Source organism: Acomys minous (assembly GCF_964271855.1).
Source record: "Acomys minous genome assembly, chromosome: 15".
NCBI classification, from domain to species: domain Eukaryota; kingdom Metazoa; phylum Chordata; class Mammalia; order Rodentia; family Muridae; genus Acomys; species Acomys minous.
This window is the reverse complement of record NC_140497.1, coordinates 91830459-91896717: the sequence shown is the minus strand read 5'-3', so window position 1 is coordinate 91896717 and position 66259 is coordinate 91830459. Positions and strand designations below refer to the sequence as shown.

The 66259-nt window shown below is 38.0% G+C and overlaps 3 protein-coding genes across 3 annotated transcripts; all 3 read left to right on the top strand.

Moving 5' to 3' along the window:
- Window positions 1–16898: 16898 nt before the first annotated feature.
- On the top strand, window positions 16899–17883 carry LOC311584231 (olfactory receptor 6C6-like; the record flags this gene model as incomplete). Its single annotated transcript, XM_084758332.1, has 1 exon — window positions 16899–17883. Exon 1 carries the CDS (start codon window positions 16924–16926, stop codon window positions 17881–17883), a length of 960 nt encoding a protein of 319 aa, XP_084614458.1. The 5' UTR covers window positions 16899–16923.
- Window positions 17884–28093: 10210 nt separating this feature from the next.
- Window positions 28094–29068, top strand: LOC311584230 (olfactory receptor 6C3-like; the record flags this gene model as incomplete). Its single annotated transcript, XM_084758331.1, has 1 exon — window positions 28094–29068. The coding sequence occupies one exon, from the start codon at window positions 28094–28096 to the stop codon at window positions 29066–29068; it is 975 nt and encodes a 324-aa protein (XP_084614457.1).
- Window positions 29069–32738: 3670 nt separating this feature from the next.
- Window positions 32739–45717, top strand: LOC311584229 (uncharacterized protein; the record flags this gene model as incomplete). The annotated part of the gene is made up of 2 exons (XM_084758330.1): window positions 32739–33670; window positions 44751–45717. The coding sequence occupies 2 exons, from the start codon at window positions 32739–32741 to the stop codon at window positions 45715–45717; spliced, it is 1899 nt and encodes a 632-aa protein (XP_084614456.1).
- Window positions 45718–66259: the final 20542 nt, after the last annotated feature.

The following is a 66259-nucleotide window of genomic DNA, read 5'->3' as shown; positions in this document are numbered from 1 at the left end:
ATGGAGAATGAGCTGTCCATTGGCTAGATCTGAATAGGGGGTCTAGGTGCACTGCATGCATTGTCCTTGGTTGGTACAACAGTCTGTGCAGACCCCCTGGGCCCAGATACACCATCCTCCATGGTCTTCATGTAGGGTTCCTGGATAGTCTTTCTTTCATTTTTATAGGTCATCTACAACATTTTCAATTTTTCTCTTTATTCTTTTTGTCTCAAGAAAATATCTAAAAGTCTATATTTTTAAACCAGAATTTTATATATACTCTACATTAGTATATTATACTCATGTGAAATATCCCACACTACTCATTTGGAAGACTTTTGGATTTCTGAAATCAAGAAACCAATAAAACATAAAAGCGCCAACTTGTTCCGTGTTCAATACCTGTTCCGTCTCATGAATGTGTCTGTTTCTGCGTCAGACTTATCTGTTGGGGTTCCTCTGGTGCTGTGTGTTCTGATGCTAATTACTGGCTCCCAAGAACTACCTGCTGCCCTGATAATCACATTCTCACAAAGGCCTGTCCTTGTGTAAACCTTGTTCTACCTAGTTAAAGGTGATTGGCTAATTAAAAAGGCCCTCACTGGAAAGGGATGAAATGAGGTGGGTGTGGTAAAGGTTCAAGAGCTTTGGGAAGAGAAGGATCTTGGTAAGAAAGAGGAGAGGTGGTGAAAAGAAGGAAGGAAGCAGAGAAGTCACAGTGGGTTAGCGTGGAAAGAGCACGTGGCCTTATTGATGTGGATGGAGGAAAGCAGCCCAGATGAAGAACATTAACACGTATTTTGGGATTATGTGTGAGAAATAGCCCATATAGGAATGATTAAACCAGATGAGCTGGGATGGGGGCTGGAAAGTGATCATGATAATTTAGAAGGTTAATATCTGACCAATCTCAGGTTAAATGAGGCTATTCTAAAATATAACAGGTGTCCGTGTATTTACTAATTGTGGTAACTGGTTGGATAGTACTTTTCATAAGGCAGAAACCATGTCCTGGCATCTCCCTAATGTAGGCATAAGGCATTATTGTATAATTCAAATACCGATTTCTGTACCCTCATATCTGTTTGCAATCCTTGTTTTAAGAATCTCCTGTTAATATTGTGTAAATTGTCTCCTGATATGCCAATAAAGGAGCTTAAAGCCAATTGCTGATCAGAGGAGAAAGTAGGGCTGGACTTTCTGCCAGCCAGAAGAGGAGGAGTTGGAGGAAGAAGTAATGGATTGAGCCACAGGCAGAGGTCCAGACATACCATGAGAGAGGATCTGGAGCAGCTCCTGAAAGCTGAAGAGTGCAAGTATCACTGAGATGCACACAGGAAGGCAGCCAGATTAGGGTTAAGCATAGTAACTGCTCAGTTATCCTGCTGTGAAGCTCATTTTAAAAATAAGATAATAGAGTCTAAATAATTTAGGTGATGGCTAGGTTAAGAGAAAAACAGAGAAATACAATGTTATAAATAAATAAATAAACAAACCCCAACACCATAAGAAGCTGGATCAGGTGGAATTAGCAAGCAATTTGACAGAAACTAAGTGGAAAATGGAATGCATTCTACACAAGAGGCTAAGATAAGCAGTTATTGGGAGTCGGCCTGCGACCACCAGATCAGCCTGGCTACCTGAAAGGGTGCTTTAGAAGGAGAGGGCAGAGACACGAGAAGAATGGGGCTTCTTTCTAAAACCAAAGCTCAGTTTTAATGTTGACAGCCTCAGTATATAAAGGCAAAAAGCACAAGCCAACTTCCTTATCTTCAGGGATGTCAATGCCACCTTGATGTCAAATAGGAAAGCTGGTTTCTGAGCAAAACCTCGTGCTAGGAAAAGTCTCAGGCCAAGAGGAAGTGAAACTTAACTGCAGCCCAGAGGGCAAAAGTAGGGTCACAGCTTTTCCCAAACAAGGCAATGGGAACTGTGGCTTGTTTGTGGAGCCAAACGCCTCCACAGTTAGCTAGCTGCACAAGAAGGTTTGCACAAGCAAGTAGTGGAACAGAAACTAAGATAAATTAGCTGGGGCATCTTGACCTTGAGTTTCCAGAATAGAGTTGGTTAATTTTCCACAGGATTCTTCACCTAGGAGATGAAACTGTAGTTAAACCTGAAGTGCCCTCAGCAAGAATGAAAGACGGAGGAACCTCAGCAATTCTCTGTGCTTTTTATCAAAATTCCCTAGTATTTATTTATTTATTTATTTATTTACTTACTTACTTACTTACTTACTTACTTACTTACTTATTTTATTCCAGGCTATTTATACTGGGGTCTACTTGTAATTTGTGTTTTCAAATCACGAGAGACTGTTCTTGGAGAGCCTTTTACTAACAGGGAGATCTAAATGTATATGCATGCATTGGAGTCTCAGACTTCATTTATATAGAATATTTTTGCAAGTGGAAATAATTCGCAAATTATTTCCATGGATATTAATTGTTCACTGAAGTTGTTTCAATATTATTTGCTTATTTGGTGGGTTGGTTCCTAATTAGAAATTTTAAGCCCAAGGACAATTTTATTAGAACTTAAAAGCTCTGAGATCCAAGATGGCGGCGAGCAGTGTGGACCGTGTTTGAAAGCTCCAGCGAACAATTCAGAGAATTGCACAGATTTCTGAGCCAGGAACACCAAGGTCCCCACACCATGGCAGCAGAAGTGCTCCACGGTTCGGAGGGACCAGGGTGCGGAGGACCTGCCTGCCCCTGCACACGGGAGGAGCGAGGACTTTCTCGGATCAGAGCGGCGGCAGTGGGGACAGCAGTGCCACCAATGGCACCGGCAGCGCCAGCGGATCCAGTGGCGCCAGCGGCAGTGGCTGAGGTTTGCAGCTCAAGGCCTTCCAGTGGAGGCGATTAGTGTGGTGGACGGTGGGAAGTGCTGCAGGAGAGGGGACTCTGGACAGTATTTGGGTTGCATGGTGCCTTGAGACCCAGGCTGGACTCAGCGGACGGTTCGGCCCCGGAGTCCTGGGTTTGCTCAGTGAGCTGTGCTGTGGAGAGGCTGGCTCGGCTCGGCTCGGCAGGCAATTCTGCCCGAGGCGCAGCTCCCCTGCTGTGACACAGGCTAGGCGCAGTGCCCGCTTCCACCCTGGGCTCGGTCTCAGTGCAGCCGCAGTTTTCCTGCTGTGACGCAAGCTGGGCGGAGCGCTCAGTTATACTCTGGGTGCTTGCTCAGCGCAGCCGCGGTTTTCCTGCTGTGACACGAGCTGGGTGGAGCGCTCAGTTATACCATGGGTGCTTGCTCAGCACGGTCGCAATTTCCCTGCTGTGACGCAAGCCAGACTGAGTGCTCACTTCTACCCTGGGTGCTTGCTCAGCGCTGCCGGAGTTTTCCTGCTGTGACACGGGTTGGGCGGAGCGCTCACTTCTACCCTGGGCGCTTGCTCGGCCCAGTCGGGGTTTCCCTGCTGTGACGCAAACTGGGCGGAGCACTCACTTCCACCCTGGGTGCTTGCTCAGTGCAGTCGCAGTTCTCCTGCTGTGGCAGACGGTTCAGGCCCTGAGAAACTAGCTGAGCTCGACGTGTGGTTCAGGTCCAATATCCCTGGCTGGACTTGGCAGAGGACCCAAAAGGTTGTGGATACCTTGGCCTGACCCAACAATCATTCAGAGACCCAGAACAATTGCAGGACCCACAGCAAAGGGGAGCTGAGGATCACTGGCTGTGAGAGCCCAAAACTACAGGGCTAACCTCCTGCCATCCACACCAGTGAAGTATCAGGGCTTACAGCCTATGGAAATCATGAGAAAACAAGTGAATCTATCATCAGACTCCCTCCACCCAACTCTGGAAGTTACCCAACAAAAACAGAGATGGCAAGATGTCTAAGGGACAGCGTAAAAGTATACGCAAAAAAACCCAAAACAACATGGTGTCTCCAGTTCCCAGCTATCCCAAAGAAAACAACCCGGAGAACTCACATACAACAGAAACAAAAGAAAATGACCTCAAATCCTTGGTAACGAGGATGATAATGGAGGAAACAAATAAAATTCAAAATCAGATGCAGGAAGACGCAGCCAAGCAGGTGCGAGACATAAAAGAAGCACATAGAGTGGAACTGGAAAATTTTCAGGAAAATGTAAACAACCATTTTTTTGATGAAAGAAATCAAAAATTCTGTTCAAGATATGAAGATGAAAATGTATTCAATGATAAACACACAGACAGAAGAAAAACGAGAACGTGAGGCATCAGAGAAGAAGGCGAATGACACAGTGCTGAGCTTTTCTAACAGAATCCAAGAGATGGAAGAACGAATCTCAAGTCTAGAAGATACAGTCACAGATCTTGAAGCAACCATTAAAGAAAATGCCAAATCTGGAAAACTCCTGACACAAAACATCCAAGAAATTAGGGACACCATGAAAAGAAGAAATCTGAGGATAATAGGCATTGAAGAAAGAGAAGATATCAGACTCCAAGGCCCAGAAACTCTTCTCAACAAAATCATAGAAGAAAATTTCCCCAATCGAAAGAAAGAGATGCCTATAAACATACAAGAGGCATACAGAACACCAAATAGAATTGACCGGAAAAGAAAAACTGCCCGTCACATAATAATCAAAACACAAAACATAGAGAGCAAAGAAAAAATATTAAAAGCTGCAAGGGAAAAGGGCCAAATAACACTTAATGGCAAACCTATCAGAATTACACCCGACTTCTCAGCAGAGACCATCAAAGCCAGAAGGACTTGGACAGAGATCCTGCAAACCCTAAGAGACCACAGATGCCAGGCCAGACTACTTTACCCAGCAAAACTATCAATAACCATTGATGGAGAAAACAAAATATTCCATGACAAAACCAAATTCAAACAGTACCTATCCACAAATCCAGCTTTACAGAAGGTACTAGAAGGAAAACTCCATCCCAAAGGGTCAAGCTACAACCAAAACTACTCAGGAAATAGATAACTATACCATGGCAAAAACACAACTACAAAAACGCTCGACTGGAACCAACATCAAAATTAAGACTCTTAATATTAACTGGTCATTAATGTCTCTCAACATCAATGGTCTCAATTCTCCAATAAAAAGACACAGACTAACTGAATGGGTGCATAAACAGGATCCAAAATTCTTCTGCATTCAAGAAACACATCTCACTGATAATGATAGGCATTACCTCAGGATAAAAGGTTGGAAAAAAATATTCCAAGCAAATGGTCACAAGAAGCAAGCAGGCATAGCCATTTTAATATCGAACAAAATAGACTTTCAACCAAGATTAATCAAAAGGGATGAGGATGGACACTTCATACTCATCAAAGGTAAAGTCAACCAAGATGACATCACAATTCTGAACATCTATGCTCCCAATACAAGGGCACCCACATTTGTAAAAGATCTGCTAAAAAGGCTTAAACCACACATCGATCCCCACACAATAATAGTGGGAGACTTCAACACCCCACTCTCACTGAAGGACAAGTCATCGAAACAGAAACTAAGTCGAGAAATAACATCATTAACCAATGCCATGGGTCAAATGGACCTAAAAGATATCTATAGAACCTTTCACCCAAACATGAAAGAATATACCTTCTTCTCTGCACCCCATGGAACCTTCTCCAAAATTGATCACATCGTAGTTCACAAAGAAAGCCTCAACAGATACAAGAGGATTGAAATAATACCTTGTGTCCTATCAGATCATCATAAGCTTAGGCTGCAATTCAACAACAGAAATAACAAAAAGCCTACACGTATGTGGAAACTAAACAACTCTCTGCTAAATGACACCTGGGTCAGGGAAGAAATAAAGAAAGAAATCAAGGAGTTTCTGAAATTCAATGAAAATGAAGGAACAACATACCCAAATTTGTGGGATACACTGAAAGCAGTATTAAGAGGAAAATTCATAGCACTAAGTGCCTTTAAAAAAAAACTGGAAGCATCGCACATAAACACCTTAATGACACAACTGGAAGCCCTAGAAAAAAAAGAATCAGAAACACCCAAAAGGAGTAGACGTCTGGAAATAATCAAACTCAGGGGTGAAATTAACAAATTAGAAACTAAGAAAACAGTCCAAGGAATCAACAAAACCAAGAGCTGGTTCTTTGAGAAAGTCAACAAGATAGACAGACCATTAGCCAAACTAACTAAAAGGCAGAGAGACAGTATTGAAATCAACAAAATCAGAAATGAAAAGGGAGACATAACAACAGACACTGAAGAAATACAAAGAATCATGAGATCGTACTTTGAAGGCATATATGCCACAAAATTTGAAAATCTAAGGGAAATGGACGATTTTCTTGATCAATTTCACTTGCCAAAGTTGAGTGAAGAACAGATAAACAAGCTAAATAGTCCCATTTCCCCTACAGAAATTGAAGTAATCATTGATAGTCTCCCAACCAAAAAAAAGCCCAGGGCCAGATGGCTTCAGTGCAGAATTCTACCAGACCTTCAAGGGCGAGCTAATACCGATACTCTTCAAGCTACTCCAAAAGATAGAAAGGGATGGAACATTACCAAATTCATTCTATGAGGCCATAGTCTCATTGATACCTAAACCTCACAAAGACTCAACAAAGAAAGACAATTTCAGACCAATTTCCCTGATGAACATCGATGCAAAAATACTAAATAAAATACTTGCAAAATGAATACAAGAGCACATCAAAGATATCATTCATCATGACCAAGTAGGCTTCATTCCAGGCATGCAGGGATGGTTTAATATACGGAAATCCATCAATGTAATCCACCACATAAACAAACTGAAAATAAAAAACCACATGATCATCTCTTTGGATACAGAGAAAGCATTTGATAAAATCCAACACCCATTCATGTTTAAAGTTTTAGAGAGATCGGGAATACAAGGCACTTTCCTCAACATAATAAAGGCTATATATAGGAAACCAATAGCCAAAATCAAAGTAAATGGTGAGATACACAAGGAAATTCCCCTAAAATCAGGAACAAGGCAAGGCTGCCCACTCTCTCCATATCTCTTAAATATAGTACTTGAAGTTCTAGCCAGAGCAATAAGACAACAAAAGGAGATCAAGGGTATTCAAATGGGAAAGGAGGAAGTCAAATTATCCCTATATGCCGATGATATGGTAGTCTACATAAGTGACCCTCAAAATTCCACCAGAGAACTCCTACAGCTGATAAACACCTTCAGCAAATTGGCTGGATACAAAATTAACTCAAAAAAGTCTGTAGCCTTCCTATACACAAATGACAAGCTTGCAGAGGAAGAAATTAGGAAAACTACACCCTTCACATTAGCCACAAGCAATATAAAGTACTTAGGAGTTACTCTAACTAAGCAAGTGAAGGACCTGTTTGAAAAAAATTTCAAAACCCTAAAGAAAGAGATTGAAGATGACATGAGAAGATGGAAGGATCTACCTTGCTCATGGATAGGGAGAATTAACATAATAAAAATGGCCATCCTACCAAAAGCAATCTACAGATTCAATGCAATCTCTATCAAAATACCTACACAATTTTTTAAAGACATTGAAAGTTCAATTCTGAACTTCATATGGAAAAACAAAAAACCCAGAATAGCTAAAACAGTCTTGTACAATAAAAGGTGCTCCGGAGGAGTCTCCATACCTGATCTCAAACTGTACTATAAAGCAATAGTAATTAAAACAGCATGGTACTGGCACAGCAACAGGCTGGTTGATCAGTGGAATCGAATCGAAGACCCAGATATGAATCCACACACTTTGGTCATTTGATTTTCGACAAAGAAGCCAAATCCATTCGATGGAAAAGGGATAGCATCTTCAACAAATGGTGCTGGTCTAACTGGATGTCTGTGTGTAAAAAAAATGCAACTGGACCCATATTTGTCACCTTGTACAAAACTCAAATCCAAGTGGATTAAAGACCTCAACATAAAACCAGAGACACTAAGTCACTTAGAAGAAAAAATGGGAAAGAGCCTGGAACATATTGGCACAGGAGACAACTTCCTGAACAGAACACCAACAGCACAGGCATTAATGTCAACAATTAATAAATGGGACCTCATGAGGCTGAGAAGCTTCTGTAAGGCAGGAGACACTGTCAAGAGAACAAAGCGACAGCCTACAGACTGGGAAAAGATCTTCACCAACCCCACATCTGACAAAGGTCTAATATCCAAAATATAGAAAGAACTCAAGAAATTAAACACCACCAAACCAAATAACCCAATTGAGAAATGGGGCTTGGACCTAAACAGAGAATTCTCAACAGAGGAATATCAAATGGCTGAGAAACACTTAAAGGAATGCTCAACCTCCTTAATCATCAGGGAAATGCAAATCAAAACAACTCTGAGATTCCATCTGACACCCATCAGAATGGCTAAGATCAAAAATTCAAGCGACACCACATGCTGGCTAGGATGTGGGGAGAGAGGAACACTCCCTCATTGCTGGTGGGAATGCAAACTAGTACAACCACTTTGGAAATCTATCTGTTGCTATCTCGGAAAATTGGGAATAGGGCTTTCTCAAGACCCAGCTATTCGACTCCTTGGAATATATCCAGAAGATGCTCCAGCACACAGCAAGAAAATTTGCTCAACCATGTTCATAGCAGCCTTATTCATAATAGCAAGAACATGGAAACAGCCGAAGTGTCCCTCAATAGAAGAATGGATAAAGAAACTGTGGTACATATACACTATGGAATGCTATTCAGCTATTAAAAACAAGGAATTCCCGAAATTTGTGGATAAATGGATTGAGCTAGAAATGATCATAATGAGTGAGTTAACCCAGAAGCAGAAAGACTCAAATGGTATATACTCACTTATATCTGCATATTAGCCCAAGGGGCATGTCCCACAAAAGCCTTCACTTACCAGGAAACTGAGACAGAGGGGAGGACATTCTAGTGGGACTCTAGATGAGAGAATCATGGGAGAAAGGCAAAGTAGAAGGATCCAGAGGGTCCTAGAAGCCTACAAGTAGAACATTATGATAGGCAGATTTGGGCCCAGGGGTCCCGCTCAAACTAAGGCACCAGCCAAGGACAATACAGGCAGTAAACCTTAAACCCCTACCCAGATCTAGACAATGGACAGAACACTCTACACAGTAGAGTGGAGAGTGGGATATTACTTTCTCACATACTCTGGTGCCTCACCTTTGACCATGTCCCCTGGAGGGGGAGACCTGGTGGCACTCAGAGGAAGGACAGCAGGTTACCAAGAAGAGACTTGATACCCTATGAACATATACAGGGGGAGGAAATCCCCCTCAGGAACAGTCATAGGGGAGAGGAATAAGGGGAAAATGGGAGGGAGGGAAGAATGGGAGGATACAAGGGATGGGATAACCATTGAGATGTAACAAGAATAAATTAATAAAGGAGAAAAAAAAGAACTTAAAAGCTCTTACCTCCAGGGCATACAAAGTAAATTTTACCATCTAGCCCGAGGGGAATGGAGAAAAGTGGGAAAACAAACAGACAAAATCATGGCTTTTGAGTTATGAGTCTGGGGATATGACACATAAAAGAAGGTTGTCACAAAGTTGGGGGGACATTTTTATAGAAAAGGCAAGGAAGCCCAAAGTATCAGAAAAGCATTCTTAGGTTTTAGCCAGTATCAGAAAGAGACAAGAAAGAAAGAGGAGAGGGATAAAGAGGGGAAGACACACACACACACACACACACACACACACACACACACAGAGAGAGAGAGAGAGAGAGAGAGAGAGAGAGAGAGAGAGAGAGAGAGAGAGACAGACAGACAGACAGACAGACAGACAGAGAGACAGACACAGACAAAGAGAGAGACAGACAGAGAGACAGACACAGACAGAGAGAAACAGAGAGACACAGACAGACAGAGACAGAAAGACAGAGACAGAGAGAGAAGCTTGAGTCAGTTCTCAGAAAGATGGGCTGACCCTGCCAAACCTTATGGCCTCTCTACTAGTAACAAATGAGCTTCAGGTTGAAATTATGAAAATGAAAATGATGATGATGATGATGATGATGATGATGCATCTCATTAAATATATCATTATTCCACTTATCTCTATAGCATAACTTATGTTGAGCCCAACTTCCTATGAGTGGTTCATTGCTAAGTGACTTGCAGTACTGGAATATTAAGTCTCCCCCACAGCCAGAAATTCTGTTATTTTGACCAGGAATTTTCTCTTAATGGAACATTATTGCTACTCTAATATCCCCTATATTAAAAGGCAACCCTAAAATTATTTAGGAACTAGATCAGGGATCAGAATCCCCAAACACTTCTGGCATCTCTGGTTTCTGAGAAAGACAGGGCACAAGCATATTAGCGGGTTTTATTCACAAAAGAAACTGATAACTTTCCTTTTTTAAAAAACATAGTACCTACAAAAACTAACAAAATGAGACATGTATAGTAAAAACAGACACTGGAGAAAAGTGACATGAGATACTAAAGCATGCAAAAAATGCCATGTTTGTAAACTTGAAAAAGTTTTACTGTGGTAGTGGCCATATTATCTGAAACAACCCATAGATTTGGTACAATTGCAATCAAAACACCCATGGAATTCTTCATAAGAGCAGAAGAACAAAACCAAAGTTCACATAAAATCACCACAGTTTCAACACACACAAGTAAATCTTGACAGAATAAAGAACAGAGTTCAGGTTTCTCAATAGACAATTTAAATTTATACTTGAAGTCCTTAATGACAAATCATAATGAATGGTATTGACATAAAAACAAACAAATGACTAGTATTATATATATATATATATATAAGCTACAGCCAAAGTGTGTCATAAATGGATAGCAGAGGAAAATAGACCCCTAAACAAATGATAGTGGTACACTTAATTATAAAAGATAAAAACTAGACTCATGTCTCTAATCATTATAAAACCTTTTTGTAATGTATTTTCTCCTTCATAAATCAGTTTCTATTAATCTTTCCAAAAAATAATTATCTGATAGTTTCACACAATTTTATAATGTACTTTGGTCATTTTCACCTCTGTTACTTTCCCTTATCATCCAAGTTCCTCTAAGGGAACCCTTTAAAGATCTCAAAAATTAATCTTTGATCTCATATATTTTGTGTTTGAAGGTGACCCACCTAATTTAATTAAATATACATAATGGGTGAGTCATTTACCATTATTATAAGCAACATAGCAGTGGCTGCAACACTGAAGAAGCTATCTTCCTCTTTCTCAGCAACCATTAACTCTTCTTATGAAAGGATTTCTGATGAGAGGCCTTTCCCACCCGTACTGGAATATTAAGGCCTCAGTCATGTGCAAATACAGATCTTCTGAGTTCAAAAGTGCAATAACTATGTCATTTATAAAAGATATTCATATCATACTTCCTCTTCCTCTTTTAATCAACTCTTAGGCCTTGTACTGTTCTCTGAGCCTAAGAGGGGAAGATATACATAACACACACGCGCGCGCACACACACACACACACACACACACACACACACACACACACACACACATATGTATTAACACGAGCACTTAACAGTCACATACTTTTAACCTGATGACATTAGTTTGAACCTGTAGCTACAAGTATTGACAATAACAGAATTCTACTCTCAAAAGAGACTTCTGTGACTAGTGCTGATAAGTGCTAATCTGTGGCCAGGGAACAGAAATATTTGGAAGGCGTAATGATACACATAACATGCCCCAGTAGTAGCTTATCTCCCAAGACCTCACTAGCCGTGGGCTTTTCACCAGGCTTGCAATAGGCATGAACTTCCTTCTTTGGAGCAGCCTTAAATTAAATAAGAAAGTAACCTGCTGTCCTTCCTCTGAGTGCCACCAGGTCTCCCCCTCCAGGGGACATGGTCAAAGGTGAGGCACCAGAGTATGTGAGAAAGTAATATCCCACATCTACTGTGGAGAGTGTTCTGTCCATTGTCTAGATCTGGGTAGGGGTTTAAGGTTTACCGCCTGTATTGTCCTTGGCTGGAGGGGAATAAGGGGAAAATGGGAGGGAGGGAAGAAAGGGAGGATACAAGGGATGGGATAACCATTGAGATGTAACAAGAATAAATTAATAAAGGAGAAAAAATAAAAAAAAATATTTCTCTGACTTAGGAAGCATTCAAGTCAGTTAATAAAAACATTTGTAAAACACACAAAAAAATTTAAATAAGAAAGTGACTAGTTAGCCCCATAAGCATCATACCACTATTGCACCAAGGATGGAACAACTTGCCAGACAGTTTGATTATTTGGCCAGCAGGGTAAAACAACTCATGCCTTTTCTCCCTCGACAACGTGAAAACAGTTTTCCCCAGAAATCTAGCCATCTGGGCTAAGGCTTCTACCTTAGTTCTAGATTTATCTCTGTACGTATTACAGCTACAGTATGAGATAGCCTCAGTAATATAGTCTCGTTATGGCTGCGGTTTGGGTATATAAGGAGTAGGGTAGATGGCTCATACCATAATTTTCCATTTAGCTGTTTAAGGAACTAACACACTTTGTCTTTCATATTTAATATGAATCACAGTGTGGTTATAGCCGTTACAGCCTCTCTGGCACTCTTTAAACCTTTTTCTTCTTTTTTTTTTTTCTTGATAATAGCCACTCTAGTTGGGGTATTCTGTACAGAATCTCAAAGTAATTTACTTTTCTTGCTTTTGTTGGCTAATAACATTTAACACTTTTAAAATGTTAGTGGATCTATATTTCTTATTTTAGTTCTTATTTTAGACTTCTTTTAGTTCTGTGGCCCATTTTTACTGAATTCTTCTTTCTTGATGTTTACTGTTTTGAGAGGTTGATTTATATTGCACAAATTAGACTTCTGTTAAATGTATGGTTGACAAAGATTGTCACATTCTTAGACTTCCTCTTTATTCATATAGCAGTTTCTGTTGCTATGGCCATGCCTTTAAATTTCTTAAGATTCCATCTGTCAACTTTTTTGCCTTATTTCTAAGCAACATGTTAAGAAATTCCTTGTCTATGCCCGTATTTTGTAAGATTTCCCCTACTTTTTCCTCTTGCTGTTTCAGATGTTCAGTGTGATGGCTTTGTCTTTCTTTTCTTCTTCTCACTTGGTCTATCATAAAATTGTTATATAAATGTGAAATAAAGTCTATGTCTAGAAATAATGAATGTTGGTAAGTATGATGGTGAAAACCCTGGGTACATTTTTCTGATATGAGTGGAAATTAGTACACTCACTATGGGAATAAGTATAGAGGCATCACACAATAACTATAGCATCATTGTTGTGTTTACCAAATAAGGCACTCGAAAGTGTACACCTCCAGGTATAAGTTACTATAAAGATATAAGTGAATAGCCATGCTTATCGCAGCACTTTGCCCAGTATCTATGTATGTCATGGAGGCAGCCTATGTGACTTAAAGGGAGATGTGCTGAGAAAGTATAGTAGATAATCACAAGTAATTTTCACATACACCCCCAAAGAATAAAGTCATGTTAGTTTCAGAAAAATATATAGAACTGGAATTCAGCATAGAAAACTATAAGTCAGATTCCAAAGAAAATGTCGCATGTGCCAAGCGTAGTGGCACAATCCTTTAATCCCAGCACTCAGGAAGCAGAGGCAGGTTGATTTCGAAGCCAGCCTGGTCTACAAAGTGAGTCCAAGACAGCCAAGGCTACACAGAGAAACTCTGTCTCAAATGAAAGAAAGAAAGAGAGGGAGAGAGGGAGGAGGGAAACAGAGACGGGGGGGTCACATGAACTTTGTCATATACTGCAAAAAGGATTATATGAGAGTAAAAAGATAGTCACACAATTATTCTGAAATACAAGTGTATGTGTGTCTCCGTGTGCAGTTGTGCATGTAAGTGTGGTACCCATGGAGGCCAGAAGAAGGCGTCAGACCAGAGCATCTATAGCTATCGGTGGTTCTGAGCCCTGCAAAGTGGGTCCCTGGGAGACAATTCAGAGCCTCTGCAAGGGAAGAACCTACTTGTACCTAGTCTTAACTGTTCTTAACTACTAAACCATTCCTTCAACTCCTATAAATTAATTTTGAATAGAAAAATAAAGTGAGAAAAGGCCCACTTGGTGGTTGAGGATGCAAGAAACAGAAACCTGAATATACTGCTCTTGGGAACTGCTTGAACCTCACAGAGAAATTTAGTCTAGATTAGCTCGTGGTTTACTTCCAGACTGAGAACTTTAGCATTGACTGTTGTTAAACAGTCTGGGGGTTTTAAATGTATTTTGTGTATTCTACATAAATACTTCGCATATCACCTGTGTTGTGAGCATAGTCGCGATGCAGCTCCTCCTGAAACCCTCTATCCAAACATCTCCTAACCTCATGTCCTCGTTGTTTTCACTTTTATAGTCCTATGGGTTGCTTCTCCAATGAGAATGTACTTAAGATTTTAAAGCATACTTTCTGAAATACATGTGCACAATTTTAGATATTAGTTCTAATTGTTGAAATTGGAAAAATCTATTAGCTGGTCTCTGAGGGAGGAAGGGTACATCCTTACAAAGAAAGAATGACTATGTAGCTATAGCCAAGATTTAAAACCCCTCTATGCACTTATGTGGCGCAGTGCTTGACAGAATACATTGTTAAAGAAATAAGACAGATTAAACAGTGTATTTGAAGAGTAGCACATTTACGTTAGAATTAATTGGTCTACAGTGGCTTGTCTTTTCGATCTTAAGTTATCAAATTTTGTGGCCACTTGAAATAGTCTTTATTTTCTTTCATTTTAAACCTAGAACTGTGTAACTGTAATTTCAAAAGATGGGCATGTGGCATATACAGTTTCTGTAACTATCTAGAAACAAAGCTTTAAAAAGTAAAAGTTGTGCATACATTTTTATTTCTGTAGAAAGTACTTCTGTATCTTTTTTTTTTTGTACTTCTGTATCTTAATTTGGCAATCCCTCAGGAAATAAACGATGGTCTTGGTTTGCAGTTACCCTGAGAATTTGTTGGCCGTTGACTCTTTCCTATAGGACACAGAGGCACAGATCCTCCATTACGTCAGAGACAGGGAATTTTCATATTGTGCTGCACGTCAGACTTAGCCAGGTTTACAGCACTTCAGATGAGTGAGTTGTGTATACTGAGTGATAGAAATGGTAATTTCATTCACTTCCCTACCAAGCAACAAATTAATTGAAAATGTTATCTGTAAGATAGCATTAAATTCAGCCATGTATTTTAGATTAGAATGAGTAGATAAGTTCCATCCATACCCTTCATTTACCAGGATAATGGCAGAATATGGAAGTGCGTATTGGTTACTGGTATGTTTCAATATTCTAATGATACTATGTATACTATCAAAACTATGTGTTCATCTCATTCCTGTCATGTGCTGTGCTTACAACTTACTATGGACTTACTGTGTGTTTTCTCCTTCTGATCATGCTCTCTTGAAGCATGCTGATGCCTTTGTTTGTACACTGGGAAATGCGCAGAATGTGCATTAGTAACGTAACTATAATCTGTTTTAAAAGGGACAACCATATTGTACACTTATGTTAAGAAATTATCTTCCACCATACTGGACTTATTTTTTACTTAGTTCGCATGAATTAAAAATAAACATTTTAGAATTTCATAACTATCTATAATTCTGTTTAATGCGTGATTTTATTTAATATGTGTGAAAATAGGTATATATTTCTCTAGTCCTACAATAATGACCGCACCAGTATATCCTATATACTTTTAAACCACAAAAATATGAAAATAGGTATTTTCCTCTCTATGAGCACATCATCAAACTTTTCCATAAGAAATTATATTGGAAAGGAAGTGGTATCAGGCTTTCAGCAGAGGTACAAAATTAGGAGTCCTCATAAGACAACTGACCTCATCTGTGTTTGTTATATGGAAAAAAATCTTTAAAAAAATGATATTATTAGCCATAAAATAAAATCACTAAGGAACAGTTTAAGATTTGTTGGATTTGAGTGAAATAAACTCAATGCACAAATTCTAGTTTAAAACATGTAGATGTGTTTATTAAAGCCAGATGTAGTTGCTCATGTGTCATTTTAATTCTACTTAACAATTTAAAAGTTAAATTGTGGAATTATATGACATCTTAATAGTACACAGAACACACATTATAGTAGACACAACATATCTTAGAATATTTATGAATGTTCTAATGACTGACATACAAATTTCTTTTTCAATACTTATGAGACTATAAACATCATGGACTGTCTGAAGGATTAATACTGAATCAGACATTCTAGGAATATAAGATATTTGTCTTATGTGACTCTTTATAAAAGAATTAACTTTTTATGTGTACTTGAAGCATTATTTATCAACTTATGTTATTATGTTTTTTATAAAGATCTATTTTCCCCTCTTGCACTTCTCCTGAGAATAGGAACAGTAGTGGGAAATTATACTAAAAAGAGAGTTTTATGGTAGCGTGTGATAACTCAGTGTAAAGCTTTTATTTGACCATGTTAGAATACATTTCACAGTATTAACTTATTTTGTTTTTTTAAGTTTTTACTTGTTAGAAATTTCCTATGTGTTAATCCTTAAGTCATTCATTTTGTGGTTACTGGGAATACAAAAATCTTCTGTAGACATTGTGTCATTTTTACGGCATTTTATTTTAAAATTTTGAAATGCAATGTCAAATTTTTGTTATTCTAAAATATTACACACTTGAACAATCCATTGGGATAAAGTATTAGAAAGATGGGCACAGATGGACTTTAACAATACTGAGAAGCTGTATTTCAAATGACTGACATGCCTTCCTGAAGTTTGCACAGGCAAAGAAACATGCCGAAAAGGCAAAGGACTTTCACATGGGAAAAACTCTCAGATGATATTTTTTTAAATGTGTACATTCTTTAAACTTCTGAAAACAGACTTTTCTAGAACGGAAAAGGAACAACTTTTAAATTTGGTGTTCTATTTTGTGTTGTTTTGTTTTATTTTCTGTAGACTTCATAGAAAAAGAAAAAAATGAAAAACCAGTCTGTGGAGATAGTGTTCATTCTGCTGGGACTGACAGAGGACCCTCAGCTACAGATTCTGATTTTCCTGTTTATGTTCTTCAACTACACCCTGAGCCTGATGGGGAACTTAGTGATCATCCTCCTCACACTTCTGGATCTTCGCCTCAAGACTCCAATGTACTTCTTCCTCCGGAACTTCTCCTTCTTAGAAATTGCATTCACGTCTGCCTGCATTCCACGGTTCTTGATGAGCATTGTCACTGGAGACAAAACAATTTCCTATAATGCTTGTGTAGCTCAATTATTCTTCTTCTTCCTATTACTAATCACTGAGTTCTACCTCCTGGCTGCCATGTCCTATGACCGCTATGTGGCCATCTGCAGACCACTGCACTACCCCATCATCATGAGCAGCAGAGTGTGCCACCTGCTGGTCACCAGCTCCTGGGTGACTGGGTTCTTATCTATCTTTCCCCCTTTGATGTTGGGACTCAAACTGGAATTCTGTGCTTCCAAAACTGTTGATCACTTCCTATGTGACACTTCTCCTGTCCTCCAGCTGTCTTGCACAGACACACGTTTCATAGAATGGATGGCTTTTGTCTTAGCCGTAATGACACTTGTCATCACCTTGATCTTAGTGATCCTCTCCTACACACTGATCATCAAAACCATCCTAAAGTTCCCTTCAGCCCAACAACGGAGAAAGGCCTTTTCCACCTGCTCCTCGCACATGGTTGTTGTGTCCATCACTTATGGAAGTTGTATCTTCATGTACATGAAAACATCAGCCAGGGAGAGGGTGGCTTTAAACAAAGGCGTGGCTGTGCTCAACACCTCTGTGGCCCCTTTGCTAAACCCTTTCATTTACACCCTAAGGAACCAGCAGGTGAAGGACGCTTTCAAACATGTGATTCACAGACTGTGCGCTTCTAGAAATGGTGAATTAAGATTTAGGCAAACATAGCATGTTGTCATGACATGACTGAAAACAATGAAAACTATCATTAAATAATACATGGTGGCCTATGACATTTCTCTCCTTTACTACTTAAATCATAGTAAGTTTTCTATTTGCTCCATGTCATTCACCCAGAATAGATCTTCTGAATTACTGGGAGGAAACTGTGTCTTCAGTCCATAATGTGCAATTCTATCTTTGCTCCGAGATGTCTCTTCTTATAAATGAAAGGTTTATTTACTAAGTGTATTGTACAAGTAAATTCTGTAAAATGTAGTGAATTAATTCTATATGTATATTAATCACTAAGCATTTTATTTTAATATTTTGCCCTGCTGAAAATAGAGATAAGGGCAGAGCGTGGATTTAATCTATAATATAATGGACATTGTCGTGGAAAATAACTGGGAAATCTGAGTTGATCTAAACATTAGCTTTGTCTTGTAGAAGGACGCATGCCCATGATGACCCTTGTGAGATGAATAAAGAAAATAAAGATGGAAGGGCACTGTCATGGGACATATGAAGCATGGAACGGAATAAGATGTTTCCCTAGATTCGTAATCATTAGGAATTAGTTGTCAGCATAATAAGACCATTTTGCCAATAGTATAAATGTAAAAAGAATATAGTTTGGCTGGCAATTAAGGATCTTTATTCTAGAGCCAAAATTTTTGTGACCATGGCCTAGAAACAGATTTACCCTACCTTCAGTTCCCTGTTCCTATTGGGAACAGTCCTATAATGTTTTATTCTTTTAGTAACAGAACAAAGGAATATATAAATCAAATGTAGTTATTAAATGCATCAGTGGAAGCATCAGGAGGGTGGATCCATGAAAGGTGAGGCATCTTCTCCGTGGGTTTCAGCTATTACCTGACGAGAGTCTGTGCTTTTGGTTACAGAAGCTACTGATCTAGTAAGTTAACTGGTTCCAAAAGCCTTTTTTTTCTGTTGTTCCTACATTTTTAGCTATTCTATCCTTTTATTAAATATAGACATTTTTCTCACAGAATAAGTTTTTATTACAGTCTCCCCCGCCCCACCCCGTGCCACCCAGTTCCTAGCCATCTCTCCTGCCAGGCTGATCCACCCCCTTTCTGTCTCTCATTAGAAAACAAACAGGCTTCCAAGGATAATATTGAACTATAAGATAAAACAAAAACTAACACATCAGAATAGACCAAAACAACAACAAAAACACAGAAGGGAAAGAGCCCAAGAAAACCAATACAAGAAATAGATATAGGTGCAGAGACCTGGTTATTCAAACACTGAGGAATTTCATAAGAATACTAAGTTGGATGACATATCTATGTAAAAACATTTTATCTAGTGGTCTCAGGATTTACTTTTGACAGAGAGGTGGTCAAGGAATAAATAGCTGTTCGTGGGGCTAAGCTATACGGGACAAGGTTGTTTTCCTCTGTCTCTGCAGTGTTCCCACCTTCTCGCGTCACTGAAGTTCCAGTCAGTCTGTCATTCTCAGACAAACAGCCTGATTCCAGGAAATCTCGTTGACAGTAACATAATTTGGCTTCCGGCTTTGATGCTAATTACTCTTATCTCTTCATAGTTATGAATCTCAGAGATGAAAGTGACTTGTGAAAAGAGAACCCACAATATTTTCATACCTCTCAGTAAAGAAGTTTTTTATTTGTAAATTGGGCTTTTCTAGGCAATTAGGCTTCAGTCAATTTTTACCAAATTAATGATGTATCTGACATATCAAATAGCACACAATTATTTATCCAAATGCACCGCGCAAACATTCATGCAAAAGGGAACTACAAGAAACACAATAGTGATTATTTTCCTTAATCTTTTTCTTTCATCATTATAATTTTTAAATTACATACACTAAAGTAGTATCTTTCCTTTCGGCATTTTTATACATATGTGTAATTATAGTTTTTTTTCCTAACTAACCTCTCCACTGCTCACCCATGCCCTTCCCCACCCTCCCTCATCTCCACAAGTGGTCAGGACCCTGTCTTAGTTAGGGTTTCTACTGCCTTGACAAAAAACACCGTTACCACAAAGTACATGTGGGAGTGGTTTTTCACTTACACTTGCACAGCTTCATTCATCATTGAAGGAAATTAGGACAGGAACTCAAAAAGGGCAGGAACCTGGAAGCAGGAGCCGATGCAGAAGCCATGGAGGGGCGCTGCTTACTGGCTTGTTTGATATGGTTTGCTCAGCCTGATTTCTTATAGAACCCAGACCACCAGCTCAGGCATGGCAACACCCACCATGGGCTGAGCCGTCCACCATTGATCCCTAATTGAGAAAATGCCTTCCAGCTGGGTCTCCTGGAGGCTGTTCCTCAACTGGGGCTTCTTCCTTTCTGATGACTCTAGCTTAATTAAGTTGACACACACGCCAGCCAGAACAACTGACCCCTTGTCAGGTTAGTACACAAGCACATCACTATTAAGCCACCACACTTATTTCCTTATTCACTGACATGTAAAACCAGACAGTGTGTCCCCCTTTTACCTTCAAGGCTCGTGTTCTCCATTACCCACTTTTCCCACCTCCCTTAAAGCCTCTCTCTACATCTTCTCTCTGGTCACTGCCCTGATAACTCCCATGTCCTTTTGTAATTTAAGTATCCACAGTTGATCTTTCAGTCACTATAGATAATCTTGTCCCCTATGAAAATTTAAATGAAAGAAAATCTCAATTTGGGGGTTACATCTTGACTGAGTTCACATAAAAAAAAACTGAGGCCTCCCATGCTATACTTGATTTCCTGTGCTGATGTGATGTGGCAGCCTCTGTGTTACACATTTTTCTCTGATGGATCTCATTCTCTTTTGACACTGTGTTGGTATTTTTCTTCTTTCATAAGCACACAATAATGAATTATTACTTCAATCAGTGTGAAAAAGAGGTATAATGCAGTGACAACTCTTCAAACTTTTTATCTTTCCAGAATGTACCATTGTATGTGTGTGGTTTGACTGTAGGCCAAACAGGGATCCACCAAATTCTCCTCCAATATTTTCCAAAAAATATAACCTTTAGAAGGCACTCAGAGGAAGGATAGCAAGTTACCAAGAAGAGACTAGATACCCTAAGAGCATATATAGGGGGAAGAGGTCTCCCTAAGTCACAGACATAGGGGAGGGGAGAATGGGGGAAGCAGGAGGGAGGGAGGAATAGGAGGATACAAGGGAAGGGCTAACAATTGAGATGTAATATGAATAAACTAATTTTTAAAAAGTGCTGTAAGTCATAAAAAAAATCCTTTAGAAGGAAACAGAACTCATGGGAGTCAGGGGGACACTATAGGAGGTCACAGCAGGCAGGGAAACCAACTGTGAAGAGGTGAGAATGAAAACTCAATACAGATTGAACTTAAGAGCCTAAGAAGGGGTCTTGCCTAGTCTCAGATAGCATAGAGGTCATTTGGGTGTCTCCAACCCTGTGCAGCTTGGGGGAGCCCAACACAGAAACAGGCTACTTATTAATCACTTCCAATTCCAAGCTTTCTGGATAGAACAGCAGGTTTTACATTTTTCCCATCATAAAGACAATCCTATATTGCTTAAGGTTTCTGGTTTCTCTGGAGTTCTGTGGGAGCAAAGCCCTTCATGCTGCGCTCCCTGCATGGGAGGAAACTTTCTCAGTCTGTTGTTGCCTGTAAGAGCCCTTGGCAGCTTGAACTGGAGAGTAAGACAGTGAGGAGTGAGAACACAATGCTCACCCCCCTTCTGAAGAGCTGATGGGGGTGAAGTCTGAAAACTGCTGACAATGTTTAGGATGTGGGCTAGCACCTTGCTGGGAAGTGCATGTGATATTAGTGGGACATGGCTGCGATTTTCAGTAATGTCTGACTGTTTGATAATAATATTAGAACAAATGTAGATGGTTCTCAAACCATGATCACCCACTATGGGTGTCATATTAGCTCATCACCGTGGGGGAAAAAAGAGTCTCCTCTCTACCTCCCAATATCAAATTATACACAAAAAACCATCCTTCTGAAAAGTCTACAATAGAGACACTAAGGAAAATAGACGCTAGGAAACAGCTTCCCAGCTCCTCTTCCTCCCCCATTAAGACGGTCATGAGTGACACTGATGTGTTAGCATGCAATTAAATGCAGAGTCTGTGACAATGCCCAAAGCCGTAGTATCAGAAGCTACAATTCATACCTCTATAAGCGGTCATACCTAAGGGGTGATGTCTGTTGGTCATGGGTCAAAAATGTGGAAGTCATTTTCATTTTGCCCACAGTTTGCTTCTACTAGATAGGAGCATTTGAGATTCAGACCATTATGAATACTCAGATCCATAAGATGCAGATATGATACATCAAACCCCTTGGAAGCCTTGGTAGGAAGGCCAGGTTCGACAGGACACTTCTCCTCACTAAACACCCAACTTCTTCATTGTTTTCTTTTAATCACTGGCTTCTGTGTGGCATCAGTTTTGTAACTATTCATTATAGCCAAGGGGTCTCCTCAGTAAACACACAACTAAAAACAATGGCAGTCCCTTCCCCAGAATTCATACGTATCCAGTTGTTTAATTGAGAAGGGCAGTGCTCTCTGAGCTCCTCCATAATCCTTGATTGACATTACCAATGCCCAGTATTTTATATGCCCATTTCAGGAAGACATAACTTCTATAGGTCATGACAGGCCAGTCTGGCTCGATTTCTCCACTTTTCATAACCAAATATTTTGTGTCATCAGCAATTAGTCTTACAACAGCCAAGACACTAGTCTTTATCATGTCAGGGGCTCTCTAAGGACCCTGTGGTCAATGGCTGTCAGGAAACAACCTATTCCTAGCACTGGGATATTCATTTAACTAGGATATAACCTCCTGGGGTGCCTTCCTCATAGGACACCTTCATTCATTCTTTAAATGCTGTTTTTTTTAACATTTTTTATTTTTTACATGTACATTTATATTATTACACATATATACAATAAACTACCTATAGCAAGAAGAACCATGAAATAATCAGGGATTATATAAATGTTACAGTCTTAGTGTTTTGGCTATTTTTATTTGACAGCCTTGAGGAAAACATCTTTCCTGTCTTGGTGCATCTACAGACACAGTCTGTCATAGAATTTTCTCAGGTACCTTAGCGTACATCCTCGGTGCCTTATACAGATGTCTTTGTTTCGTTTTCTCTTTTGGTAATAAAATATGCAACAAAAGTAACTTAAGCAAGAAAAGGTTTACTTGGCTCTCAATCCCAGGTCATAGTCCATCACTGGAAGAAAGTCAAGGCAGCAGAAAATGGAAGCAGCCAGTCACATTATATACAATATTAAGAGCAAAAAGCAAGAAATCAGTGAATGCATGCTAGTGCTGATTTTATGCTTTTCATTCATGCCCATGAATTGGTGCCACCCATATTCAGGGTAAATGTCCCCACCTTTGGTAACAAAGTAGTCATCCAAAGATCTGTACCCTGGTCACCCATCTACACAATCCCTTATTGAGAATTTCTTTGCACTTGATTCTAGATTATATTGAGTGGCAAATAATTAACTATCACATTCATTAAACTCCCAAGAATTCTGAAGTTGTTCCCAGCCCTTGCACTTTTTGCTAACCTATTTTCCTACTCTTGATATTTTATGTGTACTTGTGTGCCTCTCAAATGAGTTTACAAACCTGTAAAACACTCAGATAGCATCATGTCATCTAGACAGGCCATGTTAGAAAGCAGGCTCCTGGGCCATCATTCCGTGTCAAATAGAATGAAGCATTAAGACCTCCCCTTATAAGGAAATCTAGCTCATGCAGGGCCACTGTGGTGTTCATGCCCTATGACCAAGGAACAAAAGAATACCAAGATTAGACATATAAATAAATTCTACACAGATTATAAACATTATATTATGGCAGAATTGAATAATAACATCAGCAGCTTTGGCCTGAAGACATTTTTGAGCCTAATGTCAAGTCACACTGCGCTAGACAGGACAATTTGCCCAGGCTGGATTGGAGATCTCCTTTCTGTCTTAGTGCACTTGAAACCACAGGAGCTAGCTACTAGCCTAAGCACCAGCTGTCATTGACTCTATATTCTTACAGATTGGGTTGTGGTATAAATGGCATTAATTGTTACATTAATGTTAACTAATATTGGTTATGAATACAATGGCAGTTGTTCCTTAACCCATTATTTTATAAATAAAGGACACAAAGACCTGTTATAATTATTATAAGCCTTATAACTGTGGAGCTGGGCAGATATTAACTCTCTAAGCTATCTTGTCTACCTCCCAGCCAAAACTCCATAAAAACTTGGCTCGTGTTCCATGTGGGATGCATTTGCTCCATCTGTCCAGTCTTCAGGGCAAGCTATTCTCGGCCTTGCATGTTTGGTCACACTAGCCCATGGCAAACCTCTCCTTTCTTCCTCCCTCCTCTCTCCCCGTCATGGTCCTTCTTTGACCCCAAAAGCCAGGAAACCATAGCTCTGCCTACTTCTCTTCTGTCCAGATCAGGCTGTTGGTAACTATATCAGCCCATCAGGAATAATTTTGGAGGCAAGGGTCACACAATGCCATTTTAGATACATGAGAGGTCTTGGGGGGCAAGCAATTAACATTTGAATATGCAGATGCTCCAGATCAAGGGTTGATGATGGAAAATGATTGTAAAGGATAACTCTGTTCTGTCATGGTTTATCAATGACAACTAAACTTATGACTAAGAGGAAGTTGAAGCATGTGTCCAGAAACAAAAAAAAAATGATATTATCTGTACTTTGGAATAACGTAGATCCATGCCTACTGAGTTACGTATAAATAAAGAAGCACTCTGTGTACTGGATGTAAACACGTTTTTGTTTTAACCCCAAGTGTGGGGTGTGAATCAGACTTGTGTGAGTGTGTGTGATGTTTTTCAGCTGGAAACAAGACTTGTGAGAGAACAGGTGATGTTTGTCCACTAGAAGAGGAACAGCCTCTTGTGGGGGCATGTTCTTTGCCAACTTATAAACATCCTGAGAAACATCTGAGAAAAAAATATATATATCCAAAATAAGAGGCTGGGGCTTTTGGGTCTTGGCATCATTTTCCAACTGTTTAGCTGTTCATCACTCCCTTTAGAGATTCTCCTAGAGAGAACTATTCCATCAAATGCTTGAAGGTTCTGTCTGCTGATCCGGGTTCTGGTGGCTGCGGTTGCAGTCACCTTTGCTGAGTTGCTGGTTTGCTGTTTAGCGGGTCTGCTGGAATCCTTCCTTCCCTATTAGGTCTCTTTCCTTTTATATCATATATACTCTACTTTTATCTTCTATGTTTTGAGACAGGGTTTCTTTCTTTAGCCTTGACTGTCCTGGACTTACTTTCTAGACTTGAACTCACAGAGATCCCCCTGCCTCTGCCTCCTGAGTGCTGGGATTACAGGTGCAACCCATGGTGCCCAACTTCTTCTGTGTCTTTAGATTTTCTTTTCTAGCCTCCTGTGGTACCCTTTCTAGTTACATGGCCTAGATTCCCATTCAGAGCCATATATTAATACACATATTAATACACATATGCCTGTATGTGCACTGCGCATCTGCACATATATAAAAGTTAAAATAGAATATGCCTGAGAGCATTAAATTGTTGCTGTTTCTCTGATCCTGAGTTACTTTATTCAAGATAATGTTCAGATAAATACATTTTCTACAAATTTCACTATTTAATTTTTACTTGTGGCTAAATAAAATCCCATTACATAAGTGTACAATACATTCATCTGTTGACAGAAAGCTAAGCTGGTTTTAATACCTTGGTGTCGTGAGTTAAGCAAAAATACATGGATGTTCAAGTGCCTCTGTGGTAAGATTTAGAGCACTTTGGGTATATGCCCAGAATTATATGGCTGGGTCTTGTGCTAGTATTAATTTTAGTTATTTCAGAAACCTCCATATTGATTTCTATAATGGATGCAACATGCTTTACCCTCACCAGAACTATATAAAGTTTGCTGATACATAAAGATATTAAAATGCCTTCATTAATTGTACATATTCACTGTATCCTTGAGATGTACAGATGAATAAAATAAATATACTATTCTCAACAAAGCATCTTTGGCAGAATAGTTCTCTCAGATTTAACCAATCCCCAGATAACTGAAAATAAATTCCCTAGTGTGGAGTCCATGTGTTTATTAGGGAAATTAAGTTTGGCTGAAAGGAAAGCATGCTGGTTGCATCAGCTTATCGGTTTACAGTCTTTTCATCTTCCTGCACTGCTGTGATTTACAGACAGGGATTTCAGGGCCACATTAACATCTGAATTAATCTCTGCTTGTTCCTTTCTGTCTTCAAGATAGTCTCTCAGGGATTTATAGTCATCACAGAAGGTAAAATGTCTTGTCCTTATGTAATATTTATACTTTACCTTCTGCAGAGAACTTTCAAGTGTTTCTTCCACCCACTATTCCCTGGAAAGTGGAGAAGTATTGTGATTTAAAACAGGAGTTTTTGTAGTGCATTTCCTAGCTATATTTCTGTTCCTATGGAAGAATTAAGAATATTATATTGAGATCTCCATGAGTCCAAGGCCAGGCTGGTCTGCATAGTGAGTTCCAAGTCAGCCAGAGCTACATAGTAAAACCTTACCAATATACATACATATGTATCTACATACACATAGAGAGAAAGCAATTTATTTTACTTCTAAGTGAGACTACTAGAAATCTTTCTTTCAGTTAAGTGAGAGGATTTTGTGTAATATATAAATACAAGGTTTAACTTAATGCCAAAAAACTATGAAGAATATCATATATTTCAAATTTTAGAAAAATTTAAGATTACATTTCTAATGAGTATTATGCATGTCTAATGTATTGTTATACAATTTAAGGAAAGTTCTATGTTTTAAATAAATTCATGTTATCTGTTATTTAAAACCTTATTAATTCAAAAGAATTGGAGAAGTCCTCAAATTATCACTTTAACATTTATTCTCGGTAGTTTTACATTTAATATAGTTCAACAGTTTCTCAAATGATAATAAGTTGGCCTATGACTTGCATATTTGACAATAAACTAGTGACAAATATATGTATACTGTAAAGACTGATTATCAAAAACATTATATGGAAGAGGGGGAATGCCCATTATCATTTTTAATAATTGTCTCTTTCCAGGAAGTCCAGTTCCTATTATAGAAAGACAACAATATCACATAATAACTGAGAAATTATGCCACAGACAGTACATTGTTTGCTAGGTATTAGTATTAAATAGGACAGATAGAAGACACATAGATTATATCTTATAATTTCAAAAAAGTAAATCTAATGTTTTTATTTATTCTGAGTAGTTAGTCTTAAAGGAGGAAAGCAATGTTATATTTTTGTAACAAAAACCTTCCTTATGTTTTTCAAAAAAGCAAGGGGAAAAACATAAAGTAAATATTAAAAGGTTGATTTTTAACTAAATTATTACATATGATAATCATATAAATGCATCATTTATTATGTTATTATGTTTCTATCTTCTAGATCTGTGATTAATTTTACTATTCTTATAACCAGCATAACAATAGTTCTGCATCTCTGTGGTGTTTGTGGTTATATATAAAAATGAAAATTTTTACAATACTATGCATAGTAAATTTGTTCATTGAATTCTGCCAGTAAATTCTGTAAGTTTCAAAAGGTATCAGAATTGACTTTAAATATTAGATATTTCAGTTCTAAAATCATACACTTTCAAAAATTGGAAAGTAATATATGTGCTTTCCAAGAATAAATTTCATAATAACATTCAGGTTACAGATGAAATTAATAATTATAATGGATGCAACATGTCTTCCAAAATTGGATCACACATATAGAAATTTTGAGTGTGAGCAAAGGTTTATTATAAAAACATTAATAAGGGAATTTAAAACATAAACCATAAATATATTTTCCATATAATATAGTAAGTGTACATGGTTTCTATTTCAGTAGTAATGAGCAAGTCCTGGTTTTGGTCTGCATGTTTTGAATAAATGTATTTGATGAAGTATCTATATGCATTTGTGATGGAAGATAATACTGATTATCAAAATGTTATATGAAAGATGGAAAATACCAACATAGTAACCATTACAGGAGAAGTAAATCATTGCATCATTTTTTTGGAGATGGTAATATCAATATCTAAAAATTTCAATTTCGGCCCATTAAATGAATTTTTTTATCTCTTTTTCATCAATACATTTTATTAAAAGAGAAAATCAGCATGAAAAACTACACTATAATTACAGAGTTTGTGCTTTTGGGAATATCAGACAACAGAGGGCTTCAGGTAGTAATTTTCATCTTCTTATTAATAACTTACATATTAAGTGTCTGTGGAAACCTAAGCATCATCATCCTCACCTTGCTGAGCACTCAGTTAAAGACTCCTATGTATTTCTTCCTCCGGAATTTCTCCTTCTTAGAAATTATGTTCACCAGTGTTTCCATCCCCAGATTTTTGGGGTCACTAATTACTCAAGTCAATACCATTTCCTATAACAACTCTTTGGCTCAATTATTTTTCTTCATCTTCATGGGTGTGACAGAATTTTTTCTTCTAACCGCTATGTCTTATGATCGCTATGTGGCCATCTGCAAGCCACTGCACTACACCATCATCATGAACCAGAGAGTTTGCACCCTTCTCGTCCTCACCTCATGGCTGGGAGGGTTTCTGACGATCTTTCCACCACTTATGCTGGTCCTCAAGTTAGATTTCTGTGCCTCTAATGTCATTGATCACTTCTGCTGTGACTACTTCCCCCTCTTACAACTGTCTTGCTCAGACACCTGGCTCCTAGAAGTTATTGGTTTCTATGTTGCTCTGGTTACTCTCCTGTTCACTTTGGCTTTGGTGATTTTATCTTACATGTACATTATCAGGACTATACTAAGAATCCCATCTGCCAACCAGAGGAAAAAGGCCTTCTCCACCTGTTCCTCTCACATGATTGTCATCTCCATGTCCTATGGAAGCTGCATTTTTATCTATGTGAAGCCATCAGCAAAAGAAAGGGCATCACTGACCAAGACAGTAGCTATTCTCAGCACCTCAGTCGCCCCCATGTTGAACCCTTTTATTTATACCTTGAGGAACCAGCAAGTAAAGAAAGCTTTCAAAGACTTGGTTCATAAGGTAGTTTTTGACAGGAACAAACGAAAAACAAAAAGTGTTATCATTGCAAATATTCAATAAAACTTAATGAAATTTTTTCAATCACTCATTACTCTCCACTGATCCCATAGAGTCCACGTGAATATTGTGTACTATCTCACTATCTCACTCTTTTTTTTTATTTAGGTAATTTTTTCAGATTATATCTTAATTGTTATCCCTTCACTTGTATCTTTGTATCTTCCTGTTCCCTCCTCCCCTCCGTCTTTCACCTTATTGCTGTCCCTTAGGTCTGTAACAGAAGTGAGGTCACTCTTGTGCTTGCTTTCTGTAGGCCAGCCTTGCCTGTGCCATTATTTCTTATACCTCATTTTCCAAAGAATCTTAGATCACAGGCCTGACCACACCTTACACACACACACACACACACACACACACACACACACACACACACACACACCACTACCAACTAGTGAAAAAAGAGACCATGAATTTAATTGGAAAATGTATATAGAAGATTTTGGAGACAGGAAAGGAAAGAGAAGTGTGATTATATTATAATCCCATTTTTTAAATAAAATTTTAAAGTATGAATAAAATTCTGAATATAAAGCTAGTTTCTATAGGATATAAATTACTTTGATGGCTATTCTTAATAATAAAATATTTTATATTTTGATTTTATAGTCTTATTACTGCTTTAACAAGTGTAAATTTTCACTTCTGTGTTACTAATGAAACAGTAGTTACATGGAATATATTAAATATCTACAACAAACATAATTTTTCAAGTTCTGTACATTATCCGGCTAATTCTTCACTTACTGGATGTACAAGTACTGTCTACTTACAAATAATTTGAATTTCATGATATTTTATCTCCTAGATTTGCTGAAATCGTGTCTTAGATCTGGGTTTATATATCTTCCGTGCTTACATACATGTGCATGTATTATTTCTATTGCTGTCCAGCATGTGCCATGGTCCACACATGAAGTTTAGAGAAAATTTTTCAGGAATCAGTTTTTGCCTCCCACAACTGAGGCAGGGTCTCTCTTGTTCTGTGCATTCTACCTTTGCCTCTAATCGGCGGTAGGCACGTTATGTATCGCCAGATGCAGCTTTGACGTGCGTGCCGGGTTACCTTGTGTGAGGCCATTACCAGCACTGCATCGACAATGCTTCTACCTACTGGGTCAGCTCCCTGACCCATTAATCTCTCTTTTATTTATTTTTTATTAATTTTGTTGTTTCATAATCTTATGCATGCATATAGTACAATCTGACTTCACTCTATGCTTCTTTCTCTTGTGTCCGTCCTATCTATCAACCCTCATCACCACTTCCAGTCTGTTTTCAAGAGTTATGGTGCTTATCTTTGATTTGTGATCAGATAGTTTAACTGGAATCACACGTGTGACCAGTAGATTAGAACTATCACTAATAAGGGTAATAACTGAAGACGACGACTTCCCCGTTCCCTGACTTTACCAATAAGAAACAGTCATTATGAGTGATGGGGCCTCCTGAACCCCTTCTCCCTCCTTGCCTGGCTACTGAGGAGCTCAGTCTTCTGCATACAGTTTTATGACGACGATGCCTTTGGTTTTTCCCAGAAGGTAACCCTGTAAGCCTTTCTCCTGACCTTCCGTCTTACAGTCCTTAGACCCCTCTTCCATGTGCGTCCTGAGCATCCGTGGGAATGGTGTCGATGTCTTTGTAAAGCCCAGCACGCATCTCAGTCATCCCTCGTCCTCACTACTTTATGGGACCGTAATTCTCTATACCACCATGACCCACTGAAAATGTCTGATTAAAGCCTGCTGGCATCCTTTGTCTATGGGAATTGATGCATATAAAGTAAAAAAAACTAGGTCAACACTGTGTAGATTTAGTTAAGCAACCGCATTCAATTCCCCACTAGTGTCTAGGATTTCCCTGCCATAGTATTTTGACAAGGTTTGCAGCATGGGTTCCCTCCTATAGATTGGGCCTCAAATCTAAGACCAAAACAATTATCCCTAACAGTAGTGAAGTGTCCATACCTTGCCTAGAAGACTGGTCTTGTAGGTCATCAGGTGCAAATCTGGGAAATACTGTGAGTATCTTTTCTTTCTCTGACCTGTACAGTATCATGCTAGTTGAAAAAAGCTCTCAAAAGAATCCTTGTGGCACGATCTAGACGCTCCAGTGTGAGTATACTGATATAAAAATATTTTACTGCTTATTGTTTATTTACTTGGGTGTTTAAATCTTTTCTTAATCGTGTATTTTGCTTACATGCTTATCCCTCTCCCAACTCATCCCAAGTCCTCTCCACTTCCTACTCAATCAACTTCATGGGTGCACAGTGTGTCCTTCATGGATACACAGTGTGTCCTTCATGGGTACACAGTGTGTCCTTCATGGGTACACAGTGTGTCCTTCATGGGTACACAGTGTGTCCTTACAATCTGACATTTGAAGCTGTGTAATTTTTCTAATAGCTTCAATCTAATGAGCTTTGACTGAAGAAAATATGGATAACTGTAGAAAAAGTTGAGGGAAAAAACCTGATCTTTCAAAGTATCATGGGGGAAATTGATCTGGATGGAAATTATGCGATATTACTAACAATTTCAAACACACACACCAAAAAATAAAATGCAGTTAGTCAAATTCACTAACGTGTCTGTCAAAAGAGTAGCTGTTAACCTTCCAGTCGAATAAATTCTTTAATATAATTTCTCCACATGAATATTATATAAATCGCCCATACTTTATTTAGTTTATTGCAAGAGACATTGTTGTTATTTATTTCATTGTAGAGACGTGAAAAGGGCAAGATTTGAGGATATTTTCATAATGAAAACCCAGAAGATTAATTTTAATCATAATACTAGACAAATATCATCATTGCTAATTTTTATTTTGAATTGTTCAAGAAATTCATTCCACATTAATTAGAAGGTAAGTAAGAAGTAATTTTGATGACATGGGTGGAAGGAAATGAGACGTTAATAACCCAACCCATGGGCTGGAGATGGCTCTGTATTTAAGAGCACTGGGTGCTCTTCAATTCCCAGCTGCTACATGGCAGCTCCAAACCTTCTGTAATGAGCTCTAATGCCCTCTCTGGCATGCAGGTATACATGCAGACAGAGCATTCATCTATGTAAAAATAATAAATAAATAAATAAATAAATAAATAAATAAATAAATAACTGAAACCATTTAACATTCTGAACCTAAAGAGATTAGGTAAATGCTTGCACACAATATTTATTTTCAAGTACATGAGAAGTAAAAACATCTTCCTGATATCATCAATTGGATCTATACCTTGGAACAGGCCACTGGGCTATATGATGAGTCCATAGTTCTTATTTGGGAAACCTCCATTCTGATCTTTTACTAGTTATAGTAAGACAGCATCACTACCAAAATGTATTTTTCTCTCCACATCCTCACCAAAAATTTTTATAATTACCATGCTCACTGAGATGAGGGACTATTGCATTATAGTTTTAATATTAAACTTGTTTTCAAACTGCCTTGAATGTGCAGTTGTTTTCTGTACAAAGAAAGGTAAGTAAAGAATTGTTAAGTAAGCAAAAAATAGCTTTACGTTTCTCTTAGGGTTGGAAACAGCATACTACTCCAACAACATGAAAACTCCTAGTTTTGATTTTCAACAGTCCTCAGCTCTACTTGATACTTTCTGGTTTTGCATTTCAATTTGGCAGAAGGTAAAAAAAAAAATAACTACGTAATGAGAAACCACACAGAAACCACAGAGTTTGTTCTTCTGGGACTGTCGGATGACCCTAAGCTCCAGGTTGTGATCTTAGTCTTCCTCTTCATCACCTACACTCTCAGCATCACAGGCAACCTGACCATCATCACTCTCACCTTGATGGATTCTCACCTCCAAACCCCCATGTATTTCTTCCTCAGGAATTTCTCTGTCTTAGAAGTATCCTTCACAACTGTCTGCATACCCAAGTTCTTGGGCACCATAATCTCAGGGGATAAAACCATTTCCTTCAACAACTGCATAGCTCAGTTATTTTTTTTCATCCTTTTGGGAGTCACTGAATTTTACCTTCTAGCCGCCATGTCCTATGATCGTTACATTGCCATCTGCAAGCCCCTGCATTACCTGACCATCATGAGCCAGAGGGTTTGCACAACGCTTGTCTTTGCTTGCTGGCTGGTTTCTTTCCTAATCATCTTCCCTGCACTCATGTTGCTCCTGCGGCTTGATTACTGTGGGTCCAATGTCATTGATCACTTTACCTGTGATTACTTTCCCCTGCTTCAGCTTTCCTGTTCAGATACAAAGTTCCTGGAAACGATGGGGTTTTCCTGTGCTGTCTTTACTCTAATGTTCACTTTGGCATTAATATTTCTGTCCTACACATATATCATCAGAACAATTGTGAAGATTCCTTCTGCTAGCCAGAGGACAAAGGCCTTTTCCACGTGTTCTTCCCACATGATTGTCATCTCCATCTCTTATGGCAGCTGCATTTTTATGTACATTAAACCCTCAGCAGCAGATAGAGCATCTTTGACCAAGGGAGTTGCCGTGCTAAATACCTCAGTAGCCCCCATGCTAAACCCCTTCATTTATAGCCTGAGGAATCAGCAAGTCAAACAAGCCTTTATGAACATGGCAAGGAAGATGGTCGCTTTCACCAAGTTTATGAAATGATGTGGTCTATGAATGACGGACACATTGAAGGTAATTCAAATAATAAAATAGACATTTCCAGTGGCCACATTATATCAATATTTTCATTCATCTTTCTAAGAGTTTACTAAACTATTTATGTAATTCTCACTCATCCAATTAAAATCGCTTTCTTAAAAATTTCTAACATTATTTTTCTAATATAGGATGACAATAATTTTTAAATCTTTATTAATGTTCAAAGGTATTAATGCAGCATCAGTTATATTCAGATAAGTATGGTCCCAGAGTGGGATATTTATAAACATATGTTACTACACATTAAAAATTCCACTTTGTGGTTTCTTAAACTTTTTATTTTGATATTTTAAAGTAACTAAATCATTCTTCCTTCATTTTCTTCCCTTCAAACTCAACCCCTTCTTGCTATCTTTCAAATTCATGGTTTCTTTTTCATAATATACATACATATTCCTAAACACATAAGAACAGCCTGCTTACCGTGTATAATGTCACTTGTATTTAAATTCTCAAGGATTAAAATTGCAGATGGGTTAACCAATTGGTATATGCTAATATGTTTTATAGAAATTCCATATTCACTTTGCCTTTGAAAAATATTTACGTATCATATCAATTAATTAAATGTAAGCTTTTTATTAACCAAGACATGTTACCTAATACTCACTCCCATAAGTCATGCTCACATAATTTTCTTATTGATGAGAAAAAACACCAGTGTGAATTTAAACTTTAGGTATAAGTATTAACATTTACACTTAAGTTTTTTCTAAGCACTCAACATAGAAGTAAATTAGCATCATTCTCCCTAAATATAACTGGCATATGTGACTATATGAATAAATAGATAAAATTGTACACAATAGTGAAGAAATAGCCATTTCATCCAGCAGTCAAATTTTCTTTCACTGATCCTAGCAAGAGAAAGCAATATTCTGAATATTAGCAGACAAATATTTAAAGTTTATACTTACATGTGTTTCTATACCTTGGTCAAACTGTTTTAGAATTTTACAAAATATTAAACATTCACATATATTATACATACATATGCTCACAAACACATATATGGGTATATAGACACAATATACACTTCATCTCATATCTCAAAAAGTTTGAATTTTGGTATGTATTTAACTTATAACATTCCTAAGCAATACCGATTAAAGCCATAATTTGTATGAATAAATGCTCAAAAGCCAACGTGGTTAAGAGCAGTGTTCTAGAACACCTGAGTTCAGTTCCCGCCACCCATGTCTGCCAGCTCACAGTCAGCTGCAACCCTGGTTCCAAAGGTATCCAACTATTCCTTCCTCTGTGGGCCTCTGAACTCATGCACATATGCCCACACAGAAACCTACACAACGCACATGATTAGAAATAATAAAAATATATGTGCAAAACTTCCACATATATGAAGTGATTGTTACACTTTTGACATAACTAAAACCTTCATGTGTCAAATGGTTGGTTTCTGAATGGAGTGCTGTCAAGGTCTGACTGAACTTGAAGAAGTGTCCTGGAAACGGACTGATCTAGTGAAAGTTTCAAGATCAGGTGAGTAATTCTCCAAGGTCTACTATGTTACCGAGGATCATAGGGTCCCTTTTGCAGGTACTCTATCTTCTTTACAGAGAATTTTTTAAAGAACTCAGAAATATAAGGATTTTATAAAGAATAGCAGAACAGGCTGTAAATATGTCAGCTGTTAGATGGATTAAAGGAAAAGAGAAAGCCATGCCTTTTAGAAATGAAGGAACAGACACGCTCTGCAATGAAAATCTCCAGGTTATTGTACCGGGGGTGATGGGTCTTCAGAAAAAGTGAGGATGCCCGGAGTAAAGATTAGAGAAAGAAGGAATTGAGCAGGTCCAGAAAAAAAATGATAAATATATGAAAAGAAAAATTTATACTTTCCAAGTTAGAACTCAGAAATGTGAGCAAACTAAGCCATGAGAATCTGTGATCAAGTGCGTCAGGAGGGGATTCTTAGGTATGTACACACATCTTATTAAGAGGACACCTGCTATTTTTTTTTTTTTTTGGTGTGGGAGAAAAAAATATTGATGTTTCTAACCAGGCAAGACGATGGATGGCAGGGGTTTATACTCTACACGGCATTTAAGTCTAAGGTGGCACATTGGTTGGGTGGCTCCTATCTTTCCTCCTATACTCAAAATCATCACCCATCTTGTTCACACTGCATCTGACCTCCATGAGGAGAGCCTGTCAAGATTAACACATACTTGTCAACGTCCTCGCCTTGCTCTGCTCCTGTCAGCAGGAGGGCTAGCAGAAGATGCCTTTGGAACTCAACATCTTCCATTCTTCTTCTACATAGCACACGTCTGCTTGTTTTCCAACAGAGTTCTTGCAGACATGTTTTCCAGATAGTCCAGTCCTGGCCAGCTACCAACATCATACACAAGACAGGCAAGTTCATTCAAATTTCCCTTTCAAGTCTGTGTAATAGATGTAACTCTCTACCAACTCTTTATCTATTTTTACGCATTCACAATCTCACTGTTTAATACACTCTATGAAAATTCCTTTTTTTTTATAAAAACATCATCTTATGCTAGGTATGATAGCTCATACCTGTAATCCTAACGATGAAGAGGAAGTGATAAGGAACTCCATCTTTATCACCTTATCACAGTTTGAAATTACTCTAGGTTAGGTTACATTGGCAACACTGAGTTACAGAATTAGACTTTACATCAGAGCAAGGGGGGATTTTTACAATTATAAATACAAATTTATTTCTGGATAAATCTTCTACATAAGTTTTCTATTAGTAAGGAGTAACAGACACTCCGTCTTAGGTTGTTTCATTGTTGGTGCGCAGCAAACGTTTGTAGACTCGAGAGATTTTACAATAACATTCTATATGGGTAATTAAATTTGAAATAAAAAGTACTATATCAAAATCTTCCTTCTACAATCACAACCTAAGTTGAGCTTGTGCTAGGAAACTGAAAAGACTATGTGCATTTGGCTGCAGTAATTTTAACCAGCAATTGTTAAAATTCTTTGGAGAGCATCTCTGTGAAAGAAGACAGCCATGTATATGGACAGTTAGTTTACAAATTAGGGGTATCTTGTACTTGGCACTTCCAAGATGGGTTATTCCTGAAACTGCTTGGCAGCTAAAGTCTCATCAACACGAACAAGAGGACTGTGACCTTTCATTTCTCGTGTTTTTGAGGATGTATTAATTTACATTTGATTGCTGTGAGAAATCCAACTTGGGGAAAAGAGGGGATATTTTATCTTCCTGGCTATACTGCATCATCTAGTGAAGCCAAGATGGTACTCAAGGCAAAACCATAAAGTATAAGCACACATGCTGCTTGCTTCTGCTTTGCTCAACTGTCTTTCCTATACAAGCCAGGCGCATCTTCTCAGGGGCAGCTAGCAATGCTGGTGGTCACCTAGGCCTCGTCCATATGCATTAGTTAATAAGAAAATGCCCCACATAGGGATCTTCAGCGGAGATTCTATCTTCCCAGGTGCACCTAGGTTTGTGTCTAGTTGATAAAAACAGACACAAAGTATTTATTAGGTTTGTTTCTTTTGTTTTTCACTTTTGCTTTTGGGTTTGGTTTGGTTTCAGGTTTTGAAGTCATGGTCTCTCTGTGTAGCCGTGGCTGTCCTAGAACTTTCTCTGTAGACCAGACTGGCCTTAAACTCACAGAACTCTGCCTACCTCTGCCTCCTAAGGGCTGGAGCTAAAGGCATGTGCCACCATACCTGACTGTTTCTGAGACAAGGTCTCATTTAGCTCAGGGTTACCCTGAACTTGCTGTGCAACTGAGGTTACAGGTATATACCATTATGCCCAACAATGTGTTTAGGGACTTCAATAGTAGTTTGATAAATATGAAAAATCCTTTTTAACAGTATTTTTTCAAAAATTTTAATTGTAGAATTTCTGATTATGTCTTTATAACTATTGAGGAAGAGAATATATTATTCATAATATTTTCACATTTTTACTGTTTTCTATAAAATCTTTATTATTCATCATGTTCTATGGCTATTATAGGCTGCATTAAACATACAAATTAATATATACAATGCTGAAGAAAGTTTGCTAAGCTACTGGAATTTATAGAATGGGTCAGAAGCCTCTATGAATGCCAGATTTTCACTGAGAATCCCATTAGTTTTACACGGTTGCATAGGAATTTAAGACCCATATCTTCCAGAACTACCAACTGGCTTAGCAGGACTCCAGTTAAAAGACACAAGGACAGAAAAGTATGTTATAAAGGAAGTCAAAGATTTCCCTAAAGCAGCAATAAAATGTAGAAACTCACTAAAGAACATAGGGTCAAAACACAGTGTATTATAATCTCAAAGAACTAATAAAGACATTTTTATAAAGAGAACACTCATCCATTCCTTATGGTATTGCAAACTTGTACAGCCAATATGTAAATCAATATGATGGATACTCAGAAAGCTGAGAATCAATCTACCTAAAATACAGTCATATCACTCTTGGGCATATACCTAAAGGTTGCTTCAATCCCCCACAATGACACTGGTTCAGCCATGTTCACTGCTGATCTACTTATAATAGCCAGAAACTTGAAACAATCTAGATGTCCTTCAGCTGAAGAATGGATTAGAAAAGTGATACATTTACACAATGGAGTAATTATTCAGCTGTTATTTAAAAAAATAATATCATAGCAGGCTACCAACTAAGAAGAGACTTGAAACCCTATGAGCATATACAGGGGGAGGAGGTCCCCTTCAGTCACAGTCATAGGGGAGGGGAGTAAGGGGAAAATGAGAGGGAGGGAGGAATGGGAGGATACAAGGGATGGGATAACAATTTAGATGTAATATGAATACATTAATAAAATATATTTAAAAATAACATCATAAATTTTGCCGGCAAGTAGATGGAACTTGAAAAAAAAATCATCCACAGTGAGGGAACCCAGATAAGTAATGACTTATATGTGAATATTAGCCATTAAATAAATGATAGCCAAGCTACAATCTGTAGACCTTGAACAACTAGGTACATAGGAAGGGATCTGGGGAGGGCGCACATGGATTCTCTGAGAAGGAAATTCAGAATATATTTTATGAATTGACTGGGGCAAAGTGAATAGGAACAGGATGCTCAGGTAGGAAGGAGAAGGGAGACATTGAATTGAAAGAAGAAACATTGGGAGAGAAAGCATAGGGAACAGCATTTGAAGTGCAGTATGGATACTTAGTGCAGTGGAAACTTCCTAAAATATATGAAAGGGAACCTAATGAAGTCTCCAAATAATGAGAGAGATAGAACTCCAACTGGCCATCTCTTCTCACCAACCAAAGATTCAAGTACCAGGACTGGGTTACAACCAGTTGATCTGATGGCCAAAAGAGTCCAGGGGAAAGCCCCAAACAACCCAGAATGTTGTCAAAACAATAGACTGCCCTTCACAAACAGAGAGATTTCTAAAGTGTAAGATCCAGATGGGATGGAAGACACCAGGAGACAAGTCCCTTTAAATCAACTGAGCAAGGCTCATATGAACTCATAGAGACTAAAGCAGCAAGCACAAGGCCTACAGAGGTCTGCACCAGATCCTCTGTGTATATATTATAGCTTTCAGATATAGTATATAGCGTATATATTATAATTCCTGAATATGTATATAGGTGGGTTTCTGGTTATTGTGACTTTTCTTGCAGTTCTTTTCCTTCTATTAATTGGCTTGTTCAAGTCCAGTGGTTTTATTTTATCTTATTATATTTTATTATGTTAAAAAATAAAAGAATGTTGATTAAAAAAGAAAGACAGAAAAAAATGTACCAAAGGAAACACTGAAGAAAGCCACAATGTAAACTGCAAAAGTTGAAAGAATAGGAAAAGAAGCTAAAAATGAAACTGAGAACATCTTAAAAATCAATTCAAACCTAATCTATCATATATAATTATGTCCAAATGTCCAGAATTAATCATGAGAACATAAATTTTCCATTGCTAGACTTAAGGAAAGCTCTATAATGACCTGTGGAGCAATGTCTTGAGTGGATGTAACAACTGTCAATAAAGCACTGTTTAGCCAATCAGCTGGGCAGAAGAACAGGAAGTGGAAGGCAGGACTTCCTGGAGAGGGGGTGGAGCCAAGGTGGATACTAGTGGATAGTTGATGGAGAAGGTAGGAGAGAAATGGCCCGAGAAGGATCAGATTGGCAAGTGCTTGTGAGATATGTAGGTTATGATGATTAGAGTAGTTTATTATAGTAGATTAGTAGCAGCTTATATTCTTCCTGGAGTAGTGCTTGCAGCTTCGAATTACATTTCAGTCTCTTTGTGTCAATTATTGGCTTTCTAGGCTGAACAGTTTCATTTTATTGTAACAAATAGCAGTTGTTTCATTCTACCACTTAAATGGTGTCCTCTGTAATCCAAAGGAGGCAGAGCATATCCGTCAGCATTCTTCAGGGGATAAAACAATGAGATACGTGGACAGATTCATTTTCATCACGAGAACTTGGCCTATGCAAGCTACAGATCTAAGGAAATCAGCGGTGTGCCTCTAATCTGTGTCCACACCCAAAGATCTGACCATGGGAACCGAGTGGTCAAAGGACTAGTAAGAATTCACAGGTGTGAGAATTGTTCAAGGGCTGCGTTAGGTAGATGCTTCAGTGTAAGATCTAGAGAGTGTTTTCTGTTGCTGTTATTTTTGTTTGTTTGTTTTTCTATTTTAGTACACACCAGACAGCACCAGGCTTACTCATTACTTAAATATATATATTTTTTTTTCTTGGCATGTAAATTAGTACTTTCACTATGGAAACCAGCATAGAAGCTCTTCAAAATGAGTACAAATAAAGTTAGCATATTTGCCAGATACGTCACTTCTGAGGATACACTGAAGGGAATAAATAACTGCATTAGAGAAGTGTTAGTTATCCTCCCATGATGTGTGTGTGAATGTTTAATTCAGCACTATCTAGGTCATGGAGTGAGCCTAAGTGACGATCAGCAAATGGGAAAGTGTACTGTATGTATGGATGCATGCATATATATTGTGCAGCACCTTCATAAAAAAAAAGAGCAAAATCATATCATTTTCATAAAATGGATGTACTGGAGTTGATCATGCAAAATAAATTGAACAAAAATCTAAAGGCAAGTGAATAGGACTTCTCTTTTATGAAAAAGAAATGAAGAAGTAAACGTAGAGAAGATGGATGTGACATAATTCTAAATTATATCTACAAGCTATAAATGAGTGAATATTTAAATAAAACCCACTCGGATGTGAAGAATGAAAGAAACAGGAGCACTTTTTACTATAGTGTGAATAATTGACCGAACCCAGATAGGGAATTTATTTAGTTTTGTTTAAATTACTGTTTACTTTTGATTCAGCAATTCCATTATAAGTAATTCATCCCAGTGGCAAGAACATAATTATTTTAAACACAGAAACATTTTAAGCACAGAAATTTTGGGTTTTGAAAATATATCATAAATACTCATACACATTTTTACATGTTATCACCGTTCTAATTATTGTAATTGGAAACTGATGATTGACCTCTGAGAGAGAATGATAAGATACATTAAGACTCAGCCTTAAAAAGAACTATGAAACTGCAGTCATGTTTAAAAATGCCTCTATGTGTTGACATGGCCTTGTAATTGACAAGCAAATGCTCTGGAGCATACAAGTCATGGTTAATCAGAGCATTTGTAGAGTAACACATTTATCTTAGAGTCAGTGGTATACAATATGTTTGTATGTGCATGTTAATTTTTTGAACAGCACTCTTCCACACCATACAATTTGTCCGTCCCTTAGGAAATGATGCCATCATGTCTAGTTACCCTGAGAATTGTTTGTTCTTATTAAATGCCTTCCGATACAAGAGAAGGGTACAAAGTCTTCACTATTTCAGAAATGGTGAGTTTCCATATTGTGGTGTATGTTACATTTAAAAACATTATGAATGCTTTTGATTAATGTGCTGTAGTTCTGTAGAAGTATTGATCTCGTGAATCTTCCTCACATTCATTGAGTTAGTCAAAAATAGTATCTCTAAGACAAAATATAAATAAGCAAATCTGTCATATATTTTAGGATAGAATGAAAAAGAAGGACTGGCCCATCCACACTCTTTATTCACCAGGATAATAACTGACGTATGAAAGCACAAAGCTGGCAGAGTTTACATGTTCAACTGAAGAAAGTTGTTAAACTAATAAGGGGTTAGTATATTAATATTTTTATATTGACTTACGAAGAGATAATTGTAAATTATTATAAAAATGTTTTAATATTAGAAAATATTTTAACTTTATGTTGTATGCACAAGATCCAACAAAACTAAATGCAATTGTGTTTCTGGCCCTGTGGGTCATAAAACCCATAATGTGATTTGTGTAATTTTCCCATATACTTCGTACATGTTATAAAGATGTATGGTGTGTGTAATTATTAAGGCAGAACAAATCAATAATTTGTTTCATATGAGGAAATTTTATTATAAGTGCAATATAACTAAACATTATGTCAGTGTTATCATGGGAAGTTTTCATAAATTATAATATTTTCTGATATATTGTTTTATAGCATCTGCATGTTTTAAAGAACTTTGATGACCATAGTACTATTCTTTACACTGGTTTTCGGATCTGTGAGAGATGAATAACATATGAGAGTAGTGAGTATTGTGTGATATGTTAGATTTTCTATACCTCAGGCTGCTTCTCTGCCTAGCATGTCCTATCTCAAATCTTCAGTTCCTTTATGGACCATTTAAATACCAAATGCTCATATATCTCCTTCTGCATAGTTCTGTAAATAACAAAGAACATTGATTTTAAGTTATTCTTTGTTTTTTATGAGGTTTTTTTTTTGCACTTTTACTGTTTTTAAAGAATAATTTGTACCTCAGAGGTTGGAAATAATTCTATTAGCATTCACAATGTAGAACATATGATCTTAGGTACTATCTGTCTTAAACAGCTTAAGTGTTTAATTTATGGCTATTTAGAACTCTAGTTTTCTCTAGAGATGTTACTAATTTTTTATTGAATAAATGTTCTATAAATTGGCATTTGATTAGAATTTGAATAAAATCTTCCAGGAAAAAAATTATAAAATGGGATATTTTTAAAATCCTGACTTCTAAAACCAGCCTAAGTTAGTGAATGCAAGCTGCAGTACTACCTTTGCTATTATTGGTGTCACATCACTCTGTCTTTTCATGATATGTCCTGAAATAATCATGTTTCTCTATTTCTCCAAAAGTTTAGCGAGCATTTCATATCACTAGACCCTGCACTGTATCAATAGCACGAAGAGGAGAGAAGGACGATATGTTGCTCTCTATAGCAGCACTACCAAACTGCTTATGAATGAAAGAAAGTTGTAAGTGGGATGTGAAACCAGAGACATCTCCAAAGCTTTTAAATGAAATGCAGATGGATTCAGCATCCTTTGTTAAGTCAAAGACACTGAACACCGGTGTCAATGGTCATAAAACAAAATCACTCAAGAAGCAGGTATGCTAATTTTTGATTGAATAAAATATTACCAACAAACTACTTCTAATTACAACATGGGCTAGTTTTCTTTCTATAGCTGTATGTATTCATTGTCAGATACAGATTACTTCTCATGAGCCACCCTATTCCGTGTACTCTCCACATTATACAGGACATGTGCATTTTCTAAGCTTTAAGTGTATTCTAATGGCTCAAAGTAAATATTCCAATTATTTTTAAATTCCCTATGTTTGCATGACTATAAAACCGGTAGAATATATAAAGTTTTAATGTCCAGTCAAAGTATTCTACAAATATAAGTTATCTGTCTTACACAATTATTTGAAAATGAAAAATGAGCCTTATATTTTTACTTGAAAAAAATGGCTTTATGTTTATAGGTTAAACACTCGTTATTCTTTTTTCTATACAGATATTTTTCTTAATTCAACACTGTCATGAAATAGAGGATAGTGATGGGAAATTCTACCAGTAAGACAGTTTATAATAGCAGATTCAACTGATGACTCAATTTGAAATCTATGTCATGTTCATGTTTCCCGCTTATTTTTCTAGAGAACTGAACTTTCATTACCACACCCACCTGCTTGAATATTATTCTATAATTTTGTATATTTTCTTTTTTAGATATCTTTCTTAGAAGTGTCCTATATGTATATACTTAATTTGGTAATTACTATGGCTTCTAGAAACACTATCATTTACTATAACCATTGTATAACTGAAGGGGCAACTTACCTAAGAAATATAATTGAGAAGTTTTCCCAATTAAATAATTTATTCAAACAAATTACTGTAAATATAGGCACAGATAAACAATAATGACGTTTGGGCACAGTTTCATATAACTGACATGTCTCCTGTAAATAAGCCAAAAGGACTCACTCAATTTTGAGTTAAGTAAGTTTCTGAGTCTTATAAGCATATATTTCAGACTTGCATTATGTCATAATGGCATAAGCCATAGCCATTTGGGAAAAGGGAATTTCAATTGAGAAAATGTCCCCACAAGACTGACCTTTGGATAAGCCTGATGCATTTTCGTGAGTGATAGCTGATGTGTAAGGGTGTTCCTGGAAGCTGTCTGAGAAAGCTTAAGAACAAGTTAGTTAGTAAACAGTACTCCACCATGGCCTCTTTGTCAGTCACTGCCTCCTTGTTCCTTCCTTGAGTTCTGTCCCTGGAGTCCCTCACTGACAGACTTACAAACTCTACAGTGAGGAAATCATTTTAAAGAATTTTGTCCCCATTTAACTTTTGGCCATGGCATTTTATCACAATAGGAATCTTACCTAAGACACATACTAATGAAGTGTAAGATGTTCATGAGATGAATTCTAGACTCAATAAAGTATGTCTTGCGTGGCTTATGTTGAACATGGGCCTTACTAGGATATAAAGGAACAAATATTTTTTTTCTTATGTGTGATATGTAATATTAGTTGTTTTGGGTTTTCACCTTTATTTTTTGTCTACTTTTCATTTTATTTTATTTATTTTATTTTCTGTAGACTAGTTAGGAAAAAAAGAAGAGAAATGAAGAACCAGTCTGTGGAGATAGTGTTCATTTTGCTGGGACTGACAGAGGACTCTCAACTACAAATCTTGATTTTCCTGTTTCTGTTTTTCAATTACATCTTGAGCATGATGGGCAACTTAACAATCATCCTCCTCACGCTGCTGGATCCACATCTCAAGACGCCAATGTATTTCTTCCTCCGCAACTTCTCCTTCTTAGAAATTGCATTCACAACTGCCTGCATTCCACGGTTCTTGATGAGCATTCTCACTGGAGACAGATCAATTTCCTACAATGCTTGTGCAGCTCAATTATTCTTCTTTTTTCTATCACTAATCACAGAGTTCTACCTCCTGGCTGCCATGTCCTATGACCGCTATGTGGCCATCTGCAGACCACTGCACTACCCCATCATCATGAGCAGCAGAGTGTGCCACCTGCTGGTCCTCAGCTCCTGGGTGACTGGGTTCTTAGTCATTTTTCCCCCTTTGCTCTTGGGACTCAAACTGGATTTCTGTGCTTCCAAAACAATAGATCACTTCCTATGTGACACTTCTCCTGTCCTCCAGCTGTCTTGCACAGACACCAGGTTAATAGAATTGATGGCTTTTGTCTTAGCCGTAATAACTCTTGTCATCACCTTGATCTTAGTGATCCTCTCCTACACACTGATCATCAAAACCATCCTAAAGTTCCCTTCAGCCCAACAACGGAGAAAGGCCTTTTCCACCTGCTCCTCGCACATGGTTGTTGTGTCCATCACTTATGGGAGTTGTATCTTCATGTACATGAAAACATCAGCCAGGGAGAGGGTGGCTTTAAACAAAGGTGTGGCTGTGCTCAACACCTCTGTGGCCCCTTTGCTAAACCCTTTCATTTACACCCTAAGGAACCAGCAGGTGAAGGACGCTTTCAAACACGTGCTTCACAGACTGTGCGCTTCTAGAAATAGTGAGTTAAGATTTAGGCAAACATAGCATGCTCCTGGAACAGGAATGAAAGAAGAGAACATAATCTCCAAGTATGTCAGATAAGACCTATTCCTCAAGGCTCGTATTCTGTATTACCCTTTCTTTCCCTGCTCCTTTAAAGTGCCTGCCTCCTCCCTCCAGTCATTCCCCCAGATACTCCTACATCCATTTGGAACCAAGGCAGATGTTTACATGTGATGTTTCAGTCACTGTTGAGAGTATTGTCTCTTCTGGAACTTCGTATAAAAGGAATCCTCCACTTTGTCCTTCATTTCCGGATTTTCTTGCTCAACATAACATTTTTCAGGTCTCCCATGTTGTAGTTGGTTCATGATGTTGATCTGATGTAGCAGTCTGTCTGTTGTACTTTTCTGGGGAAAAACCATTTGAATGGCAACACAGTTAATTCTTGTTGCTCTTGCAGAAGACCTGGGTTTGCTACCAAGTATCCACGTGGCGGCTCACAATCATCCAGTGCCTTCTCTTGTTTTTGTAGGCACTTCATGTGCATGGAATACAAACACATATACAGGCAAAAAAAAACACTCAGACACATAAAATAAATACTTACTTTTTTTCAAAAGCTACTATGGATGTTCTGTTAGCTCTCCACACTTTGTGCAAAGAGCAACACTTATATTCTTCTCCCAGTCCCAAACTTTTCATAGAAAATCTGCTCACTGAGCAACAGCGAACTGGAAACAATATAAACAAATGGCTTCCTGGTTTCTCCTCTCTCAGGGAGGAAGCATCTTTTGTGATGCTGATGTGGCAGCATACAGTTCAATGAAGAATCTATCGAAGTCACTTAGAAATTATACCCCACACTTCTGTCACTCTGTCGACTCGATGGAGTGACGTCAGTGTTGTAAACAGGTTTGGAGAGAGGGACATAATCTGAGTCTTGATTATTTGGCATAACCTGGCCATTATTAGTGTTGAATCCATTAGATCCATTCACATTATTTCAATCATTCTGATGCATTGGATAAAAAAACATGTCTGTAGTCTAACTAAAGGAAAAATTAAGAAAACAATACACTTTTGAAAGTATATGACGTTAAGGGAGACAGGGACAGGCAGATCTCTGTGAGTTCCAGGCCAGCCTGCTCTGCACAGCAGGAACCAGGATAGCTAAGGCTACACAGAGAAACCCCGCCTCAGTAAAAAAATGTTATGACTTGTAAAAAAAATATGACATTATTACATAACACTTTTAATTTTCTTAAGATCTAACCTTCCAAAGACAGAACAAGGCCTACACTTAAGCTCTAGGAAAAATTCTTTCTAATCAATAAATCTCAGATCTTGTGAAGAAATGTATTCTTATTTGTTAATCTATTAGTCAACCAAAAATAACAACTTTATAAGGATTGATATAATAGATATGATGAGAGAAATTAAATGTTTGTAATTTCATCTAGTGCCAATGTGGCCTACACAGTGCAATCCTTCAAGTAGACATTTGGATATAAATTTTTTTAATCTTTTTTATTTTTATTTATTTTTTAATTAAACATTTTTTTATTTTTTACATATATTTTATATTATTACACATATATACAATAGATTACCTATAGCAAGAAGAACCATGCCACAATCAAAAATTATATAAATTGTTACATTCTTAGTGTTTTGGCTATTTCTATTTGACAGCCTTGAAGAAAACATCTTTCCTAGCCTGGCACATCTGCAATTCTGAATGTAAATCTATTTCCATCACATTTTCTCATTATGAATTTAAAACATCTATCTAGACCTAAAAACATCTTAACCCCTAAATAACTAAGCTTCATAGTGAAACTAAGCTACCTGGTCTTCAACTCCATCAGAGACTTGAGAAGGAATAAACTTGATTGCCTGAGCATGCTGGGAGTGCATGTTAGTAGCTTTGCAAATAGGATGATGAGAGAGACAGCTTTCTACCCGAATAGTGACACAAAACTCCCTATAATATTGAAGCATCCTCTTCAGTCTTCTCACCCAATATATGTGACAGACATATTTGTGAGGCAGGAACTATTGAGGACTTGCTTACCCTGTCTTGGCAGAGTTTGGCCATCGACTCTGCCAGCATCCAAGCTTGCCCTTTTATAGGCAGAATTCTGTCTGTGATAGAAACAAGACCATTTTCCCAGTGGCTTGTTTGCCACATTTGAAGCCATCTCAATAAGGAGGTTCTTTGATGCTCATCAGCCTCTTTGAGGTAGGCTTGGTGTTGCCAGAGTTACCCTGTCTCATTGTCAGTGAATCTTTAAAATAAAATTATTAAAAAAACATTTTAATGCAATATTCTGCATATCTCTGAGGTTTTAAAAATCTTATCTAACTATCCTACCTTACCTTTCTATAGAATAATATCAATCTGATGCACCTAAAATGTATATTCTTGTGATAAAAGTAGACTGGCAATTGACATGTTAGTTGATCTGATCAACTAACAATTAACTTGTATAACTTATTTCTCCTAAACAGCCTTCAATAGCACTTTCAAAGCACTGGGAGTAAACCTTGCATTATAATTGAGTTATGCGGGTACTATATCTCATACTAGAGTATATATATATATATAATCTTACATTTGAATTCTATACAACTGTACCTAGAATTAAACTTATTTTGCATCTATATTGAAAATTCTATACCAGTGATTTGAAAATAACCTTATGAGTGACAATTAAAGCATTAAGTTGGCGGATCCAAGATGGCGGCGAGCAGTGTGGACCGTGTTTGAAAGCTCCAGTGAACAATTCAGGGAATTGCACAGATTTCTGAGCCAGAAACACCAAGGTCCCCACCCCACGGCAGCAGAAGTGCTCCACAGTTCAGATGGACCAGGGTGCGGAGGACCTGCTTGCCCCTGCACACAGGAGGAGCGCGGACTTTCTCGGATCAGAGCAGCAGTGGCAGAGACAGCCGTGTCACCAGCAGCACCAGCAGCACCAGCAGCTCCGGTGGCACCAGTGGCTCCAGCGGCACTAGCGGCGGTGGCTGAGGTTTGCAGCTCAGAGCCTTCCAGTGGAGGCGATTGGTGTGGTGGACGGTGGGAGTTGCTGCAGGAGAGGGGACTCTGAACAGGATTTGGGTCGCATGGTGGCTTGAGACCCAAACTGGACTCAGCAGACAGTTTAGCCCCAGAGTCCTGGGGTTGCTCAGAGAGCTGTGCTGTGGAGAAGCTGGCTCAGCTCAGCAAGCAATTCTGTCAGAGGCACAGCTCCCCTGCTGTGACACAGGCTGGGCTGAGTGCTCACTTCCAACCTAGGCCCCATCTCAGCACAGTCACAGTTTCCCTGCTGTGATGCAAGCGGGGCAGAGTGCTCAGTTCCACCATAGGTGCTTGCTCAGCGTAGTCACAGTTTCCCTGCTGTGACGCAAGCGGGGCAGAGTGCTCAGTTCCACCCTAGGCGCTTGCTCAGCGCAGTCACAGTTTCCCTGCTGTAGCAGATGGTTCAGGCCCTGAGAAACTAGCTGAGCTCGACGCGTGGTTCGAGCCCAGTATCCCTGGCTGGACTTGGCAGGGAACCCAAAAGGCTGTGGATACCTTGGCCTGATCCAACGCTCATTCAGAGACCCAGAACGATTGCAGGACCCACAGCAAAGGGGAGCTGAGGATCACTGGCTGTGAAAGCCCAAAACTATATGGGGCTAACCTCCTGACATCCACACCAGTGAAGTATCAGGGCTTACAGCCTACGGAAACCATGAGAAAACAAGTGAATCTATCATCAGACTCCCTCCATCCAACTCTGAAAGTTACCCAACAAAAACAGATGGCAAGATTTCTAAAGGACAGCATAAAAGCATACGCAAAAAATCTCAAAACAACATGGCATCTCCAGTTCCCAGCTATCCCAATGAAAACAACCCAGAGAACTCAAATACAACGGAAACACAAGAAAATGACCTCAAATCCTTGGTAATGAGGATGATAACGGAGGAAACAAATAAAATTCGAATTCAGATGCAGGAAGACACAGCCAAGCAGGTGCGAGACATAAAAGAAGCACATAGAGTGGAACTGGAAAATTTTCAGGAAAATATAAACAACCAGATGAAAAAAATAAAAAAAATCTGTTCAAGATATGAAGATGAAAATGGATTCAATGATAAACACACAGACAGAAGAAAAACGTGAACGTGAGGCCTCAGAGAAGAAGGCGAATGACACAGTGCTGAGCTTTTCTAATAGAATCCAAGAGATGGAAGAACGAATCTCAAGTCTAGTAGATACAATCACAGATCTTGAACCAACCATTAAAGAAAATGCCAAATCTGGAAAACTCCTGACACAAAACATCCAAGAAATTAAGGACACCATGAAAAGAAGAAATCTGAGGATAATAGGCATTGAAGAAAGGGAAGATATCAGACTCCAAGGCCCAGAAACTATTCTCAACAAAACCATAGAAGAAAATTTCCCCACTCTAAAGAAAGAGATGCCTATAAACATACAAGAGGCATACAGAACACCAAATAGAATTGACCAGAAAAGAAAAACTGCCCATCACATAATAATCAAAACACAAAACATACAGAACAAAGAAAAAATATTAAAGGCTGCAAGGGAAAAGGGCCAAATTACATTTAATGGCAAACCTATCAGAATTACACCTGACTTCTCAGCAGAGACCATCAAAGCCAGAAGGGCCTGGACAGAGATCCTGCAAACCCTAAGAGACCACAGATGCCAGGCCAGACTACTTTACCCAGCAAAACTATCAATAACCATTGATGGAGAAAACAAAATATTCCATGACAAAACCAAATTCAAACAGTACCTATCCACAAATCCAGCTTTACAGAAGGTACTAGAAGGAAAACTCCATCCCAAAGGGTCAAGCTACAATCAAAACTACTCAGGAAATAGATAACTATACCATGGCGAAAACACAACTACACAAATGCTCGACTGGAACCAACATCAAAATTAAGACTCTTAATAGTAACTGGTCATTAATATCTCTCAACATCAATGATCTCAATTCTCCAATAAAAAGACACAGACTAACTGAATGGGTGCATAAACAGGATCCAACATTCTTCTGCATTCAAGAAACACATCTCACCCATAATGATAGGCATTACCTCAGGATAAAAGGTTGGAAAAAAATATTCCAAGCAAATGGTCACAAGAAGCAAGCAGGTGTAGCCATTTTAAAATCAAACAAAATAGACTTTCAACCAAGATTAATCAAAAGGGATGAGGATGGACATTTCATACTCATCAAAGGTAAAGTCAACCAAGATGACATCACAATTCTGAACATCTATGCTCCCAATACAAGGGCACCCACATTTGTAAAAGATCTGCTAAAAAGGCTTAAACCACACATTGATCCCCACACAATAATAGTGGGAGACTTCAACACCCCACTCTCACTGAAGGACAAGTCATTGAAACAGAAACTAAGCCGATAAATAACATCATTAACCAATGCCATGGGTCAAAAGGATCTAACAGATATCTATAGAACCTTTCACCCAAACAAGAAAGAATATACCGTCTTCTCTGCACCCCATGGAACCTTCTCCAAAATTGATCACATCGTAGTTCACAAAGAAAGCCTCAACAGATACAAGAGGATTTAAATAATACCTTGTATCCTATCAGATCATCATGGGCTTAGGCTGCAATTCAACAACAACAGAAATAACAAAAAGCCTACACGTATGTGGAAACTAAACAACTCTCTGCTAAATGACACCTGGGTCACGGAAGAAATATAGAAAGAAATCAAGGAGTTTCTGAAATTCAATGAAAATGAAGGAACAACATACCCAAATTTGTGGGATACATTGAAAGCAGTGTTAGGAAGAAAATTCATAGCACTAAGTGCCTTTAAAAAGAAATTGGAAGCATCGCACATAAACACCTTAACGACACAACTGGAAGCCCTAGAAAAAAAAGAAGATAGACAGACCATTAGCACAACTAAAATAAAGGCAGAGAGACAGTATTGAAATCAACAAAATCAGAAATGAAAAGGGAGACATAACAACGGACACCGAAGAAATACAAAGAATCATAAGATCCTACTTTGAAGGCATATATGCCACAAAATTTGAAAATCTATGGCAAATGGACGATTTTCTTGATCAATTTCACTTGCCAAAGTTGAGGGAAGAACAGATAAACAAGCTAAATAGTCCCATTTCCCCTACAGAAATTGAAGTAATCATTGATAGTATCCCAACCAAAAAAAACGCCCAGGGCCAGATGGTTTCAGTGCAGAATTCTACCAGACCTTCAAGGGCGAGCTAATACCGATACTCTTCAAGCTACTCCAAAAGATAGAAAGGGATGGAACATTACCAAATTCATTCTATGAGGCCATAGTCTCATTGATACCTAAACCTCACAAAGACTCAACAAAGAAAGAGAATTTCAGACCAATTTCTCTGATGAACATCGATGCAAAAATACTAAATAAAATACTTGCAAAACGAATACAAGAGCACATCAAAGATATCATTCATCATGACCAAGTAGGCTTCATTCCAGGCATGCAGGGATGGTTTAATATACAGAAATCCATCAATGTAATCCACCACATAATCAAACTGAAAATAAAAAACCACATGATCATCTCTTTAAGATGCAGAGAAAGCATTTGATAAAATCCAACACCCATTCATGTTTAAAGTTTTAGAGAGATCGGGAATACAAGGCACTTTCCTCAACATAATAAAGGCTATATATAGGAAGCCAATAGCCAAAATCAAAGTAAATGGTGAGACACTCAAGGAAATTCCTTTAAAATCAGGAACAAGGCAAGGCTGCACACTCTCTCCATATCTCTTCAATATTGTACTCGAAGTTCTAGCCAGAGCAATAAGACAACAAGAGGAGATCAAGGGTATTCAAATGGGAAAGGAGGAAGTCAAATTATCCCTATTTGCAGATGATATGATAGTCTACATAAGTGACCCTCAAAACTCCACCAGAGAACTTCTACAGCTGATAAACAGCTTCAGCAAATTGGCTGGATAGAAAATTAACTCCAAAAAGTCTGTAGCCTTCCTATACACAAATGACAAGCTTGCAGAGGAAGAAATTCGGAAAATTACACCCTTCACATTAGCCACAAGCAATATAAAGTACTTAGGAGTTACTCTAACTAAGCAAGTGAAGGACTTGTTTGAAAAAAATTTCAAAACTCTAAAGAAAGAGATTGAAGAGGACATGAGAAGATGGAATGATCTTCCTTGCTCATGGATCAGGAGAATTAACATAATAAAAATGGCCATCCTACCAAAAGCAACCTACAGATTCAATGCAATCCGTATCAAAATACCTACACAATTTTTAAAAGACATTGAAAGTTCAATTCTGAACTTCATATGGAAAAACAAAAAACCCAGAATAGCTAAAACAACCTTGTACAATAAAAGGTGCTCCAGAGGAGTCTCCATACCTGATCTCAAAATGTACTATAAAGCAATAGTAATTAAAACAGCATGGTACTGGCACAGCAACAGGCTGGTTGATCAGTGGAATCGAATCGAAGACCCAGATATGAATCCACACACATATGGTCACTTGATTTTCGACAAAGAAGCCAAATCCATTCGATGAAAAAGGGATAGCATCTTCAACAAATGGTGCTGGTCTAACTGGAGGTCTGTGTGTAAAAAAAATCCAACTGGACCCATATTTGTCACCTTGTACAAAACTCAAATCCAAGTGGATGAAAGACCTCAACATAAAACCAGAGACACTAAGTCACTTAGAAGAAAAAGTGGGGAAGAGCCTGGAACATATTGGCACAAGAGACAACTTCCTGCTGAACAGAACACCAACAGCCCAGACATTAATGTCAACAATTAATAAATTGGACCTCATGAGGCTGAGAAGATTCTGTAAGGCAAGAGACACTGTCAAGTGAACAAAGCGACAGGCTACAGACTGGGAAAAGATCTTCACCAACCCTACATCTGACAAAGGTCTAATATCCAAAATATAGAAAGAACTCAAGAAATTAAACACCACCAAACCAAATAACCCAATTGAGAAATGGGGCTTGGAACTAAACAGAGAATTCTCAACAGAGGAATATCAAATGGCTGAGAAACACTTAAAGAAATGCTCAACCTCCTTAATCATCAGGGAAATGCAAATCAAAACAACTCTGAGATTCCATCTTAAACCCATCAGAATGACTAAGATCACAAATTCAAGCAACACCACATGCTGGCAAGGATGTGGGGAGAGAGGAACACTCCCCCATTGCTGGTGGGAATGCAAACTAGTACAACCACTTTGGAAATCTATCTGGTGCTATCTCAGAAAAATGGGAATAGGGCTTCCTCAAGACCCAGCTATTCCACTCCTTGGAATATACCCAGAAGATGCTCCAGCACACAGCAAGAAAATTTGCTCAACCATGTTCATAGCAGCCTTATTCATAATAGCAAGAACATGGAAACAGCCTAAGTGTCCCTCAATAGAAGAATGGATAAAGAAACTGTGGTACATATACACTATGGAATACTATTCAGCTATTAAAAACAAGGAATTCCCGAAATTTGTGGATAAATGGATTGAGTTAGAAATGATCATAATGAGTGAGTTAACCCAGAAGCAGAAAGACTCAAATGGTATATACTCACTTATATCTGCATATTAGCCGAAGGGGCATGTCCCACGAAAGCCTTCACTTACCAGGAAACTGCGACAGAGGGGAGGACATTCTAGTGGGACTGTAGATGAGAGAAGCATGGGAGAATGGCAAAGTAGAAGGATCCAGAGGGTCCTAGAAGCCTACAAGTAGAACATTATGATAGGCAGATTTGGGCCCAGGGGTCCCGCTCAAACTAAAACACCAGCCAAGGACAATACAGGCGGTAAACCTTAAACCCCTACCCAGATCTAGACAATGGACAGAACACTCTCCACAGTAGAGTGGAGAGTGGGATATTACTTTCTCACATACTCTGGTGCCTCACCTTTGACCATGTCCCCTGAAGTGGGAGACCTGGTGGCACTCAGAGGAAGGACAGCAGGTTACCAAGAAGAGTCTTGATACCCTATGAACATATACAGGGGGAGGTAATCCCCCTCAGGAACAGTCATAGGGGAGGGGAATAAGGGGGAAATGGGAGGGAGGAAAGAATGGGAGGATACAAGGGATGGGATAACCATTGAGATTTAACAAGAATAAATTAATAAAGGAGAAAAAATGAAAAAAATTAATAAATAAAAACTGTCTAAAAGGCAGAATGCACTGAAAAAAATAGAACACAAGCCTTCATAAAATTTCACTTATATCTAAAAAAAAAAAAACCTCCTAAAATTTCTATTTTATTTTGAACAAAAAAACTCCACCTTAAAGAATTTCTCACAATTCCTAACAGCTCTTTTGATTTTTTATCTATCTCTCAAGAAACAAAGTCATGTAAACCCTAGGATATAAATTTGAGTTGATAGTATCTATTTCCCATGGTCTTGTTTGTTTGCTACCTTGATCTTCCTCTTGAGGAACAAACTTTGATTTTATATCATCAATCTTTGGAGGGAAAAGTGCTAAGTCTTGGGAAATCTCTAGGGCTGTCTTTTGGGATTCTCTGTTTGTATGCCTATTTCCCTGAGCACACCAGGAATGCTCTGGTGGCCTTTGCAACAGATAGATGCATAGCTTCTAACAGATATAGAGTTTCTTATTTATAGATGAGTTGTTGGTTGTCAATAGTCTTCACTTTTTTCAGATGGCCAAGCATGCATAGATTACCATGAAGCACCATGTTCCAACATGATTTTGTCCTGAAAATCTGACTGATGTAATGCAGGAGTGAATAAAGTACAGACACACAGATACCTATAACAGAAAAGCTGAGATATGGTGGGGCCTGCTCACTTATTCAAAGATGGTACCAACTATGCAACAGCCCAGAACATAGGTGAATTTATTATACACAGCAGGAGAAGGTGGATTAGGTAGTCTAGGTAGGAGGTCCCTGTAGAGGAGCTGCCTCAAGGTGCAGTCATCTGAAAGATGAGACTGCAGTTATTAATTGTATGCACATTAGTCAATCATTCTTAAACAGCCTTTGTCATTTCCCCTGAGTCTGAGGCCTTGGTAATTTTCAATAATATGCATTCTCTCAGGATTTTATCCACTCAAGACACACACTTACCCACAGGCTTCCTCAGCTCCCCACAGCAAATATAGGCATCCGTAAGTAGAGATATTCATCTTTTCCCCTACTTTCCAAGATGAGTTCCCTTGTTAGGATTATCACCTCAGTCTTTCGATCTGAGGTAGAAGAGGATAATGGTGAAGCCTCATTTCCTGCTGTTTGGAATACCACCACATCTTCTGCCTCATTTTATCCATTTATAACAAGACCTTCCCACCAGTAAATCATATCTCTTCTGAATTATCCAGTGGTTGACCACTTAGATCAGCCTAGCTGACACAAGTGGAGGAGATGCTGTCAATGTTACCATGGGCATAAGTGAAGCAGGATTTGTGTTGTCATAATTTACCTCTATGTTGCTTAAGAGATTGCCTGATATTTCATAAGTCTATTTCCAGATAACTATATGTTTCACTTTTATTGTAGTATAGACTTTGCTTAATATAGTATGAACAGTTTTGATTGTTGCCCAAATTGTAGATTAGTAGCTTCTTCAACTTATAGTGATGTGGTTGCCACAGCTCCTATACAATGAAACTACCATGATGCTCCATGTAAAATTTTTTAAACTATATAACAGGTAACAGTTCCTAGGCACTAAGTCAATTCTCTAAGCATTGATTTTGTTGTTATTTCCCACTAATAACAAGAAAGGATTTTGGATTTTGAATTTTTGCTGAGCTTGAACATGCTGAAATCCCACTTTATCTGGTTAAAAGATTGTTCCAATTTGTGGTCCCAAATAAGGGGCTCAGGGTCTATGCCTTACAGAGAGATTTTTCCACTAATCTAAAATTGGTAATCTAGCTTTGACAGAAGCACCCATGTTCCAAATGTACTTTCTTTGTCATTGGTGGAAGGATTTCAATTATACCTTTAATGTGAAATGGGAATAATTATTGTGGTTCCAGAGTTAAAATATATCCTGGATATGTAGTTCCTGCTGATTTGTCTGGGCTTTTCCTTGCCAACTTAGTAGATCAATGTCAATTTAGGTAATAAAATCTAAAGTCCCAAATTTAGTTCAGCGGTGGCCATTTGTCCACAGCATATTGAAGACAGAGTTGGACCATGAATCTCACACCTGAAGCTAGTCTGAAATGTCCCAAATGGAGCTATTTTTAGGTTGTCCTGGAGGCAGATGATGGGTATGTCCTTTGGAAGGGACAATTTAAAACCATGACAGGTGCCACAAAAAAAAAAAGCTAAAAACATAGATCAAATCCAATCACCTGGAGGCATCTCTCAGATTTTAAATTGACCAAACAGGCCTGGAAACTAGGGTGTGTATTTCAGAACTCCTACAGATGCCAAAGTAAAGACCATTGATCATGTGGGAAATTCCCAGAGCTTTCTGAAATTCTAGGCCACATGATTCTCAGTCAGTGGAAAGATCCTGGAACCTCCATCCAAGTGAGTCTCATGAAGATAGATGGGGCCTCTCAGAGCCCCTGAACCTTAACTGATTTTGGTCGCATGGGTTACATTGTCCTGCTGTTTGGCTGTGTTTGAATTTTTGGTTTGTCAAATAGAGAATTGGCTTCCCAGCTGAAAGCCAGAGTGTCAGAGCAAGACAGAGGGATTGTGAGAGGAGATATGGGTAGAGGTAGAGAGCGAAAATAAATGGCTGCCCAAGAGAAGGCAGCCTTCCAGGACCTTATATCAGATTTCTGAGACAGCTTAACAAGACAGAAGTGTTGGAGACAATAGGCCAGTTGGCCAATGTTCAGCCATCTTGTCCAGATCTGCACCTTTAAGTCTCTGTCTTTCCCAGAGCTTGCCTTTGACCAGAAACTAGCTGACTCTGTTGTGGGTCAGCAGTTAGACTAAAGACAGATAGAGATGGAGCAACACTGTTATGGTTTAGCAGTTAGACTAGACAAAGAGGGAACCAGATACCCTGTGTGGCAGGACATTATGACCCTGCCTGGAATTCCCTGTGTTTTGAGAAAAGCCTGCAGCTGGGTTGCTATCGCAACATGCTTCCCTGCCTTCTGAACTATAAAAGCTGCTGCCTGACTAATAAAGTTTGAGAGTTTGATCAATCAGACTTGCTCTCCTTTCTTGTGCCTTGCATTCTCAACAGGTGACCTCCCTCCCGAGTTTAGTCGAACCCTGCAGGTCGGGTCACAGAAGACCAAAAGGGAGAGGAGTCTTGACCTCTCAACAGATAGAACTGTTTTTCAGCATGCACATCAAGAGTCAGACTCTCTCACTCATGCAAAGTTGAACAGTTTGCCAAAGAAGCAAAAAGAAGTTTCCTTTTATATGAAAGGAGTGAGGGCTAGAAACTGTTGCAGCACCTAGGCCACGATTTCTCCTGTAGGCAATCCATTATGTGACAAAGATGAGATGGGTTGTCCCAAGAGAAAAATTCTTTTTTTCATTTTGCAGAACTCCTGTTTTAAGGGCCAGGAACTCTGTCATGATTTCCTACTGACAGACAATTTGAAGTTCATAATGTTTTGTTTCCTAATTAAACTGAATAACTAAGTTTTCTATAGTTCTATACATTTTCCATTTTGAATTTATACAGCAATATAAAAGATAAATTTAGGGTCCAATCTGAAATCTAGGTTGATTTTCTAAACAATGCTACATCTTCCACAAAACACATTTATTCTGTGTCATGTCTTAGACTCAGTGTGTTCTACACCACATCTGATCTAATCATCATAGCTCTTTTTATTGATTCTGAGAGAACTTCAGTGTTTCGATCAAGTAAATTAGGCAATGGTGAAGATATAACTTAATTTTAAAAGCAAACAAAAAGTCATCATCTTTGCTTTATTTCTGTCATGCTTTTAATCATATTATGTACAATCAATTTTATTGACTTTTTAACGTAACAATAACTTGTTTGTTGCTGTATAAATATAGTGTTAATTATGGAAGAGAATAAGGCCCATGTTATATTTTGGCATATATTATAATGTGAGTCAGTAAAAGTAAGGAAACTTTTCAATGGCATTAATATTATATAATAAGGTGAGCAAGGAGAAAAGAACAAGACATAAGCAGTACCATGGTAATAAACAGGATCCTGGCACGCATACTGAAGATAATGGAGTTAAGAATGCACCTATTCCTTTGGAAAACATAACACATTAGAATATAGTCCCATAGAGAATCAATAAGGGGCAGAAAGACTGCAAGAGCCAGCTGAAAACATGAACTCACAGTAACATGACAGCACACACAAGCCCAGGGCAAAAATCAAGCCAGACCTAAGACTAGCAGAGAGAGAGAGAGAGGTGGGCAGGAAGTCCCATCCCTAGCAGAAGAACCTAAAGCAATTGAAAGCTTCTGAGAGAGTAAGATTTTCTCTAACATGGTTACTGTTGGTAAGACAATCATGTTCCAACAGAAGGGCCATGCATCCAATGTGGAGGAATGCTGAGTGAATGTATCAACCATCAATAAAGCACTGCTTAGCCAATCAGCTGGGCAGAAGGACAGGAAGTGAAAGGCGGGACTTCCTGGAGAGGGAAAGGAGTTTGACTTTTGAAGGAGAAGGGAGAAGGGGACTTGAGGAGGACTGGCCCAGGGGTCATAGTGGCAAGTGCTTGTAATATGTGTATGTTTTAAGGTTTAGAGTAGTTTGTTTAGTTTACGAGTAGATTAGAATCAGTTTAGACTTTGCCCGGCAAAGTGATGGCAGCTTTAAAGTACATTTCAGTCTACCTGTGTCAGTTATTTGCTTTGTAGGCAGAATGGATACAAATTACCATAACAATCCAAGAATATACAGGTGGCACAAATTAGACCTGATGTTAAAAAAAAGGAGGACACAAAGTTGGGCAGATGGGGAAGAGAGGGTGACTCCAGGAAGAGATCGGAGACAGGGCTAATATGACTGTATGATAGTCTCAAAAATTAATAAAAAATAATATTCTGTATCCACTGATACAGTTGTTTCAAAAAACCATAATACCAAGGGGTAAAATTATATTTTTAAATGCTGCTATTTTCTTGTTTTACTTTATCTTTTGTGTCACTGGGCATTGTCCCTAGAGGCTCCTTATCCAATTTCAGCCACAATGTCTATTACAGTTTATATTCCTTTGTGAATTTTTACATCCCACTTCCAGCAATTATGATTCTCTGAATTAGTCCCTTGAGCTTGTTGCAGAGATGATAGATAAATCACTTATTAACAGATGCTATCATTTTAATGATTTTCAAATGCATAACAATTTTTTTACTTTGTTTCTTGATCCTTCCTCTGCGTAGTCAACAAAATATAACCACTCAGTAAAATGTGATGATTAAGACAGAAACTGCCAGAATATAGAAGAAGTTAGTTCATCAAAGGGACAGGAAGTATGTTCTAAATTCTGGTTTTCCTAGATGACAGCAGTAACATTCACTGACATCTTCAACATTACAGCCACTCCCTATGTCTGTGAAACTCTGTAAGAGCCAGAGGTAAGATAAACATAAAGACAGTACAGGAACTCTCAGTTTCCAACTGATTTGTTACTTAAATGACCAAGCCCTAATAAAATGTTTCTTATTATATGAATTTACTCATTTGTTAAAAGCAAGGAAATTTTACATGTGTCTGTGGCTTAATCAACATCTGTTTCAGAGAATGTGTATTCATTAGAGGTCCTCAAAGATTGTATCAATGTGTGCTGGCTACAGGAATTAACGTGTGTTGTGCAATTTTTCTGAATCTCTATACTGCATTAAGTTAAACGAGAAACAGCATAGAAGTCTTTATCCACTGCTTAAGTAGTACTTGTAAAAATTCACAGATACTTTGACTATCCTTTCCAAACTTTAAACTTGATTCCAACTCACAGAAAAATAAACTATTAGTGCAGCTATTTTTATAGCCTGAGTGCCACATAATTTTAAAATTATAATCATTTGCATAATTTTGTTTGATTTTCAGAAGTTCTGCTGACAGTTCAAGTCCATTTTAAGCAAAGAAAATCAAATTTGAGCAAATTAACTAATCCAATGTCATGAATACATAAATATTCCCTTTGTATTTTCAGTCAACATCTCAGCTACCACAGAAAAAAAACATATATTTTCCATGATGCTAAACCAAAATAGTGGTTTGATCTTGTTTTATGTGACAGTTGTTACTGACATTTCTTTTACTTTCTTGCTTGATTATACCTGGATAGTTACTGACCTGAAACTCTTAGATTCAGAGTAGACATTTGCAATGAACACTTAGAAATGTGATTGGTCACTATTTATTAACTTAAAAAATGAGATTTGATGGACTCTCTTTCCTCTAATTTCTTTCTGTAATGATTGGTGCTGATTCTGACAACTGCATGTGTCCATCGTTGTTGAAGTTAATTAATATCATTTGTTTACATCTCTCTAGAAAAAAAATACCCAAATTCATCACAAAATAATAAAAAGGAACTGTGAGTGCCACTCTTGGAACTTCCCACCCATTGTACTGTGCTCTGTTCTAAATAACTTGTTTTTATTTTTTTAAGGACAAAGAACTTACAATGTAATAAGTCTACTAAAAACTCAATAGTTTCTCCTGAGAAGTCCCTGCTGCACTGAGATTAACAGAAAATCTCCAAGGAATCTTTCATTGTGAGTTATCCCCCGAAATACTTTACAAAGCTGATTTTTTTTTATGATTAGAGACTGAACCAGATATTGTTCACATCTTGATTTAGATAATTATTCTTTGGTGTGTGTTAACCTGAACATATTTAAATTCATGAGCTAGAAAGAAAACTTGTGACATGATCCCTAACGTGCACCTTTTAGATATGTGTTCTGTGGTGTAATTGAAAATGGAAGAAGTTGGAAAGTACAGTAATATTGCTAAGGAAAATATTAACCCAGAAGACAATATGACATAATGTAATATAAAGAATGTGCATACAAAATAAAATGTAACTCTTCAAAGTCTCTTCATCAGTTTCCTAAAGAGCATCCTCTCGCTCCTGAGCACAGTGCATCCTTCGACGGTGAGGTTTGTTTCCCTTGAGCATCACTCCTGAGCACAGTGCATCCTTCAACGGTGAGGTTTGTCTCCCTTGAGCATCACCCTGGTTCACCTAGAGGATCCCTGTAAGTACTTAGTGTCAGGGACTTAAAGATGCCATGATATGGGGCTGTTCCAAGAATAACAGGCCCAAAATGTTTTATAAACCATTATGTTTAAAATTTTTAATGATCACTATTACTTTATATCACCATAGGAAAAAATCTGTTTCAAATATTTTGGATAAAGTACAGCAGAAATGTCGCGATTAGATTCATGGAGATTAATTATGTAAGCCAAGCCTTCTGAATGGAAAAATAAGGATCTGAATTCATATCTAAAAAGCTCAGATGATATTTAAATACACTAAGATATTCTTTATACGTTGTACAATTACACCTCTGTAGCATTTGAAGACTTCAGGAATCATGTGCACTTTAATTAATATTGAAGTTAAATCCCTTAAATGGAGTATGATTACCCATGATCCTCATTAAGCTTACTGTATGATAGCATATGTATAATCCACTGACTTTTCATAAATATTTTTACATAAGAGCATATTTTTCTACTTCTGGTTCTAGACAATGAATCTTCTACCACTAGAATCTTTAATATTGTGGTTCTAGGTTTTGAAGTCTGTCTCTAGAAATGATCCTTTTCTGTCATAACTCCTCTGTTTCCCACCCATGCCTTTCCACACAGATCTTCCTACATTTTTTCATAGCTTTAGTCTATAACAAAAGGGAAATACGCAGTAACATTATTATTTAGAAAATATTAAAATTAACAAAAAGATTAAAAAAGTAATACATGTTAAACCTGAAAAAATTAAAATACTTGGATATATCTATAGAAGTGAATTATTCTCTACCTGATAAAGACTTAATTGTGAGTTAAAGGTGTTACAGAAAGTCCACACTATTTTCTTTTAGATTTTATTTTTTGGCATATACATTTATACAATTACACATAGGTAGAAAAATTACATACAGCTAAAAGTACCGTGAAACAGTCAGGGATCATATGAATGTTACATTCAAGGTGTTTTGGTTAATTGCATTTGGCAACCTTGTAGAAAACAGCTTCCCTATCTTAGTAAGTCTCAAATTCTGAATGAGAATCAATATCTATCATATCTCATCTCTGTCAACTCAAACCTCTATATAGACCTAAAAACATCTTAACCCCTAAACAGCGAAGGTAATTTGTAAGACCAAACTAGCTGATCTTCAACCCCATCAGAGACTCGAGAAGGAATGAAACTTAATTACTTGAGTGAACTGGAAGTTCAGGTTAGCACCTTCCAAACTGAGAAGGAAAAATAAAACAAGGTAAATGGCTGAGGCAGTTTGCTGCCTGAGCAGTCACCCAAACCCTCTATAATGTTGGAGCATCATCTTCAGCCTTCTGGCCCAACATAGCAGACAGACATATTTGTGAGACAGGAACTATTGAGGACTTGTTTACCTTGTCTCGACAGAGTTTGGCTGTCAACTCTGCCTATATCCAAGCTTGCCCATTTTTAGGCAGAATTCTGTCTGTTGCAGAAATGAGTATGTTTTACCCAGTGGCTGGTTTGCCACATTTCAAGCCATCTCTATAAGGAAGATCTTTGATGCTCATCGTATTGAATTAGGCTTTGTGTTGCCAGCAGTTAACTTGTCTTGTTGGAAAAAAATCTCTAAGATATTAAAAGCTTCTTAAATGTCATATTCTGCAGGTCTCTGACACTCTGAAGACCTTATCTAACTATTTAACCTTATTTATATATAGGATCATATCTATCTGTTAAACCTAGGGTGTATATTCTTGTGACCATAATTTTATCAACTAACAATTAGCTTGTAGTATTTAATTATCATAATTAGCCTGCAATAGCATTTTCCAGGTATTGGGAGTAAGCTTTGTATTAAAATTGAGGTGTATTGGTTAAATACCTCATATTAGAGTAGATATATATATATATATATATATATATATATATATATATATATATATATATATATATATATATATATATATAGTGTGTGTGGAGAATAGTCTTACATTTGAATTCTATATCAATATATAAAAGATAATCTTATTTTGTATCAATATACAAATTTCTATACCAATGAATTAAAAATAACCTTTTCTGTTAGCCTAGTCCCATAGAGACTCACAGAGACTGAAACACCAACCAAAGGGCATGCATGGGACTAGGCTAGTTTACTCTACAGGGTTTGTTCTTGTGCTCTCTGGCTCCCTCAAACCTTCCAGGTCTTCTCACACAGGATTCTCCAAGCTCTGCCTAATGTTCGGCTGTGGGTCTCCGCATCCATCTGTTTCCATTAGTTGTTAGGCGATGCCTCTCAGATGAAAGTTGTGTTAGGCTCCTGCCTGCAAATATAGCAGAGTTTCATTATTAATGTCAAGGGTCCTCCTCTCTCTCTCTCTCTCTCTCTCTCTCTCTCTCTCTCTCTCTCTCTCTCTCTCTCTCTCTCTCTCTCTCTCCCGTCTTGGCATATGACTTAGGTTGGTTGGCCATTCTCTCATCTCATGCTCCATCTATATCCTTGCACATCTTGTATACAGGACAAATTGTGGGTCAAAGGTTTTGTCTTTGGATTGTTGTCCCTATCCCTCCATTGAAAGTCTTCCCTGGCCGCAAGAGGTAACCATTTCAGGTTCCATACTCCCAATTGCTAGAAGTCATAGCTCAGGTCACCCTCATAGATTCCTGGGAGTTTCCATTGTCCTAGGTTTCTAGTTTCTCCCAGAGATTCACACACACACTCCAGTTCTCTTTCTCCTTTATACACCCCCGCACTTGATCTCTCCTGTTCCCCACCATCTCCTCTCCCACCCAGCTCCCTCACTCCCTCCACCTCCCATGTCTATTCTATTTCCCCTCCAAGCATCCTCCCCTGGGCCCTCTTTGTTACTTGGCCTCTTTGGTCTGTGGATTGTAGCATGGTTACCCTGTACCTTATGACTATTATGCACTTAAAAGTGAGTACGTACCATGTTTGTCTTTCTGGGTTTTGATTACAGCATTCATGATAATATTTTCTATTTCTATGCATTTGCTTGCAAATTTTATGGTGCAGCTGTCTTTAATGCAGAGTAGAATTCTATTGTGAAAGTGTGCCACATTCCCTTTATCCATCCTCTGATTGAGAGACAGCTAAGTTGTTTCCAGTTTCTAGTTGTTATGAATGAAGCTGCTATGAACATAGTTGAGCAAGGACTCTTGTAGTGTCACAGAGCAACTTGGGGCATAGGCCTAGGATTGGTATACCTGGGTCATGAGGTAAAACTTTGGTAAATGGAATCTATCAAGAAAAATGTTCATTTCATTTAGAATTTCCAATTTTGTGGCATACAGGTTTTTGAAGTAAAACCTGATGATTCTTAGGATTCACTCTTCGTCTGTTGTTATGCCCCTCTTATCATTTCTGATTTTTTAAATTTGGATGTTCTCTTTCTGCCTTGTAGTTAGTTTATCTATGGGTTTGTCTATATAATTGATTTTCTCAGAGAACCAACTCTCGTTTTTGTTGATTCTTTGATTTGTCCTTTGTTTCTAACTGATCGATTTCAGCCATGAATTATTTCCTGCTGTCTACTCCTCTGGGATATGTTTGCTTCTTTTTTGTCCTAGATAAGATACAGGGGGTTATTTCCATTTTCTTATATCTGTTGAGGCTTGCTTTGTGACAAAGTGAACTTTTGCAGAATTTTGGAGACAGTTCCTTGAAGTGCTAAGAAGAAGATATATATTTTTGCGTTTGGGTGAAATGGTCTGTAGATATCTGTTAGGTTTGCAACATCTGTTATTTTCATTATTTTTCTGTTTAGTTACTGTCTTGATCTGTCCACTGGTGAACTGGGGTACTGAAGTCCCAACACTATTATTAGGTTCAACATGTGATATTTCTTACAAGTGATTTTTACAAATTATTTTAGCTTTAGTAATGTTTCTATTAAAATGTTGATGTCACTTGATACCCTATGAGCATATACAGGGGGAGGAAGTCACAGTCACAGTCACAGGGGAGTGGAATAAGGGGAAAATGGGAGGGAGTGAGGAATGGGAGGATAAAAGGGATGGGATAACAATTGAGATGTAATATGAATAAATTAATAAAATATAAAAAACAAAAACCAAAAATTAACAGAAAAAAATGTGGATGTTCTTGTATTAGGGGCATAGATATTTAGAATTGAGACATCGTTTGGGTAGATTTTTTTCTTTGATGAGTATAAAGTGTACTTCCTCATCTCTTTTTGTGGTTCTGAATTTCCAGCTACCCCATATCTTCTTGTAGTTCTGTTTCAAGGTGCTGGGCTGCCACAAATCACCGTACTGGAAGTACGTGTTTGTCTCACATGAAAGTCCAGTTATTTCCAGCTTCCAGATAAAAATGGCAGAACCTTGGAGTCTCATATTTC